The 72,089-nt window shown below is 44.9% G+C and overlaps 1 protein-coding gene across 1 annotated transcript; it reads right to left on the bottom strand.

Annotated features, from left to right (window-relative positions):
- Positions 1 to 18,964: 18,964 nt before the first annotated feature.
- MATN1 (matrilin 1) lies at positions 18,965 to 64,081 on the bottom strand. Its single transcript, XM_074934299.1, has 8 exons — positions 63,994 to 64,081; positions 58,750 to 59,096; positions 34,092 to 34,314; positions 30,703 to 30,828; positions 27,355 to 27,762; positions 22,019 to 22,171; positions 21,019 to 21,099; positions 18,965 to 19,169 (listed from the first exon to the last, which is right to left on the bottom strand). The coding sequence occupies exons 1-8, from the start codon at positions 64,079 to 64,081 to the stop codon at positions 19,120 to 19,122; spliced, it is 1,476 nt and encodes a 491-aa protein (XP_074790400.1). The 3' UTR covers positions 18,965 to 19,119.
- Between the last annotated feature and the right edge of the window lie 8,008 nt (positions 64,082 to 72,089).

Below are 72,089 nucleotides of genomic sequence, written 5' to 3'. Positions count from 1 at the left end.
ATATACAATGATGGGGTCGAAAGTAGCTGTTACCACTCAAGAAAGAAACCTTGGAGTCATTGTGGAGAGTTCTCTGAAAACATCCACTCAATGTGCAGCGGCAGTCGAAAAAGCGAACAGAATGTTGGGACTCATTAGGAAAGGGATAGATAATAAGGCAGAAAATATCGTATTGCCTCTATGTAAATACATGGTAATCCCACAACTTGAATACTACGTGCAGATGTGGTCGCCCCATCTCAAAAAAGATAAATTGGAATTGGAAAAGGTTCAGAAAAGGGCAACAAAAAAGACTGGGGTACAGAACGGCTGCCGTATGAGGAGAGATTAATAAGACTGGAACTTTTCAGCTTGGAAAAGAGACGACTAAGGGGGGATATGATCGAGGTCTACAAAATCATGACTGGCGTGGAGAAAGTGAATCAGGAAGTGCTATTTACTCCTTCTCATAACACAAGAACTAGGGGCCACCAAATGAAATGAATAGGCAACAGGTTTTAAACAAACAAAAGGAAATATTTCTTCACACAACGCACAGTCAACCTGTGGAACTCTTAGCCAGAGGATGTTGTGAAGGCCAAGACTATAACAGGGTTCAAAAAAGAACTAGATAAGTTTCTGGAGGCTAGGTCCATCAATGGCTATGAGCCAGGATGGGCAGGGTTGGTGTCCCTAGCCTCTGTTTGCCAGAAGCTGAAAATGGGCGACAGGGGATGGATCACTGGATGATTCCCTGTTCTGTTCATTCCCTCTGGGGCACCTGGCATTGGTCACGGAAGACAGGAGACTGGGCTAGATGGACCAGTATGGCTGGTCTTATGTTCTTATGACAAAAAGAAAAGGAGTACTTGTGGCACCTTAGAGATTAACCAATTTATTTGAACATAAGCTTTCATGAGCTACAGCTCACTTCATCGGATGCATACTGTGGAAAGTGTAGAAGATCTTTTTATACACACAAAGCATGAAAAAATACCTCTCCCCACCCCACTCTCCTGCTGGTAATAGCTTATCTAAAGTGATCACTCTCCTTACAATGTGTATGATAATCAAGTTGGGCCATTTCCAGCACAAACCCAGGTTTTCTCTCCCTCCCACCTGGATTTGTGCTGGAAATGGCCCACCTTGATTATCATGCACATTGTAGGGAGAGTGGTCACTTTGGATAAGCTATTACCAACAGGAGAGTGAGTTTGTGGGGGGGGAGGGCGGAGAGTGAGAAAACCTTTGTTATTATTTTGTAGTCACACACCAGTGCAGAGCTCTAAAGAGCAAGCTTCGTATGCTCCCAGAGAGCTGCCAGCAGAAATGCTTAGCTCTCAAAGAGTTAAAAGAGAAGGGGCTGGTTTTCAAAGGCCCAGAGATGTTCTGAGAAACTGAACAGGGCACGTCAAATTGGAAACAAGAAGTAAACAACATTTATACTCATGGCCTTGGCCTGACCCTCCTGTAGCTTCATATTATCCACGGCCGCTGTGGATTTCTTGTTTGGTGGCTACAAGAAAAAGCATTGCACACAGTGAGGAGGTTTTGCTGTTGTTTTTTTGATGCAAAGGTTAAACAAATCAAACATTACTGATCCCATTCAAATGATAGAAGGCTAAACAGTGTTCTTGTTAATTACTGTCAGTGTCAAGGCAAACGCTGGAGCAAGTTGGGGGAATCCGGGCTTGCTGCCATCTCCAGCAGAGGTAGCCTCACCTCTCATTCGCATGCAAATGGGGACATCTAGCGTCCATGGCTGCACACTGCGCCAGACCCAGGTAATCGGATGCAGCTGCAAAGAAGAAGGTACTGTCAAAACAAGAATTAGAAGAGTCATTTTTTAAAGGGCTGCTGACACTGCCTGGGAACCGTGCTTTGACGTGCGCTCTCTCGCTCTCACGTTTGCTGTATCTCTCTCCTCCAGTGTATTATTCTTCAGAGGGCAGCACAGCAGAAGAGATGCTTCCAGCTGAGATGAGCCAGCTCAGCCTTAGCCCCCTGCCGGTTCGCTCCATGGATCACAAAGGCCATGCCACAAAGACCAGCAGGGCCCAGGTTGCGGAGCTCCAGAGTGCGCTCAACATGGAAAGCCCCATGATGGCTGGCCCTTCTCCAGGACCAGCAGGGATGGGGGTGAGGAGGAGTCCTCTGCCAGGCAAGGGCCGGACCGAGATTCAGCCCCTAGGAGCTGCTAGGTACCCAAATGATGAGGAGCTGGCCAGCCAGGGGGGATGTGCTAATAAGGCCAACCTCTTTGATAGCTTTCCCTCAGTAATGGTACTTTACAAAGGAGGCCAGTACCCAGGGCTGGTCAAAATAAATGGGGATGGAACAGGTTTTTTGTTGGAATTTGCTGATTCATTGAAGTCAAAATGTTCCACAGAGATGGTCTGATTTTGATGAAGCTCCTCTGGAAACCGGGCAGGGATCTGAAGAACAGAGGGGCTGGAAGCTCCCTGCGAAGGGGGGTTGGGGGTTGGAGGCATAGGAGGGGGTGCAAGGGGAGGTACTGAGACTCAGCTAGGGAGGGGGGGCATCTGGCTCCAGGCTGGGAAGGAAGGTCCTTGGGGTTCCTATGTGCTCCCAGCCTGTCCAGGTTCATGTCCTGCTCCCTGCTCCCAGGCCCAGTCCTGGGTCCTGCGGTGGCCACACCAGCCCCCTTGGGGTCCTGCTCTCACCTCCACACCCCTTCTGCGCCCAGCATGTGTGCATTTATGTAGGGATGGAGCCCCACAATATTTCCATTGCTGGGGTGCTAGTGCCCCTGCCCCACACACAGATCCCCCCGTCCCGCCCCGCGCGAGGGAAACCTACCTTTCTGATTTCCTGCCACTCACCCACCTGGCTCCTCAGGAGCCCAGCTCCTAGGGTCCACAGATCTGGGGCAGGGCTCCTGTTCGTTCAGCCCACGGTCTAGTATTTCTGAGGATGCCGTCTGCCAGGTCTCCCACTTTGAAGCAGCTCATTGTCAGATGGGCATCTAACAGGCAGGCTGCATAGATACAACCAAACCATGCCTTTGATCTCATCAACTGCTCAGGTGGGGGTGGCTGAGGAATGCGCATTGTCACTACCAGCTCTGCCTAGATTTCCCCAGTGCCCTTCTCGCAGGAAAAAGTGTTTGTTGGTTTGTTTGTTGGGAAATAAAAGAACTTTGTTATTTTATTAGCAACATGCTGAAGGCAGCACCAAAGAGCACAGGAAACTGTACCTTTCACGTCTGTCTGTCTGTCTATCTCATGCGTATCACCATAGTATCATAGAGCTTGTACCTATTATACACAGTCATCTCTTATGGAGACTTTATTTTTGTTCTTTCTTGCTGCTGGTTTTCCTGTCAGCTAAGATGAAACTCATTCCAGACTGAAATCATCAGGCTGCTCACTGTGCAACAGACCAGGAAACCATTTACCCGAAATCTCACAAAAAAACCCAAAGAAGGTTCTCCAGAGAGTTCCAGTCCCGTCCTGCAAAGCTGTGAGCTTCAGACTGTTTAGATAAAGTCCAAATACTGCTGATGCTTCCGAGGCTTGCCCATCAGCTTTGCTTTTCCCCAGCCCACACTTTAAAAAGCTTGTGTGCTTTTATGTTCAACATTACTCATATTGAGCAGGCTCTCACTCCAAGAGTGATCCCATTGGTTTCACTGGGCCTGACTCATAAAGTCAATTCCTACTCAAAGTAAGAGCGGCAGAGGCAGTCTCTAAACAATTTGCAAGTATAAATCTGCTGCAGGTTGAGTGCAGTGCTAGCACTTACCACAAAAGCCCAGCAGAATAGCTTGAACTTATTAGCAGGAACAGAATTGCTTCTATAACTAACAGCTGGTCTACAATGCTGTAAATTGACCTAAGTTACACTACTTCTGTTATGTACAGACATTGTGGACTTGGTGTGTCTTCACCAGACCCGCTAAATGGACACCACTGCATCGATTGCAGTGTAATCATGGCCTAATACTTTGGTTTTGATTTTGTAGATAAACAACTAAACTAATTATCAGTGTTTTCCCTCCTTTCCCTTTTCCTCTGGTCCAAAACAACAAAAGGGCTCTTGTGTCTCCAGAGTGAATTAATCACCAGTATGGGTTTTGTCGTTGTAATTAGACTTTGTTAATGGATCTCCAATGGTGGAAAAATGGGAACCTCGTAGGCAAGCCTTGTTTTGCATTTCCCCTCATTTAATGACATGTTTACCTTGGAAATAAAGGTGCTGTGCCCTATGGAAAACCTCCCCCAGGTGCTCCAGCTGTGAAGCCAATTTATGGAGCGAGTGATGCGGATTATAAAATGGCACTGCTTTGGCAGAGTTTGGTCTCAGAAAACATCAGGCGTTGCAAGACTTCCAAGATGGCCTTGGAATTTCCAGACTGGCCTATGGAACTAATTTTCTCCACCGTCCCCATCCCACATGCTAAACATCACCAGCTCCTCCACAATGATGCCAGCAAGTTCTCATCCCCCATATCCACTCATCACAGGTTATCTCTGTCCAGGGTCATGCAGAGGTGTTAGTGGGCAGGTCTATGACATGATTTTTCGGGATACATCCCAAACATAATGGTCTTGTTATGGGCAAGGTCCTCAGCTGGCACAAATGAAAATCAATGTAGCAATGCTGATTTACAGCAGCTGAGGAGCTGACTCATGATATGTGGGAGGTGCTTTCATGTATGAATAGTAGTATGGGGGAGGGGTTACTCAGGTTCCTCCTACTGGAGAATTACAGTCCAGCTGCTTGTGCTGATTGCCCAGTTTTTTTAAAGAGTTTTGCAATGGACAATTATCCAGATAAAATAAGACTCTGAAGGCCACTGGACTCCCCAGCCGTTGGTGGGGTTTGTGTGTACGTTGGTTCAATATATAAACCTGTGCAACATTATCTCATAGATTCCCATAGACTTTAAGGTCTGAAGGGACTGTTATGATCTTCTAGTCTGACCTCCTGCACAACACAAGCTACAGAATCTCACCCACCCACTCCTGTAGTAAACCCCTTGTTAGGGGGCTTATTCCTTCACCCACTTACTTCCCTGGTCCTTCTCGCATGAACAGAGAGCAACAATACCCGAAGTCCAAAGGTGCAAACAATCCCATGTTTATTGGGGTGAACTTCCAGCAAGCATGATTCCAGTTTCCTTCCTTGGTGTCCCCCTTCCCAGCTCTGACACCACAGAGCCTTACCTGTGTCCCTGTTCCCATTCCTGCCCTTAGCTAAACATGATTCCAATTTCCCCACCCCCATTCCCTGTTCCCATTTCCCCCCACCCACCCACACACACCCACTTCCTGATTGACTGGAGACTATATAGTAAAACTTGAGTTCTGCTTAGCTATACCTTAACCAATCATTTTACTGAAGTTTAACTAACCAATCGTAACATATTGTAACATGATTATTTAACCAATTATATCTCACCACCTTAATTAGTTTACACCCAGGAAAATTAATTATACAGCAGACAGAAACAATCACAGAACCAGACAGAGATTATACAGACAAACAATAGGGAAATGGGGACTACAGTGATAGAACAACCACAGAAATGAGGATTTCACATCCCAGCTATTGATAAGTGAGTTCTTGCCAGACAGGATGCTATCAAACTAAGTTTCCTTTTACGTCTTCTAGGCACTTCCCTTTCTCTGGAGGTGATAGGCATTATCAGGAGAGGATTGTATTCCTAAAAGCCCAATAGCACCTTCTTTCAATGTGACTAGGTTGGAATGTGAGGATGTGACCATTCGCTTCCCAGCTTATGGCTGCCTCTGCTGCTTAGCCAAAGGCCTTAGCCTAAGCACAGGGCCTCAGACTGTCACAGTAAGAGAAGGCTCTTACACCGGCAGACAGTGATTTTGATTCTTTCCTTTACATCTCTAGAACTAGCTAAGTGATAAGAATGCACCTAAATTCTTAGAGTAGAGGCCTTTACAGACAGGCCTGAATATGTATATCCTAACACCCCTAACCTCATCTACTTAATGATCAGAAAACCCTACCCCAACAAACAACCCCACTTGACCCCACCGCCATTATAAAGAAGAAGGAACTAAGGTAGAATACTAACATGCCCAAGTCTACATACAGAATCAGTGTCAGAGATGGTATTAGAAGTCCCATACTATAAGAACCATGCTTAGTCTACTAGACATTGTCACTTGACACTCTGTTGAACTGCTCTGCCTTGTAGCCGGTGGTGCAATGCCATCAGCCCATGGCCACAGGCTTTGTAAGTGGTGTAGAGCACATCTGCAAAGCCCTGCAAATCTGTGGATGTCTGCTTCATATCCACCAACCATTTTTGTGGATTGTGGATTGGAGATGGATACAAATTTTGTATCTGGGCAGGGCTCTACACATCTGTAGAGACTCCCACTGCTGGGGCATTGATGCAAACCCTGCCAAGTTGTGCGTTGATCACATTTATTACTAGCTGCTATCAGTTGTGCCAGCTGCAAACAACCGAAAGGGTTCTTAGTGTTGTCAACTCCTTTGATTTTATAGCGAGTCTCACAGGTTTTTGAATCTTCCTTAAAGTCCCAGCTTCTCGAATGATGATCTGGCATAGAAGAATCTCAGTGTTCATTTAAAAAAGAAGCAAGTTTATAGTCCTCATGATTTCTCAGACCGTGCGTCTCAAATGCTGGTCCACAGGGCTCTGAAGTGCAAGAGAGTCCCAACCTGCCACCTAGTAACCTGCTAACAGCTGGTAGAATAGCAGCTGGACTCTAACAGAGGACTCCAGTTCTGGGATTTGATTGGTGGAGCCCCAGGAGACCTCTTGGTCCCCAGCCTCTATTTAACCCACTTGCAGGAACAGGATGTTGTCCATGCAAGTGGATTCTCCCTGCTTTTGACTGCTTCTCCTGTGATACCTGCTCTTACTGCCTGCTGCTGATCTGGTAACCTGACTCTGCCTGCCTCCTGCCACCTGACTCTTGGTTTGTCCTCTGGCCTGTCTCAGACTCTGACCTGCTGTTATTGGACCTGGCCTGACTCCCGACTCCTGGTGAGACTCCTCGCATTCTAGCATGATATAGTTACAGAGAAAAGCTTGAAACCATAAAGTGGGTGGGTCCTAAAGACTCAAAAGCCAGAGGGCAACGAAAAAGAACCCACACATTTATTGCTTTAGAAAAAACCATGATATCTAAACCAATTTGGGGGATGTGGGGACTGGATTCATGATTGCTTGCCATTTGAGGCTGGAGACACTGGGCTGCTGCAGTGCATGGGGAGCAGTGGAACACAGGGAAGGCCCAGCCATGTCCTCTACCCTGGCAGCAGGGAGAGGAATGGCATGGGATGCTCTCTACACTAGTGAATCCTCTGAGTGCTGGCTTTAGGGCCAGCACGTACCAGCAGCAGAGCACAGAATGGCCCACTGGTGGGTGGCTGTGTGAGGGGGAAAGTTGCCCACACTGTGGATAAATAGGGGAGTTTGATGACCAGGGATGTTAATCTTTCACAAGCAGCAGATATTCCCCTGCCTTTTTTTAAGCCACCCATTAGCTTAACCAGCCTCTGATAATCGGGAAAGTTTAATTCGTCTTGTGTGAGTGGCTAGACCGGGGAATTTACCCTGCGTGATGTTCAGAAGAGTGACCCCATAAAGTCGTTCGTACTGTTCCAGCATGATTTTAAGCTGCCACCTGTTCAGACGGATGCATCCCTTCATTAAAGGGATATAAAGCAAAGGCCAAGGGTTTCAAAGGCAGCACTGGATTTGGGGGTGTCTCAGCTGTTGGGTGCCTGACTTCTGACATCCTGTCGGTGCAACATGAGGCCCATGCTGGACAACCATCTTCGGTAGTGTCTCAAGTTGGGCCCTGAAAAACAGGCATCTAACATAACTCGTCACTTCTGAAAAGCTGCCCAAAGTTCCTACACCAACCTGCCTGATCTGCTCTACAGTAAATCAAATGGCCAAGGTCCTTCATGCTTGCAGCAGGGCCTTGAAATAAAACATCAGATATCTAGAGACTGGTGATAAACTCATGGGAGTTGGCAACACTGGAACTACATGTCTAGAAAAAAAATCACTTTGGTCTTAATTGATCCCTTCGCATTTCCACCTGCAACACGGGATGATAGACAGGCAGAAACGTCCCCTGTCCCCAGAAGGTGAAGTGAAAGATCTCACTCGTGTTATCAACACCAAGAAGGTGCCTCACTTCAAGGTGCTTTTCCCAGGCAAGACTTTTATATGACAACACAATCAAATCAAACCCACTTAAAATTAAAAGCAAAGGCTTCTGGCTTGGTAACACCTGTCACTAGCACTTTGCGACACGAGCACTTTCTAATTGCTGCTAACGAACGGCGAGGTATTGGCAGCAATATTATTATTTTTCTCAAATGCGTGGCACGATCCAAGCCTTGTCCCAGAACTGCCATTACTTTACTCTCCCTTTAGAAGAAGCTGCGTCTTTCACCTGTCCCCATCCTCAGCAGTAATTCACCTTTTAAGGTGCTAATAAATTTATGTTGTGCAAATGACCATTTGTCATTTTATATCCGATTGGTTATCTGGAAAGATAATTCCACAGCCTGAAAATGATAATGAAAGTTATTCTGCATTTCCCTCTGTTGCCATATGCAATTATTTTAATGATGAACTTTCTAAGGGTCAGAGCTCTGGCAATATATTTAGAAAGGCTTTATCATTTGGATTTTTTTTTAAATCAGTGCTAATGCTGGGAATTTGTGTATGTTTTTAGCAGTTCTGATGTTATAGTTTTCTGTGGCTCTATTACAGTTTATTCTGTATATTAGACCAGAGGCAGAGATAATACAGCTGGACAGAGAAAGGTAATCGCATTTCCACAAAGGCTTTAGTTATTTTGAAATGGAATGAAACCAAAAATTCTGAAATTCTTTGTAAAAGGGAATGGAGCCCCAGCTGCGGGACAGTCTGCCTGTTGGGCTGCCCCTGAGCCAGGGACCCTAGAAACCCTAGGATGCAAAGAAGATGTGACGCTGGATCTGGAAGCTCTTGAGATGGGATTCCCAGGGCTTCCAGGCTCCAGGCTCTCTATCGGCATGCCAGGCAGGCTGCCAAGTAGCTGGGCGGGTAAGCTGGCAGGAAACCAGGCAGGTTTCCGAAGAAGACAGGTAGGCGGAGCTGCTGGAAGAAATTGTATAGTGGGGTGCTGAGAGCCACTGAACCAAACTGTGAACCCTGTGTATCATGGAAACCCCTTCAAGGCAGGGGTATGGGAACACCCCTAGTTCCAGCACCTATGCAGGTAGCTCCAGCAGCCTTATGTTAGCTCGTAAGAGTGACCTGGTGCTTAGGTATTTGCACTAGAAAGCAAAAGAGGAGAGGGTCTATTCCTAGTTCTGCTACTGTTTTGCTGTGTGACTTTGGGAAAGTCACTTCCCCTCATACCCTTTATTTATTTTGGGCAGAAATCGTCTTTTACTTTGCATTTGTACAGCACCTAGCACAATGAGGCTGTGGTCCCCACTGGGGTCTTTGCATACTACCATAATATAAATAGCTGGCTCTTACACTCCATACACACAGGCTGCTAGAGGGACGTGTGACACATTATACAAGTGTGGTACACACCTGCACAATATGTGCCGCAGAAGGGTAGGTGGGGAATTTGCACATGTCAAGCACTGCAGTCTGGAAATACAAAAAAGTGAATGTGCGCTAGTGACTTACACATGTTGAAAGAGTGCCGGCGCCCTTTGGAAATTCACAGATTCAGTTGCTAGAGCGTTTAGGCAGGCATAAAATTAATAAACCAGCCGCACAAGGGAAATGACTTTCTGAACTTTCCAGAGGTCAAACTTCAATTAATCACTTGACACTTCTGTTTTCATCAGCGTACCTATAAATTAGTTACATCAGCTAACAGGAAGAAAGTAATTACTCGAGTTACCACATAGTATGGAATGATAGCCAGGGCTATTTTGGGAAATAAAAGTTTAACTTCAAATATATATTTAGTAGGTCCTGATACCAGCAGGCATAAGGGAAAAGGTAATTTTATGATTAAACCAGAGATAGGTGTGGGGAGAGAGATACCATGTAAGGTGTGGAAGGAAATTTGGAACTCAGGACCAAACTTTGTTAAAATTTAGGACCATTAGAGGAAATGCTTTATCGGGGGTCATCTTATTCCATTAAAATTTGAGCAAAGATTATAAAACCAGCAATAATCCCTCTTGGGGAGAACGAGATGAACAAGGGAGGTTTTTGCACCCTGGATGGACTTGCCCACATATTCAGGAATTCGGTGGAACTGAGATCTGGCCCTATGTCCACAAAACTATAAAAGAGTGAATTGCACTGACTGTGCGTACTAGCTGAGGAGTTGCATCTCACTGATCATGGATCATGGGGCAGATTCTGGCCCGGTCCATGTGGCTGGACATGCAGTTGGTACAGACACTGTATCATAGTCCCTCTGGATTGCTAGGTGTTTGAAAGGGGGTGGGTGAGCCTTCCCCTCCCCCCCTCCCCCGGTCTGTCACAGCTTCAGTCCTTTGAATACAGAGAAATGTAAATATATTCATCTAGGGCCTCAGACCTCAGGCCAGACTTACAGGCTGGGGGACTCTGTCTTGGGAAGCAGCGACTGTGAAAAAGATGTGGGGGTCGTGGTGGATGAATCAGCTGGATGTGTGTTCCTAGTGTGATGCTGTGGCTAAAAGAACTAATGTGATCCTAGGATGCATAAACAGGGGAATCTCCAGTAGGAGTCGAGAGCTTATTTTTCCTCTGTATTTGGCACTGGTGCGACTGCTGCTGGAATCCTGTGTCCAGTTCTGCAGTATTGGCACTCTTTGGTCTGTAATTGAGTGACCAGGGAGATTGAAGTGTTCTCTGACTGGTTTTTGAATGTTATAATTCTTGACGTCTGATTTGTGTCCATTGCAATGCCCCTCTGCCATGTACACTGGCCAAACCGGATAGTCTCTACATAAAAGAATAAAGGGACACAAATCAGACGTCAAGAATTATAACATTCAAAAACCAGTTGGAGAACACTTCAATCTCCCTGGTCCCTCGATTACAGACCTAAAAGTGCCAATACTACAACAAAAAAACTTCAGAAACAGACTCCAATGAAAAACTGCAGAACTGGAATTAATTTGCAAACTGGACACCATTAAATTAGGCTTGAATAAAGACTGGGAGTGGATGGGTCATTACACAAACTAAAAATTATTTCCCCATGCTTATTTCCCCCCCATTGTTACTCACACCTTCTTGTCAACTGTTGGAAATGGGCCATCCTGATTATCACTACAAAAGGGTTTTTTTTTCTCCTGCTGATAATAGCTCACCTTAACTGATTACTCCCATTATAGTTGGTATGGCAACACCCATGGTTTCATGTTCTCTGTGTATATATTTATATCTTCCTATTGTATTTTCCACTGCAGGCATCCAATGAAGTGGGTTTTAGCTCATGAAAGCTTATGCTCAACTAAATTTGTTAGTCTCTAAGGTGCCACAAGTTCTCCTCGTTCTTATAGCTGAGAACATATCCCCACTTCTTGTCACACCAATCTGTCAGACTGCCCTTGCATTGTCTGGGCTCAGAACATTCATAGTTGTGTGATTTCTAGATATTCTTTCCATTTCTTTTTTTTTCTTTGTCCCCTCCCAGTGTTTATACAATCTGCTTGCTCTCAGTCTCTAAAAACCCCGTTCTCGCTTGGCATTTTTATCTAGCCAGGAAACTAACTAGCATCTCTCCAGATAGCTTTGTGACTGCCAGTAAAACTCTGATTCACCATTATGCATATTGTGCCTTGGGGAATAAGTGAACTCTTAGGGTCCAATCCAACACCCAGACAATGGCCATCTTGATGAGCACTATCAAATATTTCCTGCATCTTTGACATCTTTTGGGCTAAATTTCAACTCAGGCCTCCAAACTAGAACCACATAAATACGCATTGCAAGTGTTTTTACCTGCAAAATTTCCTTTGCAATCCAGAGGCCAAGTGACCAAGGGGAGCTAGCAAACAGGGGAGTTTGAGAGGGCGAGAAGGAGATCCCACTGCTGAATGAACAAGGTGCGAGTACCAATCTTGGGGTGAATGAGTTTGTTTGGCTTTTTGTGTTTTTCTTTTTCTTTCAGATTATTTCAGTTACAGGGTCAGTTGGGATTGTGTGTCTGGGGACTGTTTGAGCCTTTGTTCCCTGGATCATCCTTGATCATCTTTGATCAGCCTCAATCAACCTTCTGATCACCCTCACCCTGTGTGATTAATGAGGGGGTAGGGTTGACCTAGGAGAGAAGGCCTTAAAAGCCAGAGGCTAAGCAACCAAGGGGAGCTAGCGAACAGGGACCTCAAACAGGGGAGTTTGAGAGGAAGTTTGTGGGAAGGAGCCGTAATATAATTGCTATGGTTAGGAAGGGCCTCATCGCTAGTGCCAGTGCTGCTCCTGTCTCCTCCACCTGCTCCTGTATCCAGACAGAGAACCTGACCATGGATGTCTCTACCCAGATCCTGGTACGGATTTGCTGAGACTGTGGCCTGCATTTCCAACTCACAGAAAGCCAGGCTGGGGGACCATCCAATGTGAAAGGTGCCTGCTGGTGGAATCTCTCAGGGTCAGGTGGGAGAGATATAGGAGGAGGTGACTGGGCTGAGGAGCATCCGTGCTCACGAGGAATTCCTCGAGAATATTCATATGGAGACATCCAAGGCTGAGGAATCTATCCAGCTGCAGAGGATTGCTGTCACACGCTGGGGGAGGAGGATCTGGCTCTGTCACAGGGAGGACACTGGCAGCTGCTTACTTCTGGCAGCAGGCAGTGCTCCACCCCTACTTCCAACCCACCCACCATGGTGATGGAAAACCGATATGCTGCACTGGCAACGAGCGATGAGGAATCACCCCCAGAGGAGGAGGAGAAGCTATGTACCTCCAAGGCTGGGAGGATCGCAGCCACCACTTTCAGAAGGAAATGTAGGGTAGTGGTGGTTGGTGACCCTCTTCTGAGGGGGACGGAGGCACCCATCTGTCTCCCTGACATGGCATCCCGGGAGGTATGCTGCCTGCCAGGGGCCCGTATCTGAGACATTATGGAGGGATTGTCGAGGATCATCTGGCCCTCTTACTACCCCATGCTACTCACCCATGTGGGCACTAATGATACTTCGAGGTATGACCCTTAGCAGACCAGAAGTGACTACAGGGCTCTGGGAGTGAGGGTGCAGGAGTTGGAAGCACAGGTGGTGTTCTGTTTGATCCTCTGGTCAAGGGTAGGGGTCCGGGCAGAGACAGGTACATCCTGGAGGTGAATGCCTGGCTGCAAAGATGGTGTCTCCAGGAGGGCTTCGGCTTCCTTGACAATGGGAAGAGATGGGGGTCCACCTATAGAGGAAGGGGAAGAGAATATTTGGATACAGACTGGCTAACCTAGTGAGGAGGGCTTTAAACTAAGTTGGAAGGGGAAAGGTGTACAAAGCCCACAGGTTAGTCAAAAACATGGAGACCTGGGAGAAGGGTCAGAATTTGGGGAGAGCAGGAGCTGTTATAGCAGGGACAAGAGAGACACAAGACAGAACTGGATGGGGGAGGGGGACTCAGTATCTTAGATGTCTGTATACTAATGCGAGAAGTATGGGAAATAAGCAGGAAGAACTCGAAATGCTAGTAAATAAATATAACTATGACATAGTTGGCATCACTTATTACTGGAATATTGGTATAGAAGGCTACAACTTGCTCAGGAAGGACAGGCAGGGAAAAAAGGAAGGAGATGTTGCCTTATATATTAAAAATGTATACACTTGGAGTGAGGTTGAGATGGAAATAGGAGACAGACTGGTTGAAAGTCTCTGGGTAAGGATAAAAGGGGTAAAAACCAAGGGTGATGTCATGGTCGGGGTCTACTACAGACCAGCTAACAAGGAAGAAGAGGTGGATGAGGCTTTTTTTAAACAACTAACAAAATCATCCAAAGCCCAGGGCTTGGTGGTGATGGGGGACTTCAGCTATTCAGACATCTGTTGGGAAAATAACACAGCAGGGCACAGATTATCCAAGAAGTTCTTGGAATATATTAGAGACAAGTTTTTATTTCAGAAGATGGAGAAAGCTACTAGTGGAGAGGCTGTTCTAGATTTGATTTTGACAAATAAGGAGGAACAGGTTGAGAATTTGAAAGTGGAAGGCAGTTTGGGTAAAAGCGATCATGAAATGGTAGAGTTCATGAGTCTAAGCAACGGTAGGAGGGAGAACAGCAAAATAAAGACAACAGATTTCAAGAAGGCAGACTTTTGCAAACTCAGGGAGTTGATAGGTAACATCCCTTGGGAAGAAAGACTAAGGGGGGAACAATTGAAGACAGTTGGCAGTTTTTCAAGAGACATTATGAAGGCCACAAGAGCAAACTATCCCACTGCGTAGGAAAGACAGGAAGTCTGGCAAGAGACCACCCTGGCTTAACCAGGGGATCTTCAGTGATCTAAAAATCAAACAAGAGTCCTACAAAAAGTGGAAACTAGGTCAAATTACAAACGATAAATATAAACAAATAACACAAGTATGTAGGGACAAAATTAGAAAGGCCAAGGCACAAAAAGAGATCAAACTACCTAGAGACATAAAGGGTAACAAGAAAACTTTCTATAAATATATTAAAAGCAAGAGGAATACCAAGGACAGGGTAGGCTCGTTACTCATTGAAGGGGGAAAAACAATAACAGAAAATGTGGAAATGGCAGAGGTGCTTAATGACTTCTTTGTTTTGGTTTTCACCAAGAAGGTTGGTGATGAATCACAGAATCATAGAATATCAGGGTTGGAAGGGACCTCAGGAGGTCATCTAGTCCAACCCCCTGCTGAAAGCAGGACCAATCCCCAATCAAATCATCCCAGCCAGGGCTTTGTCAAGCCTGACCTTAAAAACTTCCAAGGAAGGAGCTTCTACCACCTCCCTAGGTAACGCATTCCAGTGTTTCACCACCCTCCTAGTGAAAAAGTTTTTCCTAATATCCAACCTAAACCTCCCCCACTGCAACTTGAGACCATTACTCCTTGTCCTGTCCTCTTCTACCACTGAGAATAGTCTAGAACCATCCTCTCTGGAACCACCTCTCAGGTAGTTGAAAGCAGCTATCAAATCCCCCCTCATTCTTCTCTTCCGTAGACTAAACATTCCCAGTTCCCTCAGCCTCTCCTCATAAGTCATGTGTTCCAGACCCCTAATCATTTTTGTTGCCCTCCGCTGGACTCTCTCCAATTTATCCACATCCTTCTTGTAGTGGGGGGCCCAAAACTGGACACAGTACTCCAGATGAGGCCTCACCAGTGTCGAATAGAGGGGAACGATCACGTCCCTCGATCTGCTCTCTATGCCCCTACTTATACATCCCAAAATGCGATTGGCCTTCTTGGCAACAAAGGCACACTGCTGACATATCCAACTTCTCGTCCACTGTCACCCCTAAGTCCTTTTCCGCAGAAAAGGGCGCAAAGCTCTAAAGATTTAGAGCAGGTTGCACAGCGGAGCCAAGAGGCCAGTGAAGAAGCTTGGCAACATGTGACGTCCAGAAGAAGAAGGGGGAATGTCCGGGTTCCAGCAACGCAGACACAGGTAACTAACAGCTTTCATGTTCTCTCCACAGGTACCATTGCGGAGAGTGGACCAGATGATACGTCTGGGGGGAGAAAGCAGAAGGAGACTCCGCTGGTTGGAAGGCATGAGATGCGATGTCCTGAGGTTGGGGGTTCCACGACCACCACTCCCAAGAGAAGGAGGCGGGTGGTGGTGGTCGGGGAATCTCTCCTCCGGGGGACTGAGTCATCTATCTGCCGCCCTGACCGGGAAAACCGAGAAGTCTGCTGCTTGCCAGGGGCTAAGATTCGCGATGTGACAGAGAGACTGCCGAGACTCATCAAGCCCTCGGATCGCTACCCCTCCTGCTTCTCCACGTGGGCACCAATGATACTGCCAAGAATGACCTTGAGCAGGTCACTGTGGACTACATGGCCCTGGGAAGAAGGATAAAGGAGTTTGAGGCGCAAGTGGTGTTCTCGTCCATCCTCCCCGTGGAAGGAAAAGGCCTGGGTAGGGACCGTCGAATCGTGGAAGTCAATGAATGGCTACGCAGGTCGTGTCGGAGAGAAGGCTTTGGTTTTTTTGACCATGGGATGGTGTTTCATGAAGGAGGAGTGCTGGGCAGAGACGGGCTCCATCTTACGAAGAGAGGGAAGAGCATCTTTGCGAGCAGGCTGGCTAACCTAGTGAGGAGGGCTTTAAACTAGGTTCACCGGGGGAAGGAGACCAAAGCCCTGAGGAAAGTGGGAAAGCGGGATACCGGGAGGAAACACAGGCAGGAATGTCTGTGAGGGGAGGGCTCCTGCCTCATACTGAGAATGAGGGGCGATCAGCAGGTTATCGCAAGTGCTTATATACGAATGCACAAAGCCTTGGAAACAAGCAGGGAGAACTGGAGGTCCTGGTGATGTCAAGGAATTATGATGTGATTGGAATAACAGAGACTTGGTGGGATAACTCACATGACTGGAGTACTGTCATGGATGGTTATAAACTGTTCAGGAAGGACAGGCAGAGCAGAAAAGGTGGGGGAGTAGCACTGTATGTAAGGGAGCAGTATGACTGCTCAGAGCTCCGGTACGAAACTGCAGAAAAACGTGAGTGTCTATGGATTAGGTTTAGAAGTGTGAGCAACAAGAGTGATGTAGTGGTGGGAGTCTGCTATAGACCACCGGACCAGGGGGATGAGGTGGATGAGGCTTTCTTCCAGCAACTCGCAGAAGCTACTAGATCGCACGCCCTGGTTCTCATGGGTGACTTTAATTTTCCTGATATCTGCTGGGAGAGCAATACAGTGGTGCATAGACAATCCAGGAAGTTTTTGGAAAGCGTAGGGGACAATTTCCTGGTGCAAGTGCTAGAGGAGCCAACTAGGGGGGGAGCTTTTCTTGACCTGCTGCTCACAAACCGGGAAGAATTAGTGGGGGAAGCAAAAGTGGATGGGAATCTGGGGGGCAGTGACCATGAGTTGGTCGAGTTCAGGATCCTGACGCAGGAAAGAAAGGTTCGCGCCAGGATACGGACCCTGGACTTCAGAAAAGCAGACTTCGACTCCCTCAGGGAACGGATGGGTAGGATCCCCTGGGGGACTAACATGAAGGGGAAAGGAGTCCAGGAGAGCTGGCTGTATTTCAAGGAATCCCTGTTGAGGTTACAGGGACAAACCATCCCGATGATTGGACGTCTAACATAGTGAATGCCCCTACTTCCCTAAGTAGTCTCTACCTCTGCTGATATATTTAGTTGCAGGATCATTTTTAACTACTAGATGTCACTCTTTGCTGTATGGAGACCCAAGCTGGGTAGGGTCCATGGTAAACAAAAGAGACAAAGCTGGGACTCAAATACTGTGAAAGCCTGTTTGATTGCCTGCAATTGTAGCTGTTTTCTACAATAAATGACTCTTCTTTAAGACAGTCTGTAGTACTATATAGAATACTACCCAAGCAAGTAGCCCCATTGAAAGCAACGGATAGGGATTACTCATGAGTATAATGCTAAAGTATGAAATCAGTGGAGTTACATCAGATTTACACCCGTATATCTGAGAGCAGAATTAGCCCTTTAGGTTGCAAGTTCCTCAGGACAGGAACCTGACTTAATCTATAGACTTTCTCACACTGGAGCCTTTCCTGGGAGTCTTTCCACTGATGTCCATTGGTGCTGGATTGACACCAAAGTCCAAGAAGTCGAAGAAATCTGAGAGGTGAATCTGTCTATACGATTTAACTGCACATTTTGGGCACTGAACAAATACATAATAGTATAAATAACCAAATAATTACAACCAGTAACACAAAACAACCAGCCTTTCAAATATTTGAGCAAACTTTTAATTTTTTCCTCCATCCAAAAACATTGTCTATGGTGACATTTCTGAACAGGCTTGTGTTATTCTGAAAAGTTTTTTACATACTCTCAAGTATAAATATTCTGATAGGGAAAAAAAATAATTCCCAAACCCAACCACTCATGCTCACATTTGGAGGGATGTGTAACGTGGCATGTGTCGCTGAGACCGGATATTCCCTGCTTAACGTCATCTGCCACGGAGACTACAACTCGGTGTGGCATGCAACGTCAGACACCTCTGGACCATGATGGTTGTTTGTATAGCCTGGCTCACCACCAGCCGGGAAGGGAAATGGGTCTAAACGTCTGGCACATTGAAATGAGAGGATCAAAATATGAAAAGCAGAGCTGCCTCCAGACATGGGACTGGAGAGGGAGCTGGTGCCCTGCAGGCAGAGAGGGCACCATAACTGCATTTTTGAGAACGTTGACAGAAGGAGCCACAGAGCCCAGCAGTCGGGTAGCGGTATGTCCCATGGGATTGGTGCTGGTAGCAGTACCTACGGTGACATAAAACCGTGTCTGAATGGGTTCATTGTGCAGTTCAGAACTTCACCATGGACAGGTGCTGGCTAGCCAAAACATTGCAGGGGTATTAATTGACTAGGAGAACTGAGCTTACTTTTGTCTACTGTACAGTAGCTGTGGGTCGAACCTGGCTGCAGGAGTGTCCCATCCTAGCACATCTCCAATGCCACACTCAGCACTCACTGCTTAGTTTCACCTACTTACTGATAAATGCTTTGTGCTTATAATAATACATTGGTCGTCTGTGGGGTAGGGTTTCACGCTCAGGATCCGAGTTGCTTTTAATCCAATTTGATTCTTAAATAACATTTCAGTACGCACAGAAACAAAAGATGCAGAAGAACACAGCGAGGATTCACAGAACTCATAATCAAGTACTCAGTAACAATATATATATATATATTAAGCTTTAGATTAAAAAATATATTTCTGGGTTTTTATATATGTATACTATAGGATGCAAGGGACATTCACACATTTTGGCACCCAGTGATTCACAGTGCTTTGCCCTTTAATATGATGTCTGCTCTAACATTATAATGTTTCCTTTTCAAAAGAATGCAGCTAGACTAGACTTTTTTTTCCTTTTTTTTATTTTTATTTAGAAAGCTGGATGTAGTGCTGTGGCTGAGTTGCTCCTGTGTATGCATGAAGGTCTTCTGGAACAATTCTGTTACGTTAGGAAGGAGAAATATAATAGTGCTCTGGGTGTTTAGATGATCTTGTTTTCCAGGGCTGCGATCCTTTTTGTCACAGCTTCCAGTGAGCAAGAGTTAAGGGAAAAAATGGCAGTGCATTTCAGTGATTCCCATGCCAGATCCTCAACTAGATTAACTCAAAGTCAATGGTGATACCCCAATGTATGTCTGTTGAGGATCTGGCCAATTATGATAATCTAGTCCATGGTTTCGCCACCTTTTCAGGTTGCTGACCCTGTATTTGAAGTCAAACATTTTTACAACTGCCTTACGTTTACTATAAAAAGCAAGAACTAAAAACGTAACAATGATCTGTGCGTGTGTTTTGAGATGATGACCTTGAAGGATAAGTTTGTGCGGGAAACTCAGAGTCAGATTTTCTTTATTTTAGATTCTCATAACATTTTCAATGCCTTGCAACCCTCTGATTGCTTTTTGTATCCCCTCTTGGGGTTATGAGCCAGTGATTGAGAAACATTGATATAGTCTGACCTCCTGCATAACATCAACCCTAGAATTTTACCCAATGATACCTACAGAGGAGGGAATTTACTCCGTAAGTGACACTGTGGGGTCTGGTAGCTTGGGGCTGACCTATAGCATCTGACTTAGAAAGACATCCAAGCTCAGTGGACAGACACCAAGTGGTGGCGAATCTACCTTATCCCTCAGTGAGTTCTCCCAGTAATTTATCAATTACCCTTACTGTTAAAAAGTTGTAACTTATTTCCAGCTGGAATTTCTCCAACTTCTACATCCAGCCACTGGCTCTCGTTCTGCCCTTGTCTGCTAAATTGAAGGTCTCCCTATGATGCAGTACAATGCTCCTGTTCTCACTGAAGTGAACTGGAATGTTGCCATTGACTCAGAAGGAACAGGCTATCAATTGCATACTTAAAGCAGTGTCTCCTTGTGATGAAGTGCTGGTAGATTTGTATTTAGCATGTACCTTGCAGCAGGGCCACTCTATTCTGCCCACTCCCTGCCTCTTGCTTTCTTCTGTCTCTTTCCGCTATTCTTGTGTGCTTCTTTGCTTACCCGCTCTTAGAGAGCCTCCCTTCTCTGACATGGCAGGAGTCCTCAGTCCTGCTTCAAGTCCCTCCTCAAAACTCCCTTTGACTGTCTAGCCTTCCAGGCTAACTCCCACTCCACTGCCTCCTGCTCCTGTTCTCTGGCTGATGTGAGGCATGTGCAACAAAACGTGTCACTCATGAATGGGAAAACTTCCCCATCAATCTCCCTAAAGCTGCCCCCATCACCTCTTTCAAATCCCTCCTTAAAGCCTATCTCTGCTGTGGTGCTTGTACATCATTATTGGCTGGCATTGGTTTGGCAAGTGCCAATCTAGTTGTCTGTCTTGTCCTCCTGTTGTGTCCTGCCTGTCTTGGAGAAGGTGAGCTCTCTATGGCAGGGACTGCTTTCTTTGTTAATGTCTGCACAGAATCTAGGTATAGAATGTGGTGTTTCTGAAAACAGTGTTGGAATTGTAGGCTGGCCCTTTAATTTGTAAAGGGTTTCTTGGCACAGTTTGTGGTCTAGGGGGCTCTGCAGGAAAGCATGAGATCAGAGTCAGTCTGCAGAGACCTAGAGCAAGGTGGGTTGAATTTTGCAACACTGTTTTTAGGGAGCAGCCTGCTTTGTCTCTCTCTGTTTTGTCGTTCTTGTGTGTTCTTGTGCTGAATTCTAAGTAATAAAGCAGTTTTATGTTGTAGCCTTCCGGCAAGAATATTTAATGTTTTTATCTAACTTCTCTGTGTGCATGCCATGAATCTCAACACTGAAGCCAAGTCTCCTGACTCCTACTCCAGTTTCTTGACCACTGCACTAATCTGTCTCCCTGGATGGAAGGTCTGGCTAATCTGCTCTCTCTAGAAAATGGAACATTGTGAAAATGAGCTGCTTCTAAAGGATATGTTTTTGTGTCAATGACTTTATGAGGTCTTCTACTTTTGTCTGGAACTTCACAATGGCTTTACATTCACATGGGTCCTCCTCTGTGGATAAGAGAACAAAGGTGATGATGAATCAGCCATCAGACAGAGCAAGAAAGGAATATATCAAATCCTAAACCATGGTGGCAAGTAAAATAAAGCGAAAGCTTTTTCTCCAGCCAGAAGTCTGGAGGAAATCAATACATCATTCAGCCAGATTCTCTGAATGGTTATTGCTGTGTTTAACTTTAAACTAACTAAAGGGTTGCACACTTCATTGCTTATGTAGGCCAAGCTCTGTGTGTTATCCAAATTTTTGTATTTCATCAATGATTTACCTAATACTTTTTAAAATTCTGATTACCCAGATATGGCTTTTCTGATTTTCAGCAGGGTTCTGCTTATTCATGACTACACCATTTCCTGAAATTTTGGAACTGATCAGATGCAGTGTTCAAAAGTGACTGTGTTACAGACAAACAGAAAGGTCGTCAAGTTGAATGTGGCACCTTGCTTCTCTCAGCCAATTAACAGATCTGAGTCAGATACTTGGCTGTCATCCAGTCTTTTTGTGCCACTCTGGTTGCAAAAGGGGTGAGAGGGCCAGTTTAATTGGCCAGTGATGGAGTCCCCTAGAGGAATTGCTGAGTGATGCAGTTCAGGAAGGCTTGATGTTTTAATGAATTACTGGTTTAAAAGCATGCTGAGACCTTTGGCTGAAAAACACTACGGCAGAAGTGCAAAATGTTATAATTTGGGCAGACTAACACTTTTTCAATCAAAGAATTTTGACCAAAAAAAAAGAGAGAGAGAGAGAGAGAGAGAGAGAGAACCCAACAAAACCACACACCAACACAGAAACAAAAACAACAACAACAACCCAAAACCTGTGAGTGGAAACCTCTAGGTGTATTTTTGCCCCTTGCTTCAGGAGTCAGTGTTTTCCACATGTAAACATCCTCCTGCCCTCGCCCCCACTCACCGACACAGATTTTCGTCGGCAGTTCCTTCGCAATCTTGTTGATGGTACTGAAATCAGCAGTATAGAAGTAGTGTGCTGCCACTGGCTCTGAGGCAATTTCCCTTAATTCATCTTCAACAGCATTGCCCACTCCCACAGCAAACATCTCAAAGCCTGCAAGTAATGTGGAGTGTCAGTCCTACTGCTACCATCTCATTGGAACAGCAAAAGAACCCAGCCAGCTTGTAAGTCTTTTTTTGCATTTATCACGTGATGTGTTGTGTACAAACTAGGACACCCCCACTGTACAGGGCCATGGACCAAATGCTCAAAGATGGACACTCAAGAACACTCACATCATTTGCACATGGAGTCACTGTGCTTTCAAATCCCTTGGCTGTAGGTTCTTGTGGAATGGGTGTGGTTATGGCCATTTAATGCAGAGTGTGCATCCTGAGAATAGGCCACCTGACCTACAAGAGCACATATTGAGCCATCTCAGAACACCAAGGAAGAATTTATATGTTTATGTATTACAGGAACAAACTCAAACCGAAATCCCTGTAAATTTGGGAAAACGCAGATCTGGATTTGTATCCAAGCTTCTCAGTACAGGGGGGCCATGCCGAAACTGTGGATCAGGTCCCTCGCTGAACTCTGGGAAAGGCTGAAGCTAGATCTGAATTTTATTTTGGACCCACCTCTAGGCTGTTCATAGGGCAGAGCTAAGTGGGTAAGTACACTTGCCTTTCATCTCCCAAGGCAGATGTATTTAATATCCAGTGGCAAAAGTTCTAAAGTGAGATTATATATATGGGTTGGGTGAAAAGATAAGGAAAGAAATCAAGAACCCTTTAAAACTGTTATCACCCCAAAATGACTGAAATGTTTGTCCCAGGCAACTGTGAGACTCAGGGTCCAGACATCCAAGGGGGAGGACAGGAGGGTCTGAATCCCAAAGAATAAACAATTGAATCAACTGACTGTATTCAATATTTATTGCACTATAAAAGAGCATTGAGTAAGGTCTTTTATGAAAGCTGGTGACCCTCTGGTCATTAATATTATTGCACAATGTGTGTACAGTTAGTGTGTAAAGAGGTATGTGTGCATGCTGGAAATATGTTTCTAAAATATGTTTGGGGAGCAGACTTGATTGTTTGTTCGAGACAAAGGAAGGTTGTTTTGCCCATGTGCCTGGGTCTCCAGTGTAAATTGAGCAAGGTGATGCCAGAGACAATGGAAGTTACATTTACATATGAATCAACAGGGGGGTTGGGAAATCAGGAGGAAGAGACAAACAGCAGGGGAGAAGAACTTTATCTTCAGAAGAATGCATTTCAAAGGTTTACTGGATTATAAAAAGAAGGGAAGTGAACCCCCCTAGTTATCTATCACTGAAGGGACAAAGGGGCCAGCCCCCTTTTGTGAAAGTTGCCTCCCTTTTCGTGGAATGTTGGAGATGCTAGTAGCTTGATGTAAGTAAGAAACTGTTTTAGGCAAAGACATAACCTGTTAGAATTAAGTTTGAGGCACTAACAAGTGTGTTATTTTTGTTTTGTTTGTAACCCTGTTGTGAGGAGAGAGCAATTGTGCAGGTACTTGGGTGGTCTGCAGGGTCTCATGTAAACTGTCTGAAGCCACATCTTGGGCGAAATCCTGGCCCCACTGACATTAATGGGAGTTTTGCCATTGACTTCAATAGAGCCAAGATTTATCCCTGAACTACAGGATGCTTGTGTGATCTCTGACCCTATTTAGATTCAAGCATCGCTAACTTTTTCCCAACGGCGTTGCCTTAGTTCCTTTGGATCAAAACAAGCACAATACTTGAATTTTCAATGTGGCTTCTAAATTGCAGCTCCTGGAACATTTTCAGAGTGTAATAACAGGTAGCTGTTATTTTTTCCCCTGTAAGAAACATGATCACTGAACAATTGGTAATAGAAAAAACAAAACAAAACAAAAACAACCACCAAAGATAATAAAACAGAATTCAAGGCCCTGTTACTATTATGTAAGATAAATTGCGTTGGTGAGTTACATCAAGATTTTTATATATCAGCCAAACACACTCTGTACACAGAATCCCAAATGCCCTGTCAACATGCTTCTCAAATGTCAATTATCCTTGCTCTCATGTTTGATCTTCATTATTAGGCACCAGCCCTCAGTCAGGTTCAATGGTCAAGACCAAAGATTAAAAGAGGTGAAGCATTTAGCAACTCATGAGCATATCCCCAAGGGCCATGTCCATTTAACTCAGTAAAAAACAGGATACAAGGAACTCGGGCAAAAGAGTTTGCTTAGTTTTTCAGCAAAAGAGGGCGGCTCACGAGATATTTACGTTTCAAGGTCTTTAAAGTATCTTTTTCTTTTCTAATTTTTTTAACCCACTGGAAGCTGGCAGCAGAAATGTGTCTCCTGCTCAGTCCCCATACCGCTTACATGTGCTTAATGGGTTATTAGTGTATGGTCGCCAATGAGTGCTGGCATGGTGCATACTTCGACAGAATTCACCCACGTGTGAAGGGCCAACATAAGGCCCATGCATCCCTTAAGTGCCATTTAAGGCCTATTTTGAGGGCTTAAGTGGAATTAAAGTGGTGCTTGTTCCTTGTGCCGGTGTGAATTTTACCCATTGGTTCATAATTAGACAGTTGGACCTTGCTGCTACTTAATCTGTGAGGCTGGTTTATTTATCCCCCTGATACTTTTTAAAAAATTGTCTAGTTCTCAGTGCTGCTGTCATCAAATACGTTCTCTGTGGGTTTCCTTTCAATGGCCATTGGCTATACTAGCCCAGCACCCTATCTTTGACAGAGGCCAGTGCCAGATGCTTCAGAGGGAATGGACAGAACAGAGCAACTTTGAGTGACTGATCCACTGTCACCCAGTCCCAGCTTTTGGCAGTTGGAGGGTTAGGGACACCTGGAGCATGGGGTTGTATTCCCTGATCATCTTGGCTAATAGCCATTGATGGTCCTATCCTCCATGAACTTATTTTTCCCCACCATGAAGGCAGCTGATGCTGACAGTGACTTTTATGATAAATATAAGGTCAGATGCTCAGTCGCCCCCAGAATTGTGTTGTGCATGGCGTGAAGGGGCCCTAACTCAGCATGAAATAGGCTGCTGAGAATTCTCCCCAGCCAGAGGGAATCTTCAGCAGATATAAAGGCAGTGGGTGCATTTTAACACCACCTGCTTTCACCCCTCTGGCATACAGGGAGTGTTGGGGTACAGTGAAGAGCAATGCTGAGGGCAAGATAGTGCAGATCTGGATCGTGATGCTCTCGCCATCCTAGGTGGGTGGAATGACCCTATGGGAGCATGCTAGCTGTCATAAGTTAGAGCTGTCCTGTGGCTGCTCCAATTTATGCCATGAGCCAGTTTGGCCTTTGTGCATCCCCAGGAATGAAAGGTGGTTTAGAGCACTAAGCAGAACTGCACAGTCAGCCTATTTTCCCCCCAGATCCATCACTGGGTGAGAACTGAACATGTGAGGAAGTGCGATTGTCATGTGAGACAACAAGAAACCCAACCAACCTAACAAACACAGAAGTCAAAGCCCAGCACTGCAGAGGATTGCTCTCATGTCTAGTTAAAGAAGTATGGGCTGGATGAATGGACTATAAGGTGGATAGAAAGCTGGCTAGATTGTCGGGCCAAACGGGTAGTGATCAATGGCTCCATGTCTAGTTGGCAGCTGGTATCAAGCGGAGTGCCCCAAGGGTCGGTCCTGGGGAGGTTTTGTTCAATATCTTCATTAATGATCTGGAGGATGGCGCGGATTGCACCCTCAGCAAGTTTGCAGATGACACTAAACTGGGAGGAGAGGTAGATATGCTGGAAGGTAGGGATAGGATACAGAGGGCCCTAGACAAATTGGAGGATTGGGCCAAAAGGAATCTGATGAGGTTCAACAAGGACAAGTGCAGAGTCCTGCACTTAGGATGGAAGAATCCCATGCACCGCTACAGGCTGGGGACCGACTGGCTAGGCAGCAGTTCTGCAGAAAAGGACCTAGGGGTTACAGTGGACGAGAAGCTAGATATGAATCAACAGTGTGCCCTTCTTGCCAAGAAGGCCAATCGCATTTTGGGATGTATAAGTAGGGGCATTGCCAGCCGATCGAGGGATGTGATCATTCCCCTCAATTCGACATTGGTGAGGTCTCATCTGGAGTACTGTGTCCAGTTTTGGGCCCCACACTACAAGAAGGATGTGAAAAAATTGGAAAGTGTCCAGCGGAGGGCAACAATAATTATTAGGGGACTGGAACACATGATTTATGAGGAGAGGCTGAGGGAACTGGGATTGTTTAGTCTGCGGAAGAGAAGAATGAGCGGGGATTTGACAGCTGCTTTCAGCTACCTGAAAGGGGGTTCCAAAGAGGATGGATCTAGACTGTTCTCAGTGGTAGCAGGTGACAGAACAAGGAGTAATGGTCTCAAGTTGCAGTGGGGGAGGTTTAGGTTGGATATTAGGAAAAAAATTTTCACTAGGAGGGTGGTGAAGCACTGGAATGCGTTACGTAGGAATGTGGTGGAATCTCCTTCCTTTGAAGTTTTTAAGATCAGGCTTGACAAAGCCCTGGCTGGGATGATTTAGTTGGGGATTGGTCCTGCTTTGAGCAGGGGGTTGGACTAGATGACCTCCTGAGGACTCTTCCAACCCTGATATTCTATGATTCTATGATGTGGTGTCCCTGGAGTAAAGGTTGAGCCACAGAACTTCCATTCTCCCTGTGAAATGTGGATCAGTAATTTCTGAAGCAAATTCCTTCCAGAACAAATGCACTGAGCCACACCCTGCTCTCAGTCACACCAACATAAGCCCCCAATACGTCCCCTGAAGTTATCACAATTACTCTGGTCTTACACTGAGGAAGGGTGTAGCCTGTAGAGCTTAGTTTAAACTTTGCACTAGGCCTGAGTACTGATAGCCAGAGAGGGAAGAATTCACCGTTTAAAAAGGCTCAAAAGAACATAACCTCTGTCATACAGGTGCTAACTGGTTCCTTTGCTGGTAGACTCAGAAAGAGGCCGATGACTAACACAGAATAGAGACAGAGGATGGGCCTTCTAAAGGGACTATGGGAGTTAGCTGCCCAGCTCCCATTGAAAGTCAAAGCCCCTCTGAAAATCCCCCTTTCCCACATCAGGGGCCTTCTAAGTCAGCACTGAAGCACGTGGACAGGGGTTGAGACAACACAGGCCGAAGTTTTGCCCTACTGATGCCCATGTTCTATGGTGAATGGAGAACATCGGTTTCTGGGACTGCCAATCAGCATCATACAGAGACCAATACTTGACCCAAAGGAAAACCAATGCCACTGAATTCTGGAGGCCTACCTGAATCCTTGGCTTTCTTGGCAGCATCGCTGATGTAATCTTGTGACCGTCCATCCGTGAAGACAATGCCCACCTTGGGTACGCCAGGTCTTGCTCCACTGGAGGGATCAAAGGACTTTTCAGTGAGGTGCCTCAGCGCTAGGCCTGTCATGGTTCCTTTCTCCATGTAGGACATCCTTTTCACTGCTGCCTTGATGTCCTTCTTGTTGTTGTACCGTCCCAGCGGGAACTCCTGCCTGACAGAGCTGGAGTACTGGACCAGGCCCACGCGAGCATTTTTATCGGAGACATCCAATGAATCCACAATCTGGTTGATGAACCCCTTCACAAGCTCAAAGTTCTCCGGCCGCACGCTCTTGGAGCCATCAATCAGGAACACAAGGTCAGTGGCAGATCCACCACTGCAGGCTAGGGAGAAACAATAGAACAGGGCAAAGGGAATAGGTGAGAAGTTCAGCTCCCAATTAACCAGAGAGAGAGAAAACAAAAACCAGTATGGCTTTATTAATAATAATAATAATGCTTTTGAGATTTACTATGATTATGAGTATGGCTTTATTATTAATAAAGCCATACTCATAATCATAGTAAATCTCAAAAGCACGTAGCTTCCTTGCAGATATAGCACCGCTCAGATAAATCTCGACCTAAGTCCTTAAGTTGGTCTGGCTAGATATTCAGTTTATGCCAGTGCCAGTGATTTTATGACGCCATCAAAGCTTTTGGTGACCATGTGGTGTCTGGCTGTGTAGCGGCACTCCTTGGTAATCATATAGTAATAATTAATAATAGCTGTTTGAAAAAGGACAATTATTTTAGACACAACTGTTTAATATTATTTCAAAATTTCCCATGAAAATTTTTAATTTAAAAACCAAAAACTATTGTTTGTTCAGTTTTTGAAAACTGTTTTCAGTTAAAAGTTTGGGTTTTAGTTGAAAAAAAAATCAGTTTTCAAAACTCAAAATCCAAATTATTTTACTGGAATCCAAAAATTTGTACAGAAAAATTTTGGGTTTTTTGGTTTCCGTTTTTAACAACAGGTTTCAGAGTAGCAGCCGTGTTAGTCTGTATCTTCAAAAATAACAGGAGAACTTGTGACACCTTAGAGACTAACAAATTCATTAGAGCATAAGCTCTAATTATCATCACTACAAAAGTTTTTTTCTCCTGCTGATAATAACTCATCTTAACTAATTAGTCTCTCACAGTTTGTATGGTAACTTCCAACTTATCGGCATGTGTATATATATATACAGTTCTGCGGAAAAGGACCTAGGGGTGACAGTGGACGAGAATCTGGATATGAGTCAACAGTGTGCCCTTGTTGCCAAGAAGGCCAATGGCATTTTGGGATGTATAAGTAGGGGCATAGCGAGCAGATCGAGGTATGTGATCGTTCCCCTCTATTCGACACTGGTGAGGCCTCATCTGGAGTACTGTGTCCAGTTTTGGGCCCCCCACTACAAGAAGGATGTGGATAAATTGGAGAGAGTCCAGCGAAGGGCAACAAAAATGATTAGGGGTCTAGAGCACATGACTTATGAAGAGAGGCTGAGGGAGCTGGGATTGTTTAGTCTGCAGAAGAGAAGAATGAGGGGGGATTTGATAGCTGCTTTCAACTACCTGAAAGGGGGTTCCAAAGAGGATGGCTCTAGACTGTTCTCAATGGTAGCAGATGACAGAACGAGGAGTAATGGTCTCAAGTTGCAATGGGGGAGGTTTAGATTGGATATTAGGAAAAACTTTTTCACTAAGAGGGTGGTGAAACACTGGAATGCGTTACCTAGGGAGGTGGTAGAATCTCCTTCCTTAGAGGTTTTTAAGGTCAGGCTTGACAAAGCCCTGGCTGGGATGATTTAACTGGGAATTGGTCCTGCTTTGAGCAGGGGGTTGGACTAGATGACCTTCTGGGGTCCCTTCCAACCCTGATATTCTATGATTCTATGATATCTTACTGTATGTTCCATTCTATGCATCCGATGAAGTGGACTTTAGCTCACAAAAGCTTATGCTCTAATAAATTTGTTAGTCTCTAAGGTGCCACAAGTACTCCTATTTTTAACAACAAAAATTGATCAAAAAGAATTTTTGTTCATTTTGGACAAAATTAATTTTTCCTTAAAAAAAGTTTGACAAAAATATTCAAACCAACTCTAATAATTAATAATAATAACAATAATAATAAAGCTTTTCACTGGCAGGTACACATTGCCTTTCTTCTTGGGATCTCCATGCACAGTGAACATAATAATTGTTTGAGCCTCTGCGGTAGGCTAGAGAATGCGATTGGCTGAACCTCAAAACCCATTGCAGTCTATTTGTCCTCCCAGGCTTTCCATGAGGGGGGATGTATTGGGCATGGGGGAATAGATGAGGTAGGAGCATTTAATCTGTGTGCACTGGGGAATTTTAACAACGGGCATTGGTCTATTCTGTGAATTGGTGTCATGGGACCCTCCCAAATCCCAACTCCCAAAATGCATCCTTGGTGAGGCAGTGATTAGAACACAGGAGTCCAGAGGAGTCATAATTCCTGGAGTCACATTATGTCTCCTCATGGGTGTGTCCAGAAAAGGTTAGCCAATGAGAATGGCGTGAATGTTTCCAAGGGTGGGTTTCAGCTCTGCCACTAACAAACTCCTTATTTCACATGACTCAGTGTGTCTCTTCTTCAAACTGGCAGTGACCGTATGAGGATTAAAAGGGAGCATTGAATGGAGCACACACCAGAAGGTGTTGCTCTGCCAGAAATCTCAGAGCCATGAAGTCACTGGACCCTGACACAGTGAGTGATGGTAAATCCCCTTTGTTGCCTTCGATCACGCCTCACACTCAGTGCACAGCGTGGCTGCTGACTAACTTCAGAGGCAAGAGGCAACCGAGCCCCTACCAAAGCATCCACCTCCTGCCCCTCCCAGCGCCCCACTCTTCGAGCAGGGAGAGGGTCCCACATGGGTCTATGGCTTCATTTGGGCCTCAGGGCTCTGAGTGCTGGGGTTCAGTCCCACAGATCTATGGGGTCCATGATTAATCTGCCCCTGCTTGGACGATGTGGGGTGCCTTCCAGGAAATATTTCTGCTAAGAGTGTAAATCAGTCCAAGAGCCTGATCCAAAGCACGTTTGAGTCAATAGAAAGATCCCTATCGACGTAGGTGAGCTTTCGGTTAGGCCCTGAGTCTGTAAGGATCCTTCCTAGGGGAGAGCTACTTTGTTAAATTCTCAGTGGTGAACAACCTGTGGGATTGGGATGAAGGTACTATTCTTTTACCCTGCTTTTATCTTAACAACCGCCTGACATATTACCGCACTGCTGCACTCATATCGGGGTGCACAATGGTATTTACCACTGCAGGTTTTCCCATCGTTGTTCAATGTGAAGCCCTCTTTGCAAGCACAGGTATATGACCCGGGTGTGCTGACACAGATCTGCTGACAGTCATGGTCTCCAGAGGCACAGAGGTCTGACAGATCTGTAAGGAAAGATACAGAATGAAAACATATTGACCCTGAAGGGGAAAGTGTCAAGGCCGCTTTGAACAAAGACGGCACGAGACTTGTGTTCCTCTATCTGCCTGCACAGCATGTGCTTTAATGTTCTCCCCTTCTATAAACTCAAGTTGAGCCAATAATAAGTCCTCATTTAATAACACATTGCTCATAGCAGGATGGATCACTCGATGGATCACAGGATGGATCACTTGCCTGTTCTGTTCATTCCTTCTGAAGCATCTGGCACTGGCCACTGTCGGAAGACAGGATACTGGGCTAGATGCATCATTGGTCTGACCCAGTATGGCTGTTTTAATGTTCTTTTATGCTGCAGATCTCAAAGCACCAAGGGAAATAAGAGTTAATATCTTGATTTTTCAGATGGGGAAACTGAGGCACACAGAGACAGTGACTTGCTCAGGGTCTCTCTGGGGCACCTGGCATTGGCCACTGTCAGAAGACAGGATACTGGGCTAGCTGGACCTTTGATCTGATCCAGTATGGCCATTCTTATGTTCTTATGTCATGCAACTCGGTGGCAGAGCCAGGAATAGAGCCGATGTCTCCACAGTTCGAGTGCAATACCCTATCTACTGGACAACTCTTTCTCCAACACCCACAGCAGTAGACCACAATTTACTTCACTATTCAACATTGTTTAATGAAAATTTTGCAATTTTTGTTATTCTTTGAATTGACCATGAATAACTGTGAATAGCCAACATTCACTCTTCCAGCAGTATGGGTTAGTTGTGCTTAGTCCAATAAATCACATGAGATCATTGCTGTTCTCTGCTTAGATTAGTGCACAAGCAAACTTAAAGTTCATTTTACAGTAATACTTGCACATTCAGCTTTAAATTTTCTGTCTGTGAACACAAGCGGCGGTAGAACTTGACCTGGGCCTGAGCAAACAAAACTGGAATTGAAGTCAGTAGGCACATCCAGTACTCAGCTCTGAAAATCAGGCCGGAGTGCATCAGTGTTGGTCGAAAGCAAACACAAAGGTGTAACAAATCTGGGGGAACCAATTCATTTACAAATCAGGCAAGTATTTGTAGGAAATAGTGTATGTCAGTATTTACCTGGCTCTACCACAACCACAGGGCCTGATTCAAAGTCCATTAAAATCAATGGGAGACTTTCCATCTGGTCCATATATATGGGGTGGGGGGAGAGACAGAAGGGGAGGAAGAGGAGTACAAATACAAGAATGCTCAAGCCTTCTGATTGTTCTAAACAAAGAAATGTTAACCCCTAGCATTTATAAGCAACCCTACCATAATGAGTGTGTTAGCACATCTGCAGTATAGAAAAGAGGAAATTCAACCCTGGGCAGAGGATACAGACAAGAACTATGCACCATTTAAGTCCCACTTGAGTGCTCAAAATAGGTCTTAAGTTGCCTAGGCCTTGAGCTGTCCTGGTGCACCAAGGTGAATCCTCCCCCTTGTGGATCTCTAAGACCTTCACAAAGGGAGATAAGTATCATCATCATTTCATCATTGGGGAAAATAAAGCAGTGAGGTGAAGTGATTCTCCCAAGGTCCTGGGAACAGAACTCAGGTCTTTTGCCACCCAGCCCCTGTTCTATGTACTAGCTTCTGCTGGCTCAGCGGCACATTACCTCCATTTTATAGCTGGGGAAACTGAGGCAGCCATGGTCTCCATAACAAGTCAGATGGCATTTGACTTTGGGTAAGTTGGTTCCTATGTCTGTTCCTAGACTTTGTTTGTGTAGTTAGATTGTAAGCTCGTTGGGCCAGGGACTGTCTTCTTGTGTTTGGATGGTGCCTCTTCGAGCTACTGTAATACATATTATGAGAGTATGAATCTCCTGCAAACTCCTATTCACACCTACAAGTAACACTTGTGATAGTTGGGGACTGTGCCTTTAAGGGCTGAGCTTCCCAGGCCGAGAGTCTGGGGAAGGTGCTGTGAAGCTCTTGTTGTCATTCACAGGTGTTGCATCTGGACACAAAATAAAGGAGATCTCTGGCAAGCATTGAGGCCCAGACCCTCAAAGGTATTTAGGCTCCTAAATCCCATTGATTTCACTGGAAGTTAGGAGCCTTCAAGGATTTGGTCCAGAGTGATCACCAAACACAACACTGACCCTCATGGGAGGGCATTGCTATTTCAAACAAAACTGTAGAATGCAGCTGCAAAAATACGCATTTCCCGTGTCAACTGAACAGGCCCAGGGATTTTACAGTTTTGTTTGAAATAGCAATGCCCTCCCATGAGGTTCAGTGTTGTGTCTGGTGATCACTCCGGACCAAATCCTTGAAGACAGAGCTATGAGATGCTCTGAGACTGATGTGTAACAGGTCATGATTCAATCTTTCTGCTGAAAATGTGTGAGGGTAACTAAGAGCAGCATGGTGCCAGGCTGTGTGCGCCGGTGTCAATGTTGAATCTAACGTGAGCCAGGTGTCTTTTCATCAGATGCAGTTGCACATACAGTATTGAAAACCAGGTGTTCAGATACTAAGGGAATGGACATCCAGATAAAACCTTGAGGGTGAAATCCTGGACCAAGTCAAGACAATGGAAGTTTCTGAAGCAACTGAAGATTTCACCCTGAGATTACAGATTTTTGAAATTTCTCCAACAGTTGAAATTTGAAAAAAAAAAAGGGGGGATATGTTTTCACGACATTGTGACATTTCCGCCTCCCCCCCTTTTTTGGAGTGGTTCTACTGCCTGACTGGCAGAGATTTTTCAAATTTGGAATTTTTCTAATTTGGGGGGAAAGAAAGGAGGGAAAGGTCAATGTTTCCCTTTTAATTTTTTTCAGCCAGCTAGGAGCTAGAGAGCTCAGAATACTTTTATTGAAAGAACATGTAACGAACCTGTGGAGCTAACTGCCAATAGACACTATTGAAACCAAGACCTCCGAAGGATTTTTTTTAAATGATTACAGAGGAAATAGAACACCCACCATTATATTAGATACTATTTAATAATGTAAGGGATATGAAGCTTCCTGATTCCTAAAACTCATAGCTGGGGGTTAGAAGGAGATTTCCCTTATGGGCTGATTAGTCCATTATCCCCTCAAGAATGTCCTCCACCTTCCTCTGAAACAGTTAATAATGGCCATGGCTGGACACAACACTGGGCTACATGGACTTCTGTTCAGATTCAGTCTGGTAATTGCTATGTTCCTTTGTTCCTGTCTGTTCAACAAGGAAGGTCTGCCCCCCACCTCAGATCCTCTTGTAGCTCCTTTAGGACTTACCACAGAAGGCCTCTTGAAATTTCGTGGCCAGTTTCTCAATGACGCTGTAGCTCTCTACATAGTCCACGTGCTCATCCAGCGGCTCGCTGGCCATTTGCCGAAGAGTGTTCATGTCCACTCGGCCCACGCCGATGGCAAACAGCTCAATGCCAAGGGATCTTGCCCTTGCTGATACATCCTTCACGCCATCCTGGGGGCGTCCGTCTGTCACAATGATTGCCACCTAAGGAGAAGAGGAAGGGAAACAAAGAGAAGAGATGATGGACTCTCCCCCTGCAATCCAGCACAGTAGTTTTTCTACAACATGGATGTGAGCATAGTGTTTTCTTAGGGAGGAATCTGGCTCAATAACTAACTTCTTCATATCCGTGGAGTTAAAGCCCCGTACAAAAAGTGGAATCATTATTTCCTTTCCCCACAACACACCAGAAAATCAGCATGGCCATTTTGTCTGCCACCATGGTTTGTTCATTTCTGGGCTGCAGGGGTTAAATTGACATTATCTTAAACATCTTAAATAGGGGTTGGCTGGATGATGCCAGATTTAAGGAAAACAGAGTAAAGACAGCCTTCTTACCACACAGCATTAACACTGGATCAAACTCAACAGTTATTGCTCACCCGAAACTCCTGCTGAAGTCAATGGGAGTTCTGACTAAGTAATGGCTGGAGGAGGGAATTGGCCCAATAACAGTGCCTTTAACTCCATCTGAGGATATCAAAGCACTTGGCAAACATTAGATGATTAAGCTTTATCTCCATTTTACAGATGGGAAAACGGAGGCATAGAGAGAAGAAATGGCTTGCTTAAGGTTAGTGACAGAGTCAACATTTTTGACTCCTAGGTCCCTGCTATAAACAGCAGGGGTAAGATACAGGCACATTTAAGTCAATGGCAAAATTATCATTGGCTTCAATGAAGCCGAGTGAACTGCTAAACCAAATCAAATCTGTTTCACAGGCAAATGCCCTTGGTAATAGAGAAGATAAAGAAATGTGAGAAGAAAAATTCAAGAAATAGCTAATTGAACCGCAGCAGTAGAATTTTCAGTGACCCATCAACACACAGGTCATTACGGTTAAGCTGAGAATCAGCATTTACTACCATACTCCATCGCTTGTGTATTATTCACCTTCACATTTACACAGTAGAAATCACAAGTAGAGCGGGGGAATGTTTTTGGCAAACAGAAAATTCACCAAGAAATGCATTTTTGGGGGTAACAAAACTATTAATGAATTTGGGTAAAATCTAGCAAATCGTTTCAGACAAAATGGTATGATGGGATAACATGATTTTGGTAATTAATTGATCTTTAAATATTCATGGTAAATAGGCCTGATGGGATGTTAGATGGGGTGGGATCTGAGTTACTACAGAAAATTATTTCCTGGGTATCTGGCTGGTGAATCTTGCCCATATGCTCAGGGTTTAGCTGATCGCCATATTTGGGGTCAGGAAGGAATTTTCCTCCAGGGCAGATTGGAAGAGGCCCTGAAGGTTTTTCGCCTTCCTCTGTAGCATGGGGCACGGATCACTTGCTGGAGGATTCTCTGCTCCTGGAAGTCTTTAAACCACAATTTGAGGACTTCAATAGCTCAGACATAGGTGAGAGGTTTTTCGCAGGAGTGGGTAGGTGAGATTCTGTGGCCTGCGTTGTGCAGGAGGTCGGACTAGATGATCATAATGGTCCCTTCTGACCTTAGTATCTATGAATCTATTAATCTAAAAAAAAATGAAAACAAAAATGTCAGAAATGGTTCATTTTTAAAAAATGAAAAGAGCCATTTTGAAACTATCATTTTTAAATGACAGTTTTGTTGAATTCAAATGACATTTTCAGAATGAAAGATGTCAAAAATGTTTGAGGTGACATGTCATTTTGAAAAATGTTTCCTTTTGACCCATATTAAATGTTTTCAGTTTTTCTTTTTGGCAAGAAAAAACAAAAATCCCGCAGTTTCAGTTCAAAACAAACCAATGTTTATCCATATCTTCAGTTCGGCCATTGAACCAAACAATCTATTATTTACTCAGGGCTAATCACAGAGAACTTGGATAGAGAACTCACCAGTTGCTTAGTTAGGGTAGCTTTAAGGCTGCCCTCCATTGCTGTGGGGGGCAATCTCATCTGATGCCAGGATCTGGCTCTTGGTTTATATGAAAGATGAGCAAACCTCAAAAGATGTGAGCCTTCTATTCTGATAAGTGCCCATAAATTCATGTGCTTAGTGGAATGACCTTAACCTTTTGGGAGCTGTAAAAATTGGAGTTAAAACTACAGCTGATTGGAACATTTTGGTTGAAATGAAATTTCGCTAAAAGCACATTATTTCATCACTCCTCTTTGCAATGACATAGACATTGCTTTTTTCATCAGAGACAGAATGTCTCACGCTCAACAACCTGGTGGTTATAGCATTAAGCAAGGATGTAGAAGACCTTCAAGTCCCTGCTCTGCCTTATTCAGAGTAGAGTTTATCATCCCAGATCATTCTAAGGGCAGGTCTACGCTTACAATGCTGCATTGGCACAGCTACACCTAAGTAGCTCCACCACATTGCTGCTAAATGGTATTGTTGTCTTTTGGACAGCTCTATTTGAAACCTAACAAAAGCACAAGATCTCAGGCGTTTGCTATTTCCAATGGTGACAGAAATATTGCAAGCACAGTCTCTCGTGGTTCAACTCTTCTGCTTCTGGCCAGATTCTGGAAATGTGGGTGTGAAAACGATTAATCTGTGAAAATCATCACTGCACGCTGTAAGATTAGTCTCTATCAGGAGAGAAATAACATTCCATTGAGATGTAACGTTCTTTCTTCCTTTACTGACTTGCAGCTTCAATAGAAATATCAGCCAAAGTCAAGCAGGGCTCCCCTACTTCCTGTTTCTGCAGAAACTACCCATGCAATCCATTCTTTTTGCCAGAAGAGAGAGCCATTGATTCAGCAACTCTCTGTGAAAAATGCCACTGAGCAAATGGCAGCATAAACAGCTTTGCTTTCATGCGCTGTGGCTCTGAGATGCGCTGCTTCTGATTACAGCTTATCAACATGATGCATTATCAATTAGCTTTAGTGAGGGACAGTACCCAATGCACAGGGTTCTGTCAGTGGTTAAGTGTCTCTCTAACAACATCTACCACTAGCAGTTGGATGCACTCCTTGCATTTTCTTTGTCTGACGCAGATAAGTGAAGTGAAGCTCCCAGGCTAATCATAGAATCATAGAATATCAGGGTTGGAAGGGACCTCAGGAGGTCATCTAGTCCAACCCCCTGCTCAAAGCAGGACCAATCCCCAATTAAGTCATCCCAGCCAGGTCTTTGTCAAGCCTGACCTTAAAAACTTCTAAGGAAGGAGATTCCACCACCTCCCTAGGTAACGCATTCCAGTGTTTCACCACCCTCCTAGTGAAAAAGTTTTTCCTAATATCCAACCTAAATCTCCCCCACTGCAACTTGAGACCATTACTCCTTGTTCTGTCATCTGCTACCACTGTGAACAGCCTAGAGCCATCCTCTTTGGAACCCCCTTTCAGGTAGTTGAAAGCTGCTATCAAATCCCCCCTCATTCTTCTCTTCCGTAGACTAAACATCCCCAGTTCCCTCAGCCTCTCCTCATAACTCATGTATTCCAGTCCCCTAATCATTTTTGTTGCCCTCCGCTGGACTCTTTCCAATTTTTCCACATCCTTCTTGTAGTGTGGGGCCCAAAACTGGACACAGTACTCCAGATGAGGCCTCACCAGTGTCGAATAGAGGGGAACGATCATGTCCCTCTATCTGCTGGTATTGCCCCTACTTATACAGCCCAAAATGCGATTGGCCTTCTTGGCAACAAGGGCACACTGTTGACTCATATCCAGCTTCTTATCCACTGTAAACAATAGGTCCTTTTCTGCAGAACTGCTGCCTAGCCATTCGGTCCCTAGTCTGTAGCAGTGCATGGGATTCTTCTGTCCTAAGTGCAGGACTCTGCACTTGTCCTTGTTGAACCTCATCAGATTTCTTTTGGCCCAATCCTCCAATTTGTGTAGGTCCCTCTGTATCCCATCCCTACCCTCCAGCGTATCTACCACTCCTCCCAGTTTAGTGCCATCTGCAAACTTGCTGCGGGTGCAATCCACACCATCCTCCAGATCATTTATGAAGATATTTAACAAAACCGGCCCAAGGACCGACCCCTGGGGCACTCCACTTGATACCGGCTGCCAACTAGACATGGAGCCATTGATCACTACCCGTTGAGCCCGACAATCTAGCCAGCTTTCTATCCACCTTATAGTCCATTCATCCAGCCCATACTTCTTTAACTTGCTGGCAAGAATACTGTGGGAGACAGTGTCAAAAGCTTTGCTAAAGTCAAGGAACAACATGTCCACTGCTTTCCCTTCATCCACAGAGCCAGTTATCTCATCATAGAAGGCAATTAGATTAGTCAGGCATGACTTGCCCTTGGTGAATCCATGCTGACCGTTCCTGATCACTTTCCTCTCCTCTAAGTGCTTCAGAATTGATTCCTTGAGGACCTGCTCCATGATTTTTCCAGGGACTGAGGTGAGGCTGACTGGCCTGTAGTTCCCAGGATCCTCCTTCTTCCGTTTTTTAAAGATGGGCTCTACATTAGCCTTTTTCCAGTCGTCCGGGACTTCCCCGGAACGCCATGAGTTTTCAAAGATAATGGCCAATGGCTCTGCAATCACATCCGCCAACTCCTTTAACACTCTCGGATGCAGCGCATCCGGCCCCATGGACTTGTGCACGTCCAGCTTTTCTAAATAGTCCCGAACTACTTCTTTCTCCACAGAGGGCTGGTCACCTCCTCCCCATGTTGTGCTGCCCAGTGCAGCAGTCTGGGAGCTGACCTTGTTCGTGAAGACAGAGGCAAAAAAAGCATTGAATACATTAGCTTTTTCCACATCCTCTGTCACTAGGTTGCCTCCATCATTCAGTAAGGGGCCCACACTTTCCTTGACTTTCTTCTTGTTGCTAACATACCTGAAGAAACCCTTCTTGTTACTCTTAACATCTCTTGCTAGCTGCAACTCCAGGTGTGATTTGGCCTTCCTGATTTCACTCCTGCATGCCCGAGCAATATTTTTATATTCATCCCAGGTCATTTGTCCAATCTTCTACTTCTTGTAAGCTTCTTTTTTGTATTTAAGAGCAGCAAGGATTTCATTGTGAAGCCAAGCTGGTCACCTGCCATATTTACTATTCTTTCTACACATCGGGATGGTTTGTCCCTGCAACCTCAATAAGGATTCTTTAAAATACAGCCAGCTCTCCTGGACAACTTTCCCCCTCATGTTATTCTCCCAGGGGATCTTGCCCATCAGTTCCCTGAGGGAGTCAAAGTCTGCTTTTCTGAAGTCCAGGGTCCGTATTCTGCTGCTTTCCTTTCTTCCTTGTGTCAGGATCCTGAACTCGACAATCTCATGGCCACTGCCTCCCAGGTTCCCATCCACTTTTGCTTCCCCTACTAATTCTTCCCGGTTTGTGAGCAGCATGTCGAGAAGAGCTCTGCCCCTAGTTGGTTCCTCCAGCACTTGCACCAGGAAATTGTCCCCTACATTTTCCAAAAACTTCCTGGATTGTCTGTGCAATCAGTAATTCCACTTCCAATACTGAGTAATGGTCTCAAGTTGCAGTGGGGGAAGTTTAGGTTGGATATTAGGAAAAACTTTTTCACTAGGAGGGTGGTGAAACACTGGAATGCATTACCTAGGGAGGTGGTGGAATCTCCTTCCTTAGAAGTTTTTAAGGTGAGGCTTGAGAAAGCCCTGGCTGGGATGATTTAGTTGGGCATTGGTCCTGCTTTGAGCCGGGGGTTGGACTAGATGACCTCCTGAGGTCCCTTCCAACCCTGATATTCTATGATTCTATGATTCTTTAAGCCCATTGACAACCTGCACAGATCGGATATGGGCCTGAACCAAATCCACAAATCTGATCCCTGGGGATGTCTGATATCCAACCATAAGCCTGGATCCAATGGAAATTCGGGCTCAAGCTCTGAGCAGCTGAGGACCCAAAATTCACATCAGTTCCTGAGCTTTGCTGCTTGAGCCTGTGTTTAGCGTTGCATGCTGGGGATGCAGCAGGGCGTTGTGGCTCGAACTCAGGCTGGACATCAGGACACCTGTGTTCTTGTCCCAGTTTTGCCAATGACCTGCTCTGTGACTTTGGGCCAATCAGTGTGTCTCTTTCTCCTTTCCCCAACCCCAGCATTTCTCTGGCATGGTGGAACTGTCTGTGGCTATATCTACATCTGGAGCTGGGGGGGGGGTGAGCCCCAGCTCATGTAGACATACCCATGCTAGCTCTTATGGAGCCAGCATGCTAAAAAACAGTATTGGTGGGATAGTACAAGCAGCAGTGAGCGGTGGAGGTCCAGTGGATTTGTACTCAGTAGAGCTAGCCCATGCCCCAGCTGCACTGCTATTTTTAGTGGACTAACTCCATAGGAGACAGCATGTGTATGTCTACACAAGCTGAGAATCACACCTCCAGCTCCAAGTGCAGGTGTATCCTCTCACTCTGTGTCTCTCCAGTGCCTGGTGCAATGGAGCCCTGGCCTCAGTTGGGGCCTCTAGTTTATAGAAATAGGATAATAACCCTTTGAATCTATTTTCTGAGTTCTCTAGCTGTGCTCACTGTATTCGATGTGGTAGAAAAATGGTCAGAAACCAACAAGATCAGCAATTCATATGTAACTAGGCCCTCATGTTTGTGTATAATTGGGATCCACCTGAGTCTAGCAACCTGCATGAACTTGGAGGGAGGAGTACAGGTTGCAAGGAGGAAGCATTTGGAGGAGGCACCAGGAAGTCAGTCTGTGTGCACATGGCTGGGACACTGGCTGGAGTTGCATCGTCTCTGTCATTAGTTCTCTTCATAAAGAGCCAGTGATGTTTTACAAGCAGGGAGTCGCTCACGTTGTTGCCCAGCATGCGGCACATGAAACACAGAGCCTGTGTGTTTCTTTCTAGTGTTTTTCTTGGGTAAAGAGCCAAAGACACACCAGGGCCACTAGGTGATGCTGTGCTAATAGTGACATGGCAGCCTTGCTGAGTGGGCTGAGAAGAGGGTCTGTAGTAGGGGGAGCCTATGACAAGTGCAGAGGGTCATAATCAGAGAAGTATGAGGGATGGATAACCTGGTTTGATAAAATAGCTGAGCTGAATCGCCACCCTAGCCCCCAACTGACTCTGAATTGAACCTTACATTTTTTGAGGTTCAAAAATTTCCACCATTATGGTTCACTTTCTCTACAAGTCTCTGATTGTCCCAACTCCAGACTCCTCCCTGCACTGCTCCAGGGGTGGGCAGCAGGCCACTGCCCCTTACCAAGGCCTGTGCTCTAGTGACATGATCTAGCCCTTAGCGAACTAGGATAAATCCGTATTTGCAGCAATTCCAAGGTATTCCTCACATTAGTATAGGGACGTGGAGGCAATCCTGTGGATTCTGAGACAGGCATATCTAATTACTGAAGGCATAACTGGATGTTTTCAAGGGTTCTCACTGTAGCAATGAATGCAGTCCCCACACCTTGTCAGGCGAGTGAATATGTGAATACCTTCCTCACTTTTGTAATGTTCTTTGCAATATGATGATCCAATTCTTGCTGTTCCTAAAGGAAGACAGTAATAGGCCACAGTCCCTGCAGCCTTTGGCAGTGGAGTAGCCAGACCTTTGCTTTGGGCTACAGGAGAGATGTAAAACAAATATATTTACCGTGGTCCTTTTACGCCTCTTCCCTCTGGGAGCACAGCTGGGCCAATGCTCTTGGGGTCCTCCTAGCACATGTCCTAGATATCTGGAAACACTGGTGTGGATTTTCAAAAGCATGAGGTTTTGACCTTGCTCTGCTCCTGCTGTAGTCAATAGCAGTTTTTTCTATTGACTTTAACAGAAGCAGAATTAGCCCAGCACCTGTGTAAGGGGACTGTTGCCCCCTTACTAACATTCAGTGGGGGTGTTTTGATTGGCTAGCTCCCAGTACTAAAAGGGGAAGGGTCTATGAGAAATCAGGACCCTGAGACTGACAACCCCCAGGACAAATGGGGAGAGGCCAATGCTCCAGGTGAGCCTGAATGACAGGGCGAGCAGGCTAATCAGGGAGTCAGGAGGCCAGGGAGGTCCCATCCTCCGTGTGAGCTGGATTTGTCAGACAGAGTGGGGCTGAGCTAAGCCAGGGAGCAGAGCTGTGCCAGATCCCGAGCGACCAGAAAAGCACCCCAGGGAGAGCAGACTTGCCCTGGGAGCAGAGCTGCAGCAACCAGAGCCAGAGGGGCCAGAAAAGCAGCCCAGGAAGCAGGTCAGTGCTGGGAGCAGAGTCACAGAAGCAGCCTGCAGAGCAGACCTGTCCTGGAAGCAGAGCTGCAGCAACCAGAGCCAGAGGGGCCAAAGAAGCAGCCCAGGGAGCTGGAGGCAGCAGCAGGGCTGGGGCAGAGTCGTGGGGTTGGGGCTGGAGCCGTCCGGAGCCGGGTGCGGTGAGCAGCTGGGGAGAGCGAGGGGGACCCTGGGCAGCGGGCCCAGCACAGGGAGACACCTCAGCCAAGAGGCTCTGCAGGCCAGACTTGGATCGTAACCCCGACAGGGTGGGGGTGACACTGGGCAGAAGGGTCCTACCACTTAGAGCCTGAGAGCGTGTGGCCACCACCAGAGCAAGTGTCCAACCCACAGCATCCCTGCAGCACAGCCAGGGCCTGAGAAGAAGGCCTGGGACTTACAAGGAACAGACTGTGAACTGCCCTGACACTCCAGAGACACTGTTTGTGATGTTCCCTGCCACAGAGCGGGGTGATGTGTTTCTTTTAACCTTTTCCATTTTTTCTTATTCTTTTTAAAATTAATTGTTGATTAAATATGTTGCATTTGCTTTAACTTGTATGTAATGGTCAGTGGGTCAGAGAAGTGCCCATTGCAGAGAGAGTACCCCGGAGTGGGGACACCCTAGCCCCTGTTCTAGGTGACCACAGCAGGGTTGGGGTCGAGCCCCCCAGGAATCCTGGGCCCAGCCTTGTTGGGGTTACGAGGACTCTGCCAGACAGGACAATGGAAGGGGAGTCCTCAAGGGCAGGGAGGCCACTGGGTAAAGGAAGTGGGAGCGAGGACTCAGATCCTTTCACTAGCCCACTTCACCGGGGTAGTGCAGAAGCCAGGAAGCGGGACTATTCCCCCGCTTACACCTGCATTGTTTAGAATTCTAACCGGTCAGCCCCACTGAATACAGTGGGTGTAGCCAGGATGGAATTTGGCTCACAAGATGGGAAAACAAGAACTTCAGTCTTGAAAGATGATGATAACAAGAACAAAGCATTTAAAAAAGGAAGTAAAAACTGCAAAATGTCTGTCTATAAAGTCCCTCCCATGACACACTAGGAAACTCCGTAACCATGGAGAATGAAAAAGAAATGGAAAGACCTGCAGTGAATAAAGATAAAGCAAGGGGAAAATGGCCAGTTCTCTACCTAGAGGTGTGCTCAGGAATCAGGACTAAGAATTGGGTAGTTGACTTTATGGGGTGGGTCCTCAGTTGATGTAAATTGCTGTAGCTCAATGGGATGAACTGTGTGTTAGCCTGATTTGCTGATGGGGTGACATTTTTTAGGCTAGTAAAAATGAAGGGGAATTGTGAAGAGCTCAGAAGAACTGGGGTGATATGGATGGCAGCGCAGACCAGAGCGGGGCAATAATGCACATTGGAAGGAATTATTTTAAACTACTTGGAATGCATTAGTGGGCTAAAGAGCCTGACAAGAAAGCTGTCTGTTCACTGTGCACAATGGTCAAAGCAGCATATCAATGTCAGGCTATATTAAACAAAGGAACAGAGAAGGATACGGAAAATATTATAATGGCATTATATAAATCAATGGTACATCCTAACCTCGACCCAGCCTTGGTCTCCTCATCTTAAAATAGACAGCTGAATTAGAGAAGGGCTGAAGAAGATAGAGAAAAATGGAGAGAGGCCTGTGGGGCAAAGTCGGATTGAGTGATGGGTGTGTTTCATACAAGAAGGAAATTAAAAGCCTGTAGCTATTTATTTAATCTGAAAAGATGTAGAGGAAGAGAGGATAAGGTGGAAGTATATATAATAATGGTATAGAAAAGACCAGTCAGATACTTCAGTTTACCCTCTCACAGGCACCCAGTGCAATTAAACATCAGTAAAACAAAGGCACAGGATTTTGGAGGGAAAGGGGATATTTTTTTGACCAAGGAACCAGCCAAGGTCAAAGGAAGCTGGCTGGACCGGAGAGAGAGAGAGAGCAGACAACATGCTCCAGTGGAGAACCATGAGAAGAAAGGTCCAGAAGAGAGGATTTGGAATCCAGAAAGGACACTGACCCAAATCTTGAAGCATGCTCCAGAGTGGTGAGGAAAGGGCATACAGGTGTTTTATTGTTTTGTCTGGATCTATATATTTTTTTGTGCTGTCTGCAGTAGAGAGTGACTGGTTTGGGAACCCATTTGCAAAGTCTGTGTGTTATGTGCTTCAATTATCATGTGTCCCCGAAGAGGTCAAGTGTAAATCAGAGTGCCCGTGAGGTTGGAGCTCGGGGAAAGGGTGAGCAGAGGCTACTGGGGAGTCTGGAGGAGCCAGCACTAGGTAGCTAGATGGTGGGGGTCTCAGCTCTCAGAATAGGGTGCTCCCCAGAGGATCTGCCCCCCAAAAATGTTCCTAAACTCTGCTCAGACTCAAGAAAGCTTAAAAACACTTGGGATCCTGCACATGGGATTCAAGCATAGCATCCTAGTGTGTATTGAGAAGGCAGAGCTAGACAAGGGCTTTGACACCATCCGACAGCTGTTTTGTGGCCTGCGTAAGGTGCGTTTGATGGGTTCCAGCTGACATGAACGCAAGTCTCAAAAACCACCACCACAATTTGGCACTAACTGGCACTGTTGCTGGCACTGTCAGCAAAGAAGCCAAGGACCAAATGGTCCATAGAGATTCAACTACCCGTACCCCCATCCTGGATTAACCACGAGACCCTTAACGACCTGAAACTCAAATATATCTAAGTGGGGGAATGGTCCCGCTATTGTGGGGGACTCTTCCGTCTTTTATACACTAACCCAATGAAATGGGCTCGCGAAAGGATTTGAGTTTTCGCTTCCAATTCCTTTACCCAGAGGCCTGCCTGACCTCGAGGGCTCCCCTTCCACTCTCCTGTGTGGCAGAGTCCTCGTAACCCCAACAAGGCTGGGCCCAGGATTCCTGGGGGGCTCGACCCCCAACCTTGTCATGGTCACTTAGGGCAGGGGCTAGGGTGTCCCCACTCCTGGGTGCTCTCTCTGCACTGGATGCTTCCCTGACTCACTGATCACTACATACAGCTCAAAGCACATGCAATTTATTAAACAGCAATCAATTTTAAAAAAATAAGGAAAAAATGGGAAAGGTGAAAGGAAAACCCGTCACCCTGCTCTGTGGCCCGGGTATGTCACAACCAGCGTCTCTGGGATGTCAGGGCAGTTCGGTCTGTTCCTCACATGTCCCAGGCCCTGGCTGTGCTGCAGGGATGCTGTGGGTCAGACACTTGCTCTGGCGGTGGCCACATGCCCTCAGGCTCTAGGTGACAGGATTCTTCTTCCCAGTATCGCCCCTGCCCCATCAGGGTTACGATCCCCATCCAAGACTGACCTGCCAGGCGTCTTGGCTGGGGCATCTCCCTGCGCTGGGCTTGCTGCCCAGGGTCCCGCTTGCTCTCCCCAGCTGTTCCCTGCACCCGACTCTGGACTGCTCCAGCCCCAGCCCCACGACTCTGCCTCAGCTCCAGCTCCTCTGCCTCCAGCCCCCTGGGCTGCTTCTCTGGCTGGCATGGCCCTGCTCCCCCTGCTCAGCTCGGGTCCCTGCTCTCCCCTTAGCTCGGCCCCACTCGGTCTGACCCAGGCCATTCCAGCTCACAAGGAGGACGGGACCCACCCTGGCCTCCTGACTCCCTCATTGGCCTGCCCACCCTGTCAATCAGGCTGACCGGCAGCGTTGGCCTCTCCCCATTGTTCCTGGGGACTGTCAGTCTCAGGGTCCTGATTTCCCATCCACCCTTCCCCTTTCTTTTAGTACTGGGAGCGAGCAACCAAAACACCCCCCTGAGTGTTAGTGAGGTGACAACAGTCCCCTTCCTTTTTTCCCCCCCCAGGGATCATAGAATCATAGAATATCAGGGTTGGAAAGGACCTCAGGAGGTCATCTAGTCCAACCCCCTGCTCAAAGCAGGACCAATCCCCAATTTTTGCCCCAGATCCCTAAATGGCCCCCTCAAGGATTGAACTCACAACCCTGGGTTTAGCAGGCCAATGCTCAAACCACTGAGCTATCCCTCCCCCCGTTCGACCCATGTACCCTACATCAGCTTCAAGGCACCCGGCACCCCACGACAGGGATCGCAAGTCCATTAGCTGTCGTTAGCTGTACAAATCGGGTCTTATGCATGGTCAGATCTCTTTTAAGTAGTTTCGGAAATATGATTCAGAAATAGTGGTGCTTCTGAGCCAGTGTCTATCAAACAGTGGGTTCTCACCCCTGCTTTAGTTATTTCCACTGTCACGCAGTCCCCGAAAGCTCAGCCACAGAAGTCGTTGAATACACTAACATCAACAGGTTTCAGAGGAGCAGCCGTGTTAGTCTGTATTCGCAAAAAGAAAAGGAGAACTTGTGCAACCTTAGAGATTAACAAATTTATTTGAGCATAAGCTTTCGTGACGAAAGCTTATGCTCAAATAAATTTGTTAGTCTCTAAGGTGCCCCAAGTACTCCTTTTCTTTTAACATCAACAGGGTCCTTTTCCTCACTGCTGACATGCTGGCCTTTTCCTTGGGACAGCCATAGAAACCCTTCAGTCCCCACTTGGCCTTCTGACGGTGGGCTACTCACTCCTGGTGGTCTCTTGAATTTCAGGCCCTGGGACTCCAGTCTCCTCAGTGTACAATCTCGGCTAGTATGTCTTGGCCTTTTGCAAGTGTAACAAATGTACCTTTCCAGCTCGTCCTTCAGTGGAGATCTTCGGGACCCTGAAGCCCTTGGATATTTTGGCATATTAGTGGAGGTTTTTCCTTTCAACACCTCAGTCATCACTTTCAGTATCTCCCCCTGTTGGACCGCCAGTTTTTGGACAGCTTTACTTAAGTTTTCGAATGTTAGCTGTGTTTGGGGCAGGGTCTTTTCCCCAGCAGCTGCATTCACTAGGCCCCCACTTCGTGTACGGGGGTTAGGCTTGGCCCTCTCTGCCAAAGGAACTTCCTCTTCTGACCACATAATGGTAGCCTGCATGAGTTCATGGAACATCTTACTGGGCTCTTCCTTAAACCTCCTTTTCATTTCGCGGTGGAAAGAATAATCCGGGAGCCCCAGCACTAACTGCTCTTTCAGAACTGTATCTGGGTCTGGAACTCATCGAGGGTCTCGCTGCTCCACTTTGCTCATTCTCTCCTGGAGATCATACACATATGCCCAGACAGTTTACCAGGCTCCTGCTTTCTCTAAAAGAACTCCTTTAGTCAGGTTCCAATAGGTACCTTGTCTTCATACACTTCTAGGGGGAGTTCAAAATACCTTTTTTTTGTCTGCCAATGCCATGAACTTTACTGTGGCCTTGGCCTGGCCGTTGCCATGTTCCTCTATGAAGTCCACACAATTTTTTTCAGGTACTCTTAGCACACGCAGAGCCGCCTTTGCAGACTTGACCCACTCCTCTACTGTAATGTCTCCTGGTCTAGTCAGGAAGCCACCAAACTCTGTGACCTTCTGCTCCCATGGGACATAAATAGTAGGGGGGTTCTTAGCTTCTGCTGCCTGTTGGTCTATTACTGCCTTAGCCAGTGATAAGGCTTTTTTCTGTTCTGTTCTAGCTTGTTGTAATGCCTCAGCTTGGTCTCACAATCTGCGCTGAAATTCAGCAAACTGGGCCTGTAGTTTTTCAATTCCAGCCATGGCAGGATTTTTGACCAGGCCTGGACAGTGCTACCAGAACTCAACAAGTAAACCAATGGGGTGGACCCTGTGGATAGGATCCTGTTTGTGACACCAATTATGTAAGCGGGGGACTGGTCCCGCTATTGTGAGGAACTTTCCTGCCTTATACGCTACCCCGGTGAAGTAGGCTAGCGAAAGGATTTGAGTTTTCCAGGCGTCTTGGCTGGGGCATCTCCCTGCACTGGGTCTGCTGCCCAGGGTCCCCCTCGCTCTTCCCAGCTGCTCACCGCACCCGGCTCTGGACTGCTTCAGCCCCAGCTGCAGCCCCAGCTCCTGTCTGACCCGGCACTGCTGCTGCTTCTCTGCCTCCAGCTCCCTGGGCTGCTTCTTTGGTCCCTCTGGCTGGCCCAGCTCAGTTTGGGCCCCTGCTCTCTCCTTAGCTTGGCCCCACTCTGTTCCAGGCAATTCCAGCTCAGATGGAGGACGGGACCCCCCGGCCTCCTGACTCCCTGATTAGTCTGCCCCCCCTGTCAATCAGGCTGACCTGGAGCATTGGCCTCTCCCCATTGCCCCTGGGGACTGTCAGTCTCAGCGTCCTGATTTCCCATCGACCCTTCCCCTTTCTTTTAGTGCTGGGAGCTAGCAACCAAAATACCCCCACTGAGTGTTAGTGAGGTGACAACAGTCCCCTTACATATAATTATACAAAAAAGTTGAAGCTAGGTCAAATTGTGAAGGATGAATATAAATAAAGAACACAAGCACACAGGGACAAAATTAGAAAGGCCGAGGCACAAAACGAGATTAAACTAAATAATGACATAAATGGTAGCAAGAAAACATTTACAAATACAATAGAAGCTAGAGGAAGACCAAGAACAGGGTAGGTCTATTACCCAGTGAGGAAGGAAAGATAATACCAGAAAACACAGCAATGGCCAAAGTGCCTTTTTTTGTTTCAGTTTTCACCAGAAATGTTATCACTGATCGAAAGACTAACATAGTAAACATCTGTATAAATGGGGTAGGATCTGAGGCTAAAATAGAGAAAGAAAAAATTAAGTATTACTTAGACAAGTTGGATGTCTCCAAGTCTCAGGGCCTGACAAAATGCATCCTAGAATACTTACGGAACTGGTTGAAAAGATCTCTTACCCATTAGCAATTATCTTTTGAGATCTCATGGTGGATGGGAGAGATCCCAGAGGACTGGAAAAGGGCAAATATAGTGTCAATCTATAAAAAGGGGAATAAGAACAACCCAGGGAATTACAGACCAATCAGCTTAACTTCAGTACCTGGAAAGATAATGGAGCAAATAATCAAAAAATCAATCTGTAAGCCCCTAGAATAGAACAGTGATAAATAACAATCAACATGGGTTTGTCAAGAACAAATCATGTCAAATCAAACTCATATCCTTCTTTGGCAGGATAACTATCCTTGTGGGTGGGGATATATCTTGACTTTAGGAAGGCTTTTGATACTGTCTCACATGACTTTCTCATAAGCGAACTAGCGAAACATAGGCTTGACAAACCTGCTATAAAAGGGGTGCACAGCTTGTTGAAAAACTGTACTCAGAGAGCAATTATCAATGGTTCACAGTCAAGCTGGAAGGGCATATCAGGTGGGGTCCCACAGGGATCTGTCCTGAGTCTGGTTTTATTCAGTAGCTTCATAAATGTTTTAGCTAATGGCATAGAGAGTACACTTATAAAGTTTCCGGACAATACTAAGCTGGGAGGGGTTGCAAGCGTGTTGGAGGACACAATTAGTGTGACATTGCACCCCATAATGCTTTATAGAAATAGGCTTATGAGTGTAAATATGACATAACTGGAATATGTTTAATGCTAGATATGCCATGTAACATATCTTTGCAAAGGTTATGTTCTTCTGCATGTATTCATCCTATTTGTATGTGTGTACCATTTTTATATCTGAAGTTATGAGCGTTGGCTCTATGCTTGTATTTAAAGTGTTTGCTGTAGAAAGCACCTAAGGTAGATTTGGTCACCATTGTGTGAAGGTGTTATTCAAGTAATTGGGAGTACTTGGTTAACAATGAACCTTGATAGATGCCAGTCCACATCTGAGCTTTCCTGGGAACATCCTGTAGAAAACTGAGTCATGCATGGACATGTGACTTTCCCATGTGACTCCAAAACTCCATTTTGTAGCTGGACTCTACACGGCGGGCGGGGGGAGAGGGGTTTCCACCCACAAGAGAGAAACTATATAAGTCCCTGGGAAAACCCCTCCATTTTGTCTTCTGCTGGCTCAAGAAATAGTCTCTCCACCCCAAGGAGATGCCTGAAAGAAACTGGAACAAAGTGGGGAGGGATAGCTCAGTGGTTTGAGCATTGGCCTGCTAAACCCAGGGTTGTGAGTTCAATCCTTGAGGGGGCCATTTAGGGATCTAGGACAAAAATTGGGGATTGGTCCTGCTTTGAGCAGGGGGCTGGACTAGATGACCTCCTGAGGTCCCTTCCAACCCTGTGATTCTGTGATTCTGTGACAGTAACTACTGGGGTGGGAGTGACTGCTGGACCCAGACTAGAAGGCGGCTAGTCTGTAAAAAAAGCTTATTGGAATATCTCTGAGGGTGAGATTTCATCTGTAATCACTTTCTTACTGTATTAGGCTTAGATTTCCGTGTTTAATTTTATTTTGTCTGGTAATTTACTTTGTTCTGTCTGTTATTACTTGGAACCACTTAATCCTACTTTTTGTATTTAATAAAATCACTTTTTACTTATTGATTAATCCAGAGTATGTATTAATACCGGGGGAGGGGGGAGACAAACAGTTGTGCATATCTCTCTATCAGTGTTATAGAGGGCGAACAATTTATGAGGTTTATTTGGGGTTTGGACCCCATTGAGAGTTGGGTATCTGAGTGCTGGAGGCAGGAACACTTCTTAAGCTGTTTTCAGTTAAGCTTGCAGCTTTGGGGGGATGTAGTTCAGACCTGGGTCTGTGTTTGTAGCAGGCTAGCATGTCTGGCACAACCAGGCAGGGCACTGAAGTCCCAAGCTGGCAGGGAAAACAGGCTCAGAGGTAGTTTCCGCACATCAGGTGGCAGTCCCAAAGGGAGTTTCTGTGATCCAATCCATCACAATTAGAATTCAAAATTATCTTAACAAACTGGAGAAATGGTCTGAAATAAATAGGATGAAATTCAATAAAGACAAATGCAAAGTACTCCAGTTAGGAAGGAACAATCAGTTGCACAAATACAAAATGGGAAATGACTGCCTAGGAAGGAGTACTGTTATAGTAGATCAGAAACTAAATATGAGTCCACAATATAACACTGTTGCAGAAAAAGCGAACATCATTCTGGGATGTATTACCAGGAGTGTTGTAAGCGAGACACAAGAAGTAATTCTTCCACTCTACCCAGCATTGATGGGGCCTCAAATAGAGTACTGTGTCTGGGCACCATACTTCAGGAAAGATGTGGACAAATTGGAGGAAATCCAGAAGAGAGCAAAAAACGATATAAAGTCTAGAAAACATGACCTATGAGGGAAGATTGAAAGAAAAGGGGGGGTTGTTTAGTCTGGAGAAGAGAAGAGCGAGGGTGGACATGATAAATCTTCAAGTACATAGAAGGTTGTTATAAAGAGGAAGGTGATAAATTGTCCTTGTTATCCACTGAGGACAGGACCAGAACTAATGTGCTTAAGTTGCAGCAAGGGAGATTTAGGATAGACATTAGGAAAAACTTCCTAACTGTCAGGGTGGTTAAGCACTGAAACAAATTACCCAGAGGGGTTGTGGAATCTTCATCATTAGAGGTTTTTAAGAACAGGTTAGAGAGACACATGCCAGGGATGGTCTAGATCAGTGGTGGGCAACCTGCATCCCGCGGGCCACATGCGGCCCATCGGGGTAATCTGCTGGCGGGCCGCGAGACAGTTTGTTTACATTGACCGTCCACAGGCACGGCCGCCCGCAGCTCCCAGTGGCTGTGATTCTCAGTTAGCTCTGGAAACATGAGGAATGAAAATCCAGTCACTTTCCAAGGTCCCTAAATATGACTTTAGGTGCCTAATTTTAAGCAGCCTAGTTTGAACAAATTGGCCTTACTTATTCTGTTTTTCAGCTCCCTTCATCTTTTAAATGAGGAAAATGGTCCATAATAATCACTGGGGTAACTCTGTGGAGGTTGGTGGAGTTGTGCTAGGGTTGACTTTGGCTGTGAGGCTGAATTTATAAATATTTGCAAAGGGCGCAGGGATCCCTAGATGGAAGGTGCCAGAGAAATACAAAGTCCAGATTAGATTTCAAAACGATCTTGACAAATTAGAGAATTGGTCTGATAGCCACAAGATGAAATTCAACCAAGACAAGTGCAAAGTACTTCACTTATTGGGTGACCCGTGGTTCTTGTGTTATGTGAAGGAGTATATATTTCCTTATTCATTTTCTCCATGGCATTCGTGGTAAGAACAGCCAGACTTAGGAAGGAAAAATCAAATGCAACTACAAAATGGGGAATGACTGGCGAGGTGGTAGCACCGCTGAAAAGGATCTGGGAGCGTTAGTGGAGTACAAATTCAATGTGAGTCAATAATGTGATGCAGTTGCAAAAAAGGCGAATATCACTCTGGGGTGTATTAACAGGAATGTCATATGGAAGATACAGGAGTAATTGTTCCTCTCTTCTCAGCACTGGTGTGGCCTCAGCTGGAGTACTGTGTCTAATTCTGGGTGCCGTCCTTTAGTCAAGATGGTGATAAGTTGGAGAGAGTCCAGAAGAGAGCAACAAAAACCATCAATGGTTTAGACAACCTGACCTATGAGAAAAGATTTAAAAAACTGGACATGATTAGTCTTTAGAAATAAAACTGAGGAGGGACCTGATAAGTCTTCAAATACGTTAAAGGCTGTTACAAGCAATTGAACTGTGAGCCACTGAAGGCAGGACAAGAAATAATGGGCTTAATCTGCAGCCAGAGAGATTTAGGTTAGCTGTTAGGAAAAACTTTCTAACTAGAAGGGGAGTTAAGCTCTGGAATAGGCTACCAATTGTGGAATCCCCGTCACTGGAGGTTTTTAAGACCAGGTTGGACAAACACCTGTCGGGGCTGGCCTAGGTTTACTTGGTCCTGCCTCAGCGCAGGGTGCTGGACTTGATGACCTCCCAAGGTCCCTTCCAACCCAACATTTCTATGATTCTGTGAAATCCCACTGTGTTCCTTTGTCATCCTATTCCTTGTGGCAGATTGCCAAGCTCCCTCTGTCACCCTCTAACTCAGAACCTGGCCTCAGAACATAGCAGAGATTAAATTAATTCAGTAGCACTTGAAAACTGAAAGTGGGTTCAGCTTAGTCAGCGCCACTGGAATCTGTCTGTGGGAATAATTCCTTTTGGCTAGTACTGTCCTACGTTGTCTGGAGAAAGACAGTACTGGGGAAGAGATGGGTTGGAGTGACATTTGCTTGAATGGTTTACTTGCAGGGGACACACACACGTGAATTGCAGGGTAGCTGAAGTTTCTGCCCACCTGCAATGATGCAGCAGTAGCACAAATCTAAGTCCTGGTTTCTGTTTCAAAGACAAGACCTGGGGAAGAAAATATGAGTCACTGGCTCCTATATATCAGTCCATATTATGTGTGTGTGCGTGTGTACACGCTTATACGACACACACTCAGATCCTTCAACTGAACTTTGATTAGGGTTGGAAAAGCGACTAAAACAGGACCTTCTTGCATGTCATGGACCAAATTGATCCCTGGTGTAGCACCTTTAACTTCAGCAGAGTGAAACCAGAGATGAATCTGCTCTCCATCTTGTCAGTCACAACTGCTGATCTCATTTGCAAAAGCAAGTGTTACTCCTGGTAGTCCAGCAGGAGTTGATACAGCTCTGGGAAGCTCTGGGAGCTGGGTTCTGTTCTACCTCACCCTGCACATTCGGTTCCAGCTGCAGCTTCCTGGTTATCAATAGAGATGTAAGAAGCAAGACAAGTCAAGCTGGATTGTTCAGTTCAGTGGGGTTTTGTAGAGCTTTTGGCGTTGAATCAGGGCACTTGTGATGTGGATTCATTGAGTGAGACTTGGTCCTCCAAACAGCAGAGAAAGAAATGCTAATGTTTTGTGTGATGTTCTTTAGCTGTTGGTTTTTCTAAAGATATTTCCCAAACTTTTTTGTTCATTTCTTTTTCAATGAATAACCAAATCCAAAAACTGAAATTTTCTGTGGGAGCTTTGAAATCCAAATATTTGATTTTTTTTTTCTCCCAGAAGACAAAAAAAATATTTTAAAAATGTTTGGTTTACATTCTCTCTTTAAGATGACCAGACTGAAAACTTTCAACCAAATGAAAATTTATTATTTTGTAAAAACCACAAATTCATTTATTTTCCAAAAATGTAAAATTTTTCAGTTAAAAATTTGCTTACTCTTTTAGTGGGCACATTAAAGACTAAAGAGGCACATTTTAAAGAGGCACATTTTGACTAAAATGAAAATTTTCCATAAAAATGTTTCTTTGGACAGCAAAACCATTTCTCTTTTTAAAAACATATTTAGATAAAAATATTTTGACCCCATTTTAGTCCTGCATCATCATTATTACAGAATGGCATCTCAGAAAAAAGGGGGGAAATCATTTGTGATAGAGCCAATAAATAGATATCAGAGTAGCAGCCGTGTTAGTCTGTATCCTCAAAAAGAAAAGGAGTACTTGTAGCTCACGAAAGCTTATGCTCAAATACATTGTTAGTCTCTAAGGTGCCACAAGTCCGCCTTTTCTTTTTAACAAATAGGTAGTCGCTAACTTTTTTCCTTATCACAAAAATTGGACCAAATCCAACCCTGGTATAAAGGGTCACAAAGCATCTCCCATTGAGTTACACCAGGAAGGAATCTAGTCCATTGTTTTCTGCTCTGCTTTGGGTTTTTGCAATGGCTCTTCCTAAGACTAGACAAAAATACTGTAGCATGTGATTGCTGGATTTTCGTTTTTTTTTTTTTATTGTTACACTGTGAATTATCCATTGTAGACAGGCTAGAAGGAATGTGAGTATCTGCCTGGCATTCTCTTCCCAAAGGCCAGTATCAGACAATAGAGTGCACTGTTCTTTAGCACATAATAAAGTAAAATCATATTACACTGAGCACAAAGCTACCTAAGATTTTGGAACATGCCCAGCTATCTCTCAGTGAAGTAACAACTGTGTTTGCTAGAGAGCTTGGGAGACCCAGCTGTAAGGAGGCCCTGTCTTTGTCCCTATTTGATTGAGTTTTCAATCTAGTTTGCCACCTCCAAGCTGCGCAGGGCTACTAGCTAACTGACAGGAGGGCTTTTCTAGAAATATTAATATCCTTCCCTCATTGTCCCCTGCTCCCGCTGCTGCTACTACTGTCTCTCCCTGGAAAGGTCTTGCTGGGGATAAAGTTTCTTATGCGAGCATGGAACTGCTCTTTAGGGGGTGAGCTGGAGGTCAGGTTCAAAGAGGAGGGAAAAAGTTCCCTGAAGCTATTCCCAGTTCCACAGGACCACTGCCAATTCATTCATGGTGTTTGGCTTCAGGGAATAAAGCTCTGGGGGAGGGGAGGAGAGTTCCCCAGCAGATTAAAGCAGGAATTTTGATGCCCTAGGATCTGCATTCAGAAGGAGCCTTCAAGTGTGGGATGAAGGAGCGGTGGTGCTGTAAGGAGCTGCTCTCTGTGATGCAGGAGTTTCTTTATCACCCCTGTTGGCCTGGAAGCTGGCAATGCTAGACATGTAGTGGCAAGTCAGACAATGTGTGTGCACAGCACTGCATTTAGTGATAAGGGCCCGCATGCCCCATCCGCAGGCATGGAGTGTGGATTGAGCATTTTACATGGATTTTCTTAGACCAAACAGGGCCATTTTTGATCACTGAAAATCAAATTTTACATTTTTAAACTGAAGAATTTTGGGGTTTCGATTGTTTGGATGAAAATGTGAAAAATGTTGGCCAATCGGGAAAAAAAATCATTTTTGTCAAAAGTGTCCACAGGGATGAGGACTCGAGAAGTGACGGGCTTCTAAAAGCTCACAGGGTAGAAAATTCCATACATGGAGGGAAAGCAGAGATGATGAGGTGGGAGATGAAAGCGATAGGTTTTGTGCATCTCTAGACTGCTGGTGGATCTGTGCCTTATTTCATTTTAATCCGGTTCTGGGGACAAGGAAGGAAGACTCTAAAATCTCCTCTTTTAACCCAGTGGTGAACAAACTCCAAAAGGCCCGAAGGACAGTTTGGATCTGAATGAGCCCAGGATGAGTTTGAAGCCGTTTGGGACTTGAGCTGCAAATACCATTGAGTCAGCTGAGGTGCCACAAGTATTCCTTTTCTTTTCACCTAGATACCATGCTTCAGTGAGCGGGACGGCATAAACCCAATACATTAGATAGCTGTCCTGTTTCTAACAGGGATAAATACATCACCCCATGCTGCCTCTCTTGGGTAATCTTACCATTTCTGTTTCCATGAAAGCAGTGAAAGACAAAATATACCTGTGGGACAGAATGAACAACTTTGAATCTCCAAAAAAAGATTAAAGTTGAGTCCATTCTTATTCTATTTGTACTAACTTGGCCAGAATCATAACCAGGATCATCCAAGGATCTCAAAGTACTTTACAAACATTAATTATTATTAATAATAATAATAGTAATAATAATACCAAGCTATTATGCACTGCCTTACATCCATTGGTGAGTTGAGTGTCATTACATTAGGCATGAAGCATCATTAAAATTAGGTTTCGCAACAGCCCTGTGTGGGAGAAAAGGTTATTACACTTTACACGATTATACACCTGCCCACACTTCGACCCTAAGTGCCTTACCCAAAGTCACACACTCAGTCAATGGCAAAAGTGAAAACAGAAGCCAGGAATCCTGGCTTCCAGGCCCCCGCGCTCACTTCTACAGGAAGGATGTTTTTGTGATTATGGCACCAGGCTGAGCTTCAGAAGATATAGGTTCTCAGCCACAGATTTACTGTGTGACCTTGGGAAAGTTAGATTTTCAAAAGTGCTCAGTTTTGGCCCAAATGTGCTCCCACTAAGTCAGTAAGACAGACCAAAATACTGAGTGCTTTTGAAAATCCCGCCTTCAATATCTGAGCCTCAGTTTCCCCTCTGTGAACTTGGGGATAAAAGACTGACGTGAGGTAAATCCAATTGTATTTGTTAGGTGCGCTGATGCTAGAGTGACAGGGGGCATAGAAGTAGGTCCATGAAGAGATCTGATCCCCATCCATTGGCACCATTGTTCAGTAGTGTCTAGTTAATTTCTGGCTACCACAGCCTTTAAAATGCTAGTGTTGGGTTGTTTGTTTGTTTTTTCAGGTGTGGTCACATTTTTACCAGAGTGCATTTCTTGCATTTAGGCTTTGTTGGTTGTTGGTTTTTTTGGTTGTTTGTTTTTGCTGCCTTTGGCTTCTTTACCCTCTCTGTTTTGCACACAACTCCACATTACTGGCTTCCCCATTCCTCTGCTAGCAGCAGAGGGGAAAGGAAAGAAACTGACATTCCAGAAATTTTAGAATTGGGGGAAAAAAACCTTCTTCAAACAGCTGGTTTCCTGATTGATTGGCACAGAAGCTCTGGTTGCCCATGTTAAGTCCTTGCTTATTTTTCTGCTCCTGTCTTGCTAGCAGAGAGCCTGGGGAGCCAGCTTTAGGCATTCAGGCCTAGGCTGCGTCATGACTAATGTTTAGTTAAAATGCAAGCTGTTAATGAAACAAGCTTTCTGCATGCACAGAAGGGAGAGTTTTCCCCCCAGCTGTCATTGAGCTGAGGCAGGTGTAGCCAATTTCAGAGATGACGAGTCAGGGGAAAGCAGATGCTGTTGTTGTTATATGGTAGAGCTTCAAAAAAGAACTAGGTAAGTTCATGGAGGCTAGGTCCATCAATGGCTATTAGCCAGGATGGGCAGGGATGGTGTCCCTAGCCTCTGGGCAACTGGGGATGGATGGATCACTTGATGATTCCCTGTTCTGTTCATTCCCTCTGGGGCACCTGGCATTGGCCACTGTCAGAAGACAGGATACTGGGCTAAAGGGACCTTTGGTCTGACCCAGTGTGGCCATTCTTATGTTAAATACCAACCTAGACCATGATCTTGCTGCCCCACACTCACTATGTGCATATAGAAAGAGGTGGTCTCGCCATCTCAATAGTCAAGACAGACAAGGAGTGGGCTGGAGGTGTGGGGGAATTAAGGTTTCCAGGGCAACCTTAATTCTGACATTTCCTACCTTGTGAGTTCGAGGTGGGGGTTTGCAAAGGCACAAAGAAGAGTGAGGCACCAAGGCCCAGATTGTCAAAGTGAATTAGGCACCTAACTCCCATTGAAATAAATGGGAATTAGGCACCTGCATACCTTTGAGGATCCGAGGTGAAGATCCCGCTGACTTTCTATGAGAATTGAGTCCCCAATTGCTCTATCTGTCTTAGAAAACCAACCTCCTTGCCACTGCAAAATTAAAGGTCCTTTAGTGTATTTTCGTTGGATGGGATATTAGTAAAGACGGCCATTGCCACAGAGATAACAATCACTTTTTCCCCATCCCTAATATTTTGTGGGGGACTTTGGCCATTTTCTTCAATGTTTCCAGTCTCTGATTAGACAGAAGGAAGGGGAATGGATGGGAGAGGTGATACCATCAGGGAGAGCAACACTGACTTCTCCCAATGCAGCAGCTCAGCAGATAATTCACTTACTTTATTAATCTCAGGAGACCTCACACGGGCCCCTTCTGAGTCGCTGAACGCCCTATTGATGGCAAACTGGATTGCCAAGCCCGTCATGGTGCCCGTGGAGAGAGGCTTGATCTTGCGGACTGCTTGCAGCAGGCTGGCTTTGGTCCAGTGGGTCTTGAGGGAGAACTCGTTCTTGACTGTGCTGGCATAATTGATCACCCCCACCCGAGTGGCATTGGGGCCCACATCTAGGGACTCGATGACCTGGGACAAGAATACTTTGACCTGCTCAAATTCATTGGGGCGCACGCTCCGGGAGCTGTCTATGATGAACACCAGGTCGGAGGGTCTCGTCCTACACAGAGCACCTGCACGAGAAAAGTGGGAAGAGAAAGATGAAGAAATAAGGCTACAGAAAAACTAGTGAGGTTCAGGGATCAGAGCAGGATGCTGGGGACTCAAGACTTCCTGGTTCTTGTGGGGAGATAGGGTTCTACTGGGTTATGGCAGAGAACTGGGTGTCATTTGTAAAACCAATGGGATGATGATAAATACTTACTTATCTCATAGGGGCAAAGTGGGAACTAATTAATCAAAGTTTATAAAGTTTATACTTTTTAGAAAAGTATTTGTATTGGTTAAAAACATAACACCGTGTACAAATATGTGTACTTTTAATGCACAGAGGTGATGAGATAATATTTGGCATTTGTGGGGCTGGATTCACCACTCCAGGTTTATGCTGTTATGCTGATGAAACTCAGTGCAGTCACACTGGAGTAAAACAGCAGAGGGGCAAACCAACTGTCTGAAGCACCTTGATCAGATGCCCATCAAACGCTTTGCAAAAATTAATACATAAATTCCCACAACAAGTCTGTGCAATAGGTATTGTTATTGCCACTTCAGAGACAGATAAACAGAGGCACACCTAGCCATTAAATAACTACCTCAAAGCTCCAGGGGGTCAGTAGAGGTGGAAATAGAACCCATGAGTCCTGACTCATATAACCCCCTGGTTTAACCCTTAAAGCAGTGGTTCTCAACTAGGGGTACATGTATCCCTGGGGGTATACAGAGGTCTTCCAAGGGGTAGATCAACTCATCTAGAGATTTGCCTAGTTTTACAACAGGCTACAGAAAAAGCCCTATCAAAGTCAGTACAAACTAAAATTTCATACAGCCAATGATTTGGTTCTACTGCTCTATATACTGTATACTGAAATGCAAGTACAATGTTTATAGTCCAGTTGATTTATTTTATAATTACATGGTAAAAATGAGAAAGTCAGCAATTTTTCAATAACAGTGTGCTGCGACACGTTTGTGTGTTTATGTCTGATTGTGTAAGTAAGTAATTTTTAGTGAGGTGTAACTTGGAGGTACGCAAGACAAATCAGACTCGTGAAAAGGGTACAGTAATCTGGAAAGGTTGAGAGCCGCTGCATTAAATCACAATGGAAAACTTGTCTTATGAAAGGAGACTCAAGGAGCTTGGCTTGTTTAGCCTAACTAAAAGAAGGCTGAGGGGAGATATGATTGCTCTCTATAAATATATCAGAAGGATAAATACCGGAGAGGGAGAGGAATTATTTAAGCTCAGTACCAATGCGGACACAAGAACAAATGGATATAAACTGGCCATCAGGAAGTTTAGACTTGAAATTAGATGAAGGTTTCTAACCATCAGAGGAGTGAAGTTTTGGAATAGCCTTCCAAGGGAAGCGGTGGGGGCAAAAGATCTATCTGGCTTTAAGATTAAACTCGATAAGTTTATGGAGGAGATGGTATGATGGGATAACATGGTTTTGGTAATTGATTGATCTTTATATATTCATGGTAAATAGGCGCCCAATGGCCTGTGATGGGATGTTAGATGGGGTGGGATCTGAGTTACTACAGAAAATTCTTTCCTGGTATCTGGCTGGTGAATCTTGCCCATATGCTCAGGGTTTAGCTGATCGCCATATTTGGGGTCGGGAAGGAATTTTCCTCCAGGGCAGATTGGAAGAGGCCCTGGAAGTTTTTCGCCTTCCTCTGTAGCATGGGGCACGGGTCACTTGCTGGAGGATTCTCTGCTCCTTGAAGTCTTTAAACCATGATTTGAGGACTTCAATGGCTCAGACATAGGTGAGAGGTTTTTCGCAGGAGTGGGTAGGTGAGATTCTGTGGCCTGAGTTGTGCAGGAGGTCGGACTAGATGATCTTAATGGTCCCTTCTGACCTTAGTATCTATGAATCTATGAACTTTTCCTATTGGCATCACATCACAAAGCACTGGTGATCATACTGTAAAGAATAAGTCTGCACTAGACAAGAGAATCGGTGTGAAAATGTAAAATAGATTGACCTAAGATGACATATTCCCCATGTAACTTCTATGTTCCCTTGGTAAGATCAATAATAAACATGAGGGAGAAAACTATTGGTGGTCAAGATGCTCTGTCCTGCAGCTGGATGGAATTTCTCAAAATTGACCATTTTGATGACATTTTTCATCAAAATTTCAAACTGTGACCAAAATAAAATAAAATAAAAAGGGTTGATATTTTTATGAACATTTTCCCAAATTGCCCCATTTAGCCTGCCTCTGTGAGGTTCTCTTCTCATATTCTCTGTTAATATTTCATTTTCACACAGGAGGAGGATACAGTTTCTGCGATACAGGGGAAAAGTTCTGTCAGACAAGCTTTTTGACCAGCAAGTCTGTCTGACATAGATTCATAGACATTAAGACATAGATATTGGAGTTGGTCATCAGTGTGAAATGTAACTGAGCTTTCACGCTGTTAGACAGATGAAAACAAATATCCTGCTATATGTCCATGAAGAGAGATCATCAGGTGGGTTTCCTGAAAGACTCTAGTGCTGAATGTGTAACTGGCTTCAGAATAATGTATCTCTAAACAACGCAATGTGCAGGAGGGATTCAAGGAGGAGTTAGTCAGTAGGACACACTGGTTTCCACTGAAAAGTAACCATTTACCTCCGGGGGTTGGTTTCACTTCACTGCCATATTTCACTGCAGGAAGTAGAAAACGTCTGTTTATAATCAAGCTTACATAGTGCTTTAATTCCTAGACCAAAAAAGAACTTTATGAAGTGTCATTATACCCATTTTACAGGTAGGGAAACTGAGGCCATGAGCTTTGCCCAAGGTCATGCAGTCTGTCCTTGGTGGATCAAGGAATGGACAATAAGTCTTCTGATTCCCACTCCAGTGCCCTAACCACCATTTGTTTTTTTTTAATTGTTAACTGCTGCCAAGAAAGAAGTGTTGTACCAAAGCATTGAAGTGTGGGATAAGGACTGACTGAGCCAATAAAAGATTTTGGAATCAACTTTTTCACAAAGCGCTTTTGTATTTTTGTCCCAAATAACTTTTTTTTGTATCTCTTCTTATGAAATTAAAATGTATTTATGGGGAATAAAGAGAGAGTATTGAAAAATCAAAAGCAAGTCTAGCTAATTGTGTCCAGCCCCAGAAGGCTCCCTAGTCTTAGGGCTTGTCAACACATGGAGCTATTCAGGAAGAGCTATTCCAAAACAATTAGTCTTGAATAACTCCACATATGGACACTTTCATTCTGGCATAAGTGCCTTTTTCCAAAATAGCTTAATTGATTTTGAAAGTGGATTAAATTAAACCAAAAACAACACTTTTATTTTGGAATAAGAATGGCCACATGTGGACATATTCCAGAGTAGATACTCCACTTTAAATCCATTGTCTACCTTATTCTGTAATAACTTTTATAATAGTCAAGCCCTTATGGCAATGAAACAGAGTTTGCGGAAGCACCATGGTGCTGGATTAATTAGAAGAAACAGAAAACTGTTGGTAACTCAGAATTTAAACATATTTATATTGCAAGCAGCATTCAATCATACTAGAAATATAGTGGATTGGATGAATGATCCATCTGTCATTTCCTGACTCTGGTAATATCTAGTACTGGATGGTTCAGGTGCAGAGATACTGTCTCTTCACAAAGCTGATCAGTTGGACAGTCTGCAAAGACATTTCCTTTCTCTGCGTGGCTACCTTATGCTCTGCAGCATGTAGTCACATTACCCTGATCATTTTGTGATCTGCACAGGTATAAATGTTTTTAAATGTCCTAAAATCACTCAACCCTTTTACAAATCCAGCCCCAATATTTGTCTTGACCACCTCCTGCAGCCATGAGTTTCACAGGTTGGCTGAACATTAATTGTTGTCTGTAACTTCATCCAGTCCCTACTGGATCAGTTAATGGACTGATTTCTTTACCATTTGTACAAATCTTTTTCACTATTAGCTTTTCCTTTTGAATTCAACACCTGTTCATTTATTATATATTATTTGTAATACCACAGTGCCTAAGAGCCCCCAACATGACCAGAACCTCACTGTTCTAGGTGCTTTAAAAACACCGAAGACGCCGACAGCCCCTGCCCCAAAGGCCAGAGACAAAAGGTGTAGACAGACAGACTGGGAGTACAAGGAAACAATGTGACAGTATTGTTCAGCATGATAGGCAGTGAACTCAGCACACTGGCTGCCTACCATTGTCAAGTATTTTGTAGCTGGGAAATGGGGATTTGCAGACATTAAAATTAACCATCCTTCTTTAAGGATGCTCACAGGGTATCTCTTGGACAGCTTGCCTCTAAGGCAAATCCTGTCATCCCAATTCAGGCAAAATCTACCATTGACTTCAACAAACTGAAGGGAATTCACTGGAAGTTTGCTTGAAAAAGGACTACATTAAAACCTTAATAAGGACCAACCTCAAAACCAATCCATTCCACTTTACTCAGAAAGGTGTACCAGAGATAGGAATGTCTGATCAATCCAGGACAATTCGCTCCTTGAATTTCCCAAACAAAACCAGCTCTTTGAGGAACGCTTTGAGAGAAGAAGTGAGTTCTATTCAGGAGATAAAAAGGGCACAGGACATCTCCTTTAATGGCAGTGCCTCCTCCAGCTAAAAGGAACTGGACCTCTTACTATGCTGAAGACACACTGAAGCAGCTTTCTGTTAACTGTGTCTGTGCCATGCACGCGGCTATTATTGCAAAGCAACGAAGCAAGCAGGAGAATGCAGCACAGACATCAGGATTTTGCTGCCTTGGTCAACTATTTGCAAAAGATTCTTTGCACAGCCCTGCAATCTGTTTGGTGTCATTTTTCTCCCTTTATCCTCCCGCGTTCACATCTGCCCGAGTGGAATGGCTTTGGGTGGTGAGAAGGTACCACAAACAAACTGACCTCTTCACTTACCTCTGGGCTGAGGGGGAGCCCCGTAAATGCCGTGATCCTGGAAGAGAAGAAATGCAGAGAGCAAGAAGCCAGAGAAAATCCTGTCCATGATTGCTCAGAAGCTGGAGGCAGAGTGGCAGGCAAGAGACTTGGGCCAGAGGTATTAACATGCCACTCCTCAGAGGGGCAGCAGGCCAGCCTCTGACACTTGTGAAATACCTGGGGGGAGGGCAAAGTTGGAGGTGGGGAGGGAGGAAAAGAAGAAGAAAACTTTGAATGACACGAAGGGTCTCCTGGCTTTGCCCAGCCCCTGGGGCTTTCCACAAGGGGTTCATTGCTCGGCTAGGGATGGGAAGTAATAAAGGGGACCCGCGACTGCCTGGAATGTGGAGAATCTGAGACCTTGACAGTGGGGCCAGTGAAAGCAGGTTGGGGAAAGGGGTTAACCCGTCATTCGCGGGCTTTAATCTGCCTAGCCTGGTGTTTGCTGCACTAAGCCAATGGTCTGCGGTGTATGGGGCTAACACCCTTCCTGAGACTGGAGGGGGTGGGAGAGCGGGGCAAGAACCAGGTGACACAAACCCTTAGATATCCAGCTCGGCACATGAAATGCAGACCTCAGGGTTTAGGAAACATCTGCCTTGTGGTGGGCCCCTCCCCCACACTTCTTTTTACTAATCTGCAGGCAAAAATATCAATCTGCTAAAGTAGGAGTGAGGGAGCAGAGGGGAATGAAAGGACTGGAATCATAGCTCAGTAAGACACAGTCAAAGTAATGTGAAACAGAATGAGTTAACTTCAGGGGTAAATTGTTACATCCATTATAAAAATTGTACTGTTTGGGATACTGAAAATAGAGAGCGAGAAAAGTAAACCAGGAGATATCAACAGCAAAGGATAGATAGATAGATTAGTAAAACTAGATAAATAGATAAAGATTGAATACTGTATGATTTATTGTTTTTAGCAGGTTCTGCCCAAACTTAGAAGAAGATACAGTGACTGCCACAAGCAGCTGACAATCTAAACAGACAAATAAAACCCATGATGCGCTGGGTGAATAGGAATCAGATGTCTTCAGTATCCATAAAGCACTATGCAGATTTAGCGGGCTATGTTAATACATTAATAGTAAGTAGATGCATTCATCACAAAGTAACATAACAATGCTTCCATGTTAGTTGATAAATGCCTTTAGGCTGCAAGTGATCTGCCAATCTCATCTATCCAGCCATCCATTCACCACCTTAAGCATTCATTCATTTCACCGACACTGTATGATCCCCGAGCCTCAGCAAACCACCTTCAGATCCAGAGGAGGCCAATTCCGCCATTCTTATGCTGAGTAGCACTTTACTCCACAAGTGCCCCCCCACACTGAAATCAATGGGACATCACACAGAACAAGGCGCTACTCAAGTGAGTCGTGAGTAAGGAAAGCACAAGCTGGCCTTAGAAGAGCTGGCCAGAACATTTCAAAGCCATCAACATCTTGATGAGAAATGGATAAACCTACCAACAAAATTTTGCAGGAGGGAGCCTGGGCTCTGAGATCCTCCCATCTCGGCAGGTTTTAGCCCCAGCCTGAACATCTACACTGCTATTTTTAGCCACATAGCACGATCCCCGTGAGCCCGAGTCAGTTATCCCATGCTCCGAGACTTGCTGCTGTGGGGGCTTTTTATTTTCAGTGTAGCCATACCCTGGGGTCCCCAAATCTACTGCTCTTGCTCATGGTGAGTAGCATCTTATTTCATAGGTAGCTCCACTGAGATAAATGAGGCTGACTCACAGAGGAATTGCTATTTAAGGTGAGCAAGATTGGGAGAATTTGGCTGCAGATTACCATGGGAAAACACACACACATATACATATGCGTGCACACACAAAGCTATATATAAGAGCTAGGTATTATTATAATATCTACATTGGCACACACACACAAATATACATCCACACAAATGCATTTATACACTCATATATACATTCACACATATACACACAAACACATATACACACACTTGCAGACACACACATATACCCCCACCCCCACATAACTACAGATAGTATCAGGGAACAAAATGGAATTAAAATACATGTGTTTTTTGCTTCCACCCCCATTTATATATATATAAAATATGGGTTTTTTTCCTTTCGTTCTGCTTGGCACACAAAGAACTATTGGTGCAGACAGTATTGCTGGCCATGAATGGGGATCATTCAGATCCCTCCATAAATGAAGTCTCTATGGCCGTTCTTGCCGAAGAAAATATAAGGTTTCTCTGTGTCATTTTTCTGCTAATTAGCAAAGAAAGATAAATACATTTCAGGTGATATTTTTCACTACGGAGGTTGGGGCACACACACAACATTAAAGCTTTGAAAACAGGGTAAGGGCAGAGGCATTTTGGACACCATACGTCTGCATTTATAGATCTTTAAAAGAAATGTTTATTTTTAAAATATGAACCATAATTTTTCCCCGGGCCTCAGAAAACTAAAACACTGGATCCAATTTTTCCAGAGGAAAATATGCATTTAGGGCTCTTCCCAAGGCCACTCACAACACAAATAGATAAACCATTAAAGGATTAAGCTGACCCCATTCTGTAGGGCAGCTATTGTAGGTTTCATGTTTCCAGAAGCATAGAAGATTGTTCTCTCTCTCCCTCACATACACACACACACTCCTCTTTACTGAACAAGCACTTGTTTCAAATACTAGATCCGGCTCATTTCTTCTATGTCCAAGGAGCTTTGAATCAAGGTACTACATCAGGACCAACCCTGCCCTCTTTGAAGTCAACTGTTTAGAAGTAATGGCAAAGTTCATATGTGTTAGCCCCTCTTTACCAAGGAAAGCAGAGTGTGAAGGTTGTGGGAAATGGCAAAGAGAAATACATTGCCCAGTGTCTCAGTCTTAGGGGTCCCTGTAGATCTTACTCAAGAGTTCAGTTCAGGAGCAAAGTTCAGTGTCAAGTTCCTCAAGCAACCAAGCAAGAGGGGATCAGCAACTTTGATACATGTTTCTAACCTCTACCCTGGGCTCCTTGGAGAAGGGACAAAAGCAGAAGCAATGAGCTGGGCACATGGTGACATGGCCCCTTTACATCTCCTGCATAAAGTTGTCTACAGAGGGGCCAATATCTCTGTTCCAAAGAGATCTCAAGCTGTATTTGCCTAAAGACACTAACGTTGCAGCTGACCCATGGGAAATCCTGGTCACACCACACAATTTACCTGTGACGTCAGCCTCCATTGTCCACTTGTTAAATTTTGCAACAAGCATATTCGTGCTTTCTCCCCTGCTGCCCCTCACGCTTGGGGGGGGGAGCTCCCCATAAACATCTGCAAAGCCACCTCATTCTCCACCTTCCAGTCCCTCCCTAAAACTCTCCGATGCTGCGATGCCTGCAAAAATCTTGTCAACGGTTAGGCCTGTGGTGTGCTGAGACAACAGCTTATCATGCGGACTCTCATTGTTTCCTTCTACTTCACTGCCTGTTTCCATCTGTTGTTTCTTCCCCTATACTTAGATGGTCAGCTCTCTTGGGCAGGGACTGTCTTTTTGTTCTGTGCTTAAACAGCACCTAGTGCAGTGTGGTCCTGGTCCATGGCTAAGACTCCTAGGTGCTGTGGTAATAAAAATAATAATAATCATGAAAAGTTCCTAGTAAGGCTGTGGAACCCAGGCATGTCCATAGCTAGCAATCCCACCCTCTGCATAATCATTGTCATGATTTCTTCTCACCAGTGAATGGGAGACTGAATTAGAATGAACTTCACAGGGGCAGCGTGGCTCAAAGCATAGGGCATTAGCTGAGGGCGGGGGGGGAGGTCGAGAAACCTGGATTTTATTCAGTCATTTATTGCCTCAGTTTCCCCATCTGTGCCATGGGAATAACAATACTTCCCCTTCTTTTGTAAAGCACGTGGAGATTTGTGGATGGAAAACGCTGCACAAGAGCTTTGTAAGTATGATCATTATTAGTTCATTTACACAGTTCTGTTTCTGATTTGCTCCTGTTTCCTTCAGTCATCAAGTTCCCTTGAGACGTGCCAATGAATCCAGTTTCTCCAGTCATCTAAATCTGCCAGGCTGTAGTTTGAACCAACTGCCTCTTGTCCTGCCCTCTGTGGCAAGAGAGGACAACTTTTCTCCATCTTTTTTATGAAAGCCTTTCAAGTATTTGAAGACTGCTATCATGTCCCCTTTTAATCTCCTCTATTCCAAATTAAACATACCCAGTTCCTTCAGCCTTTGCTCATATCTGACTTGCATTCCACCTCTTTGATCATCTTTGTCGCTCGCCTCTGGATCCTTTCCAGTTTCTCTATATCCTTTCTATACATTGGTGACCAAAACTGGACACAGTCCTCCAGCTGAGGCCTAACCAGCGCCGAGTGGTACTATCACTTCCTCTGACTTTCATGCAATGCCTTTGCTTTTTTGCAGCAGCAGCAGCATCACATTGCTGACTCATGTTGAGGTTGTAATCCACAACTCCCAGATCCTTCTCAGCAGTGCTGCTGCCAAGCCAGTTTCCCCCCCATTCTGTATTTGTGCATTTGGATTTTCTTCCCTAAGTGTAGCACCTTACATTTGTCTTTGCTGAATTTCATTTTGTTGTCTATAGCCCAGTTTTCCAGTTTATCAAGATCCATCTGAATTTTAGCTCTATACTCCAAAGTGTTGGCAACCCCCACTCCCGCACAGCTTTGTGTCATTTGCAAACTTGATCAGTATGCTCTCTAGACCTACATCCAGGTCACTAATAAAGATGTTAAATGACACCAGACCCAGAACAGATCCCTGTGGAACCCCCCTTGAGACCTCCCTCCAATCTGACATTCTATTAATAGTTACTCTTCATTTGCAGTTGTTTAACCAATTGTGTATCCATTAATGGCAGTTCTGCTGAGCCCGCATTTCTCCAGTTTACTTATCAGAATGTCATGTGAAACTGTGTCAAAAGCATTGCTGAAGTCCAGATATATTAAGTCCACAGCATTCCCCCATCCACCAAACCAATTACCCTGTCAAAGAAGGAAATCAAGCTGGTTTGGCATGATTTGTTCTTGGTAAATCCATGCTGGTTGCTAGTGATCACCCATTCATCCTTCACGTATTTGCAAATGGAATATTTTATACATTGATCTAGTAGCTTCCCAGATATCAAAGTCCGCCTGACTGGTTTATAGTTCCCTGGCTCCTCCTTTTTATCCATTTTAAGGATGGGCACTATGTTAGCCCTTCTCCAGTCTTCCAGGACCTGTCCTGTCATGGATGAGTTTGCCAATATTTCTTCAGCGAATTCCTCTGTACCCTCAGGTGAATAGCACCAGGCCCTGCTGATTTGAAGATAATAAAGTCAAAACAAAACATTTTTACCTTCTTGAAATGAAACATTTAGACATTACTGCAATGAGATGATTTGACATCATTGACGTGAAATATTTTGACATCGCTGAAAGACCCAATGTTTTGATGGTCTTGAATCAATTTATTTTTCAATTTCTATTTAGCAGGAAATTAAGAAAATTTAGCTTTTCATTCTGGTTCAGACCAAATATCTGTTTTCAAAAAGCTGGAATTTTCCATAAAATGGACATTTCTGATTTCCATCCAGTTTTAAGCAAAGAAAATCTTGCTTTCCCATTCTCCACAGACCCTGACTCTTCAAGATTAAGACTTCTCGGTCACCTTTTTGAAATGCACACACAAATACATGATGTAGGCTTAGCACTGTTATCATTTATGTTATTTTTCTTTTGCAGTAAATGTAAAAGCACCATGAATTTTTTTTTACTTCAAATAAGGGGTCACCATCAAGCTGAAAAAGTTGAGAAGCGCTGGCTTAAGCTGTAGGTTTTTGGATCCAGCCTTCCCCAATGTTTAGGGAACTGTCCCCTCAGAGCTAGATTTTACACATGGCTGCCTGTGTTCAGAGTCCTCTAACATAAATATTTTCTAGAAGGAATCCGGAGATATGGCTAAAGTCATGTTAATTGGCCACCTAAGTCGTGGAGTAAAGGAGAAGGCTCCGGTTGGGAAAGCCAGCCAAACACTGAGTAGTTTACTGTTGATTTTTATGTTAGTCAAAATAAATATGGTTCCTCTGGTAAACATAACTTACTTCCCCTCAAGCCACCAGAAAAACGTGACGGTTTTAGCAAAACACCTTCGCACTCTTTTAAGTGTTAAATTTAAAAAAAGGCTTCTTTTGATGTTCCCATTTCAGTGTTACTGAGCTTGACTCAGCCTCAAAAATACACAGGGAAATTTTGTGTCTGATGCTTCCATTTACCCAAAATCAAATTCCGATGTTTTCTCCCCACAATGATTCTGTTTCACTGCTGGTTTAAAGGGAGTGGAGCAGCCACTTTTAGTCTGGTTTTTTATCAGGGAGAATGTTTATTGTCAAACCACTTTCCTCAGGAAATTAATACTGTTTTTGGCAGCGTGGGATCTGTAAGGCTTAAACAAACAATGGGAAAGGCGGAAAGCTGGGGAGAAATGTATGGCCTTAAATATAGACCTTTTGAATAACTTTTACGACCAAAACAGCGAGTGAATGTTTATCCTTTATGCTTTAAATAGCTGGTAAATATTACTTAGCTCTGATGCTAGAAATGGGAAATGCTTTTTACAGCTAACAACTATTTATGTATTTTATAGGTCACGTTCATTTCAAAGGGATCAATTTTTAATTACCAAAATTGCCTTATATTCTCAGTTTAGCCACATCCCCTCTAGGGGATTAGGAGTCAACAGGACACCTGGGTTCTATTCCTGGCAGTGCCACTGACCAACTGTATGACCTTGGGAGGTCACTGCCTCTCTTTGGGCCTCAATTTCCCCATCTGTGAATTGGCAATGGCAATACTTGCTTGTCTATCTTAAGAGGTAGGTGCACAGACGACCTTGGATTTTGTGAACTCGGTACAGGTCCATTGCATAGAGAAGGCAGGATTTAGGACAGCTGTGCTGGATAGTCATATTCTCTCTGCACTATGGAGCACGACTGCCCAGACCGGGTCTGGGGAGGAATGAGGCTGGCTTCTGGGGGTGGATCCATGACTATACAGATCCATAGGTCACCTCCCCCCACCAATGGAGGGGATGGTCTGCATGTGGTACTGCCACAGAGAGGCTCTGCTGTTGCTGGGTAGGCTGTGTTAAGGATGCTGCCTCCTTAGCTCCCAAGAAGCTTGGAAGACAGGAGCTATATGAGGACAAAGGAGTTGACATGATTCATAAGAGTTAATAGGATGCCACAGACATGGTAGCTCACCTCCAAACTGAGTGCAGGAGAATGCCCCATTGTATTTATGCCCTTTAACCTGCATTGGGGTATTATTATTATTTTAATTAATTAATTAAGTATATGCTCTCATTCCTTATGACACATGTGGCAGCCCAGGTCCACCTCCATCTGTCTAATATGCCACATTTCTTGCTCCATTAGAGTCTGTTTCCAGGACAGCAGCATGCGTCTCAGTGGTTTTCTTATATGTCATCTGTTGTCTTCCTCTCTTCTGTTTTCCACCAGCTGGTATCCCATCCAGGGCTTGTCTAGAAAGACAGTTTTTTGACATCTGTACAACATGTCCAAACACACCAGCCTTCTTTATCAAATTTTTGTCTCTACAGTCTGCTGACCAGTCCTTTGTAACACATCAGCACTTGGTACTTTATCCCACCAGCAGACACAAAGTTTTCTTCGCAAGCATCTCCTATGAAATCTATTGTTTCCTTCAGTGGGCTCCTAGTATTTGCCGAGACTCAGAAGCATATAACAATGTGAGTATCACAATGGTATTGTTTAACTTTATCTTGGTTCTTGTATGCATGTCCTAGTTTTCCAGATATTTGCCAGTCTCAAGAAGATTCCACTTGCCTCCCAATTCTTGCTTCCACCTTCTTTTTGAGTCCGTCATTGGCACTAGTTGTGCTTCCATAATACACAAACTCTTTAGCCATGCCATATTCCTCACTGGCACCTTCATTGCTGACTCCTCTTTCAACAGTCATGACCTTCATTTTCTTCTGGCTGATTCTTAACTCTAGTTTGCACCCTCATGTTTGACATTGATAATGGTCTTTTTCATAGCTT

Source organism: Natator depressus, chromosome 19, assembly GCF_965152275.1.
Source record: "Natator depressus isolate rNatDep1 chromosome 19, rNatDep2.hap1, whole genome shotgun sequence".
Lineage (NCBI taxonomy): Eukaryota > Metazoa > Chordata > Testudines > Cheloniidae > Natator > Natator depressus.
The sequence above is the reverse complement of the archived record's forward strand: the minus strand, read 5'-3'. Positions and strand labels throughout refer to the sequence as shown.

Bases quoted from the DNA above. Each gene is read 5' to 3' on its own strand.
- MATN1 (XM_074934299.1), bottom strand. From the start codon at position 64,081: ATGGACAGGATTTTCTCTGGCTTCTTGCTCTCTGCATTTCTTCTCTTC. The intron at 59,097-63,993 runs GTAAGTGAAGAG...TTTCTCGTGCAG, and splicing joins GGCTCCCCCTCAGCCCAGAG to GTGCTCTGTGTAGGACGAGA. The intron at 27,763-30,702 runs GTAAATACCATT...GTTTCTCCCTAG, and splicing joins CGATGGGAAAACCTGCAGTG to CCTGCAGTGGTGGATCTGCC.